The sequence below is a fragment of the Protomyctophum parallelum genome (genome assembly GCF_964188405.1).
Source record: "Protomyctophum parallelum genome assembly, chromosome: 19".
Classification (NCBI taxonomy): Eukaryota; Metazoa; Chordata; class Actinopteri; order Myctophiformes; family Myctophidae; genus Protomyctophum; species Protomyctophum parallelum.
The window spans coordinates 43839975-43907423 of NC_139717.1; the positions used below are offsets into that span (position 1 = coordinate 43839975).

Here is a 67449-nt window from a genome sequence, read left to right on the forward strand (position 1 = left end):
ACTCTAATGCCAGTCTGGCATTAGAGTGAGAGAGGATTAGCCTGCATGTCTGTAACTGTGTACAAATGGAACCAATGGACCCCATTGGACCCCAAATGGACCCTTCTTAGGAACCAAATGGACCTTACAGGTCTGTAACTCTGAGAGATGGAACCAAATGGACCCTTACAGCCTGAGTGTACAAATGGACACATGCAGGTCTGTAACTCTGACACTATGGGTCCATTTGGTTCCATTCGTACACTCTCAGAGTAAGTCCATTTGTGCAATAACAATCAAACGTTATGTGGGTCCTTGAAAAAAACAAACAAAAAAAGTTTGATATTAAACCACTGTAGTGGTTATCAGTGGACTCTTAATGTGTCATATAAATCAGTGTCATACGATATTCTGAGGGAAACCATGGAGACTTAACATTCAGTAACTGCAGGGTGTGTTGATCAATAAGAACATTAACATTAAAGTCTTTCCACGGACTCACGTAACATGTTGATGAGTAATTACTCCTGACCAGATCTCTTTCCGGGTAACGGACTATGTTAATCCACTAATTGGTCCACAAGAAGAGAACTCCGTTAGGTTCGTTTAAAACGGGACATTGTGTGAAAAGGCCCTTTTACATTGAACGTATGGTTTTACAAAAAAAGCAACATACCTGACACAAAGTGAAAGTGGCACCCCCAAATCCATGTAGCCCTGAAACATGACTACATCGGCGAAGTGCAGCGATCCATTTACTTCTTTTTTCTTTACATTTCGGCAGTCTGTAAAAGGATAGCTCCGAGTTCTTTTTTAATCTGTTTGTACAGTCAATCGCACAACGGCTCTTTCCCATTTTCCCAGTTTAGAGAATGAAAACAGCGTCGCAACAGTGAGTTGCTAGGTTGCTATGGACAACAAAAAGTTCTTCCGCATACGAAGACGTTACGCGCATACTCAAGGGAATAAAGCGGCTACGCGATTGGTCCACGTGACCAAAACCACACCACTCCCCTTGCACATATTATTACGCCTTGTAAGAAATAGTCCCGTATTAGATCGCGGATTATAAAATAACTGCAGCGTCGGACGAGTAGAACTTTTTTATTTAGACTGTCTACCTATAAATCTCGTTTATGGAGAAAAAATTGTGTAGTCCCCCTTCCGTGGGAACGGACCTGAACGAAAAGGGACCTCACCACACGGCCTATATGTTCATGTTGGACCCATTGTAATTTAATTTCACATTTGTGATTTGTACTAAAGAATGTTCATGAATGAGTGAATTATTATTGAATAAAAATGGAATAGAAGTCGAAGATTTGACTAATAGATCTTGTTGTGGTACTTTAAGGTTTATTTATCATATTTAGAGTTATTTTAGCTCTAAACACATTGATTATAGTCCTGGATAACTGTCTAAAACCTTAAAAAACACTCCACAGAATCCCGCAGATTTCCAGCAAGGGCAGAATCCCATTCTTCCGACCGACGCCCCGTCGCGACGGTGCGTCGATCCGTCGCGACGCACCGTCGAAAGGTCCTATTTCGGTCCGTCGGTCGGTCGTTCCCGTCGGTCGGTCCGTCCGTCGCTCCGCCGCTCCGTCGCTCCGTCGGTCCGTTGCTCCGTCGCGACGCACCGTCGGTCGGTCCGTTTTTGCGTCGCGACGGACCGTCGGTCGCAGGGTTAGGGTGGATGGATTGATTCTCCCCTTGCTGCCCAAATGGTAACTAAATGTCATTTCTCTACCGTTTTGGACGGGGGTGGTCTCTTTGGAATCGTGTGGCCCCCCTGGAGGTTTCTATGGGGGTCTCGAGGTTCGGGGACCCCTGGGGACCCCCACGGACCCCCAAATGGTAACTCTGTCATTTCTCTACCGTTTTGGAGGGGGTGGGCTCATTTGAATCGTGTCGCCCCCCTGGAGGTTTCTATGGGGGTCTCGAGGTTCGGGGACCCCTGGGGACCCCCAGGGACCCCCAAATGGTAATGTCACCTGTGGACACTAACTGTAATTGTCTCGCTGTCTCGCTGCTGCGCTGCGCCGCACAGACAGCAGCTTGCAGCAGCTGTCTGTATATAGCAGCTATATTATTATTATTATATTTTTTGCGCCGCCGCGTTGTCTCGCTGCTGCGCTCTTGTGTGTAACATGTGCGTTCGTGTTGCTGGTATAGATATTATTATTATTATATATCATATCCTCCTTCCCAGCCTCCCCGTCCTGGACGGCGCAGAACAGCGTTGGATCGCCGGCCGCCTATCGTTGATCGCCCGCCGTCTCCTCGAGGACCGCCGAGGCAGATGGTTTACTGCTATATGCCATAGTGTTTATTATAGCTACTATTATTATTGGGCATTTGCTAACTTAACGGTGTGGCACGTATTATTGTAGTGTACAGTACATTGGGTACAGCGGTCATTCAGGCTTCAGAGGGCTGCTTACAGGGGTGGAATATTCTCAGGGTTGGCTTCACCTGTCTCTTAGCGCCCCTATATTGGTGAACACGCATGTTTGTATTTTACTGCTGTGATTTTCGATAGAAGTGTTATCCTATTTTGATATAGGCTTATTGCAGTGATCGTTGGTGTGCACTTGATTTGCCGTGGCATCTTTTGTGGTCGTGTGTACTAATGTGTATACGATAATATACAGTGCCTATTTATATTGCTATATTTGCTACGTTTTAATAATTGCCAGTCATACAGTATAAATTGCCACATTGTTATACCTATACATTTACGTATTTTACTTGTATAGTGTTATATTTGATATCCTGCTACATGATTTTATACTTACCTGTTTTATCTCCAAGCTTATAATAAACTTTGTTACTTTTCTATATACGACCTGCCTGCTGCCCTTATCCGTTTTTCTCAAGCAATGACAATTTCACTGGAGCGCAGCGCTATATGCACGCAGACAGCACATGATAATGTGGCAAGAAGAATATATTCCAATTACTTTTCGGTGCGCACTCACCATGAATCCAAGCAGAGGTCCTCACAAGTAGGCCTATAGGTAAAACACCGCCGCCACAGTCCCAATGGCCCGTGCGCAAAAAGTTGATATTTAACATTGGCTATAATCTGCCAAATCTCAACCGATTGGTATAATTCCAAATGGTATACACTCAATGAAATTTATATTTTCCATTTTTCATGGGCGTATAAGTCATAGAGCCAGAGAAAGGAGAGATATGGTATAGGGAAGCACTAAGCCCTGTTAGCCATGCAGCCTATTCTGTTTCATGAGCTGTGGTGGCTTCACTGATATACAACCTTTATTCAAATAGTTGAAAATGTATTAATAAAAATACTGAGCATGTATGTTTGATATAAGGCCAAACCTCATTTGAAAGAATATATTCAGAGTATACTCTTCATTAGCAAACTGTACCAAACGAAGGAAAAACCCCCGCGGGGATAACTGACGTTATAAGAAGATAACGCCCCTGCATGACACCTCCCTGGCCACCGTATAGCGCATTGACAGGTCTGTCTGTCTGTCGTAGCATGCAGATAGACAGATAGGGGGGGGGGGGGGGGGGGGGCAGTTTGACAACAGCGGCTGACACATGTTCATTGATTATGATTAATAGGCCTACTGTATACAGCTACTGTGCTGCTGGATCGTCGATAAATGGACTATAGGCCTACTGGACTTTGATGTTATACTGCACGGATATAAGCGAACCAGTTTATCAATGTTGGATAGTTGGATACCTGCATGCGCTCTTTGCATGTGCACGGCAGATGGAGAGAGAGAGAGAGAGAAAGAGAGAGAGAGAGAGAGAGAGAGAGAGAGAGAAATGAGCTCCGTTCATTGGCTTTATAGGCAAGTGCAGAAGGTTTATAACGACAGGTGCCCACCTTAGAGTAGCCTATATATATTAACTTATTATTATTTTGCCAGCGGGTGCTTTGGCTCTTGCGCGGAGTTGACGCCGTTGTCTATAGGCCTACGTGCCAGGATGATTTTAAATAAATATGTCTCTGTCTCTGCGTCTCTAGAGCTATAAAATATATAGCACACATCATGTGTGACACATGTGTGCACATACACACACACACACACACACACACACACACACACACACACACACACACACACACACACACACGAGATTCTGACAGAATGCAGCGGCGCATTCTTAAAATAAACAGATATACAAGCTTATAGTGTACCATAGCGTACATACCAGCATACTTACCGTTCAATAATAATTAGCATGTATTATTATTAACGAAAAACAAACAGTTTTTTCAAACAGTTGTTTGAAACAACTTCTGATTAGTTACTAACTTTACTAGACCAATTTAAAATAGTATTAGATGTTTTTCGTTAATAATAACTTATGCTAATTATTACTGAACCATTTTAGATGTTTATATTTCACCAACAGGCATGATATGAATTTATAGGAATAATAGGCCATCAGTGGCCACCGGTCGACTCCATTTTGCGCATTACGGCGCCTAGATTGAAATGACCACATTAATCAACAATAGACCATACTGTTCATTGAAAATAGCTGCAAAATCACTATAGTTGTGATGGGATAAAGTATAGACCTTTTAAGTATAGTTACCAAGTAGGCCTACCATTAACCCCGCGATGCTGAGCGTGTGTTCCAGCTAAAACTAAGGGTAGGTCTATAGATTTTTAGGGTTAATTATTAGGACCCGATTTTTAATTTCATTCAGAGGGAGAGTCAAGGTATATATTTTATATATAGTGAAACATACATTTAATCGATATCCTTCATCGTCTTCATTTCTTTCATAGTTAAAGCAATTGCTAAGTGGTCTATTGTCTAAAAAAAACACACACAAGCATGAACAGTAGACATCTATTCATCATTATTTATTTCAAATCAAAATACAAACCAATGTCACCAACTCATCTCGAAGTTCGCGCGCACACACACACACACACACACACACACACACACACACACACACACACACACACACACATTATTACAATAAAAATAGCAATTCTGTTATTTGTGTAATGTGTAGGCTATATATCCTACAAGTATGTATTTATTATGAAGAGGGCTGCGCTATGGCGATTCACTTGTGTGAGTGGAGGCGGGGGGCTTGGAATGGATTACTGACTGTGCAGGCAGAGATAAGTGAACGGTGTGGTCACGGTACCGCTGGCTGGCCTCTGTTTTGCGGCGCACCAAATGAGCTTCTGCTTCAGTTCATAATGCTAAATGTTTTATAAATCAATCGGATTATCAAACGATAGACTGCAACATGACAAAAACAGTTGCACTGAGCCATCTCGTTAAACCCAGCATGGCTGCGATGAATAACCTAATCATTAGACCTAATCAACGTCATATATAGTCACCAACCGATCCATATAATTCTGTAGTGTATGATCTGACCACGCAATGTTACAGTCCACTGCAGGCTATATACCATATCTCTCCTTTCTCTGGCTCTATGACTTATACGCCCATGAAAAATGGAAAATATAAATTTCATTGAGTGTATACCATTTGGAATTATACCAATCGGTTGAGATTTGGCAGATTATAGCCAATGTTAAATATCAACTTTTTGCGCACGGGCCATTGGGACTGTGGCGGCGGTGTTTTACCTATAGGCCTACTTGTGAGGACCTCTGCTTGGATTCATGGTGAGTGCGCACCGAAAAGTAATTGGAATATATTTTTCTTGCCACATTATCATGTGCTGTCTGCGTGCATATAGCGCTGCGCTCCAGTGAAATTGTCATTGCTTGAGAAAAACGGATAAGGGCAGCAGGCAGGTCGTATATAGAAAAGTAACAAAGTTTATTATAAGCTCGGAGATAAAACAGGTAAGTATAAAATCATGTAGCAGGATATCAAATATAACACTATACAAGTAAAATACGTAAATGTATAGGTATAACAATGTGGCAATTTATACTGTATGACTGGCAATTATTAAAACGTAGCAAATATAGCAATATAAATAGGCACTGTATATTATCGTATACACATTAGTACACACGACCACAAAAGATGCCACGGCAAATCAAGTGCACACCAACGATCACTGCAATAAGCCTATATCAAAATAGGATAACACTTCTATCGAAAATCACAGCAGTAAAATACAAACATGCGTGTTCACCAATATAGGGGCGCTAAGAGACAGGTGAAGCCAACCCTGAGAATATTCCACCCCTGTAAGCAGCCCTCTGAAGCCTGAATGACCGCTGTACCCAATGTACTGTACACTACAATAATACGTGCCACACCGTTAAGTTAGCAAATGCCCAATAATAATAGTAGCTATAATAAACACTATGGCATATAGCAGTAAACCATCTGCCTCGGCGGTCCTCGAGGAGACGGCGGGCGATCAACGATAGGCGGCCGGCGATCCAACGCTGTTCTGCGCCGTCCAGGACGGGGAGGCTGGGAAGGAGGATATGATATATAATAATAATAATATCTATACCAGCAACACGAACGCACATGTTACACACAAGAGCGCAGCAGCGAGACAACGCGGCGGCGCAAAAAATATAATAATAATAATATAGCTGCTATATACAGACAGCTGCTGCAAGCTGCTGTCTGTGCGGCGCAGCGCAGCAGCGAGACAGCGAGACAATTACAGTTAGTGTCCACAGGTGACATTACCATTTGGGGGTCCCTGGGGGTCCCCAGGGGTCCCCGAACCTCGAGACCCCCATAGAAACCTCCAGGGGGGCGACACGATTCAAATGAGCCCACCCCCTCCAAAACGGTAGAGAAATGACAGAGTTACCATTTGGGGGTCCGTGGGGGTCCCCAGGGGTCCCCGAACCTCGAGACCCCCATAGAAACCTCCAGGGGGGCCACACGATTCCAAAGAGACCACCCCCGTCCAAAACGGTAGAGAAATGACAGAGTTACCATTTGGGCAGCAAGGGCAGAATCAATCCATCCACCCTAACCCTGCGACCGACGGTCCGTCGCGACGCAAAAACGGACCGACCGACGGTGCGTCGCGACGGAGCAACGGACCGACGGAGCGACGGAGCGGCGGAGCGACGGACGGACCGACCGACGGGAACGACCGACCGACGGACCGAAATAGGACCTTTCGACGGTGCGTCGCGACGGATCGACGCACCGTCGCGACGGGGCGTCGGTCGGAAGAATGGGATTCTGCCCTCCCTCCAGATTTTCCTCCGGAGTCACCGCAGAAAAACAGAAAAAAACCTGCAGATTCCGTTTGGCCTTAGTTATCACTACTGTTCATGTTAACTATTACAAGCAGTGTTGGGTAACGTTACAGGACTACTACCATTTAGAAAGGTATTCTGTTAACCTTATATAAATATACCTTTGCGTTACTGAAGATTAAAACACATTTGTGAGGAATCACACAGCCTACGTAATCCCCTCATCAAGGTTTCTGCCTATCGGAGTGTTGTGGAGCAGTGCTAGGATTCACCAAACATATCTTCCTTCTCCAATAAATCCATATATGATGTGAATACTGAATATACTTCCACAACCTTACTAAAGGATGACCTCTCTGTCTTCTGTCGATCTCTGCCATGTTGCAACAAAACCAAACCAGTGCCATCAAAAGCAGATTGCTGGATTTTGGCGCGCTACGAGCTTGTAGGTCTGCTATTTTTGATGAATCGTGAAAAGTGACATGAAAGTGTGACTGACATAGAAAACAGTCAGGATTTAGAAGACATTTGCAGAATCGTTCCCAGGTCAAAATGGGTTAAACACTGATTATAAGTTCTATTAATATATTACTAAACAAAGTGATGTTCTCCTTCCTACAGAGTGATTCATGGAGGAGAACAATGGAATGATCCTCACCTCCATACAAGATGTGAGTCAGTCTGTCTGTCTGTCTGTCTGTCTGTCTGTCTGTCTGTCTGTCTGTCTGTCTGTCTGTCTGTCTGTCTGTCTGTCTGTCTGTCTGTCTGTGCATGTCTGTCTGTCTGTCTGTCTGTCTGTCTGTCTATATGTCTGTCTGTCGCCGTCTGTCTCTCTGTCTCTGTCTCTCTCTCTCTCTCTGTCTCTCTCTCTCTCTGTCTGTCCCTCTCTGTCTCTCTGTCTCTCTCTGTCTGTCTGTCTGTCTGTCTGTCTGTCTGTCTGTCTGTCTGTCTGTCTGTCTGTCTGTCTGTCTGTCTGTCTGTCTGTCTGTCTGTCTGTCTGTCTGTCTGTCTGTCTGTCTGTCTCTCTCTCTCTCTCTCTCTCTCTCTCTCTCTCTCTCTCTCTCTCTCTCTCTCTGTGTGTCTATATTAGATCTTCAAGCTCACTACATGTTGCGTTGCAACATGTTGGAAGGTTCCACTGGTCCTTGGAGGGTTCCAGGGGTCCTTAGAGGGTTTCACTGGTCCTTAGAGGGTTCCAGGGGTCCTTAGAGGGTTCCAGGGGTCCTTAGAGGGTTCCACTGGTCCTTGGAGGGTTCCAGGGGTCCTTAGAGGGTTCCACTGGTCCTTAGAGGGTTCCAGGGGTCCTTAGAGGGTTCCACTGGTCCTTAGAGGGTTCCAGGGGTCCTTAGAGGGTTCCAGGGGTCCTTAGAGGGTTCCACTGGTCCTTAGAGGGTTCCAGGGGTCCTTAGAGGGTTCCACTGGTCCTTAGAGGGTTCCAGGGGTCCTTAGAGGGTTCCAGGGGGTCCTTAGAGGGTTCCACTGGTCCTTAGAGAGTTCCGGGGGGTCCTTAGAGGGTTCCAGGGGGTCACCAGCAAAAGTGTTAATATAGCACTCATTTTAAACACTTTTTCCATATTTTATACGTTGTTTAAAAATAGTAGATCTACAAGCTCACAGCGCATCATTGCGTGGCGTGCTGCAAGCTTGTACATCTGCTTTTTTAAGTGTGTGCGTGTGCGTGTGCATGTGCGTGTGCGTGTGCGTGCGTGCGTGCGTGTGTGTGTGTGTGTGTGACCGTGTGCGTGCATGCCGCTCAGTGAATGATGTATTTAATGTGTACTGTGTTGTTTTCTCATCAGATTTCCAGCGTCTCACTCTGGACACAAACACAGCACACTGTAGCCTCACTCTGTCTGAGAACAACAGGAAGGTGACACAGGATGGTCAGCGTCATTCATATCGTGACCATCCTGACAGGTTTGATGTCTGGGATCAGGTTCTGAGTTCAGAGAGTCTAGATGAACGCTGCTACAGTGAGGTACAGTCCAGTGGACTGGTTTGGATAGGAGTGACTGACGGAGACATCAGTAGGAAAGGAGGGGGTCAGGACTGTCAGCTTGGAGGGAATGAACGGTCCTGGTGTCTGTACTGTGTTGTTGGTCAGTGTGGTGACCGTTACTATGTCAGACACAATAGTAAGCAGACTGTCCTTCCTATCCGTCCCTCTGGCTCCAACAGAGTAGCAGTGTATCTGGACCGTCCCGCTGGGACTCTGTCCTTCTACAGAGTGTTAGAGGACACTCTGACTCACCTGTACACCTTCCAGACCAAGTTCACTCAACCGCTCTACGCTGGGTGTGGGTTGAACCGTGACTCCTCTGTGTCTCTGTGTGAGCAGAGATAGATAGTCTCCATGTGACTTCAGGTCGCCATGGTTACTCAACATGTTTGGGTGAGTCCATGTTGTCATGGTTACCACCTTTGCCTAATAGTGGACACTTTGACATCATAGAACTCCATATTTGGACATATTGACTCAGACTGACAGCATTGTGACGTCATCATAAATAAGACAAGCAGAGACACACTGACATCAGAGAGGATTTGAGAGGATTTGTTTTCAACAAGCAGATCTACAAGCTACGAGCTTGTAGATCTGCCATTTTGTAGATCTGCTAATTTGGAATAGTGATGTATTTAGGTTAAAGTTATTTTAGGTTAGATTTATTTATCATTTTGCTCTTAGGACCCCCTGGAACCGTCTGTGTGTGTGTGTGTGTGTGTGTGTGTGTGTGTGTGTGTGTGTGTGTGTGTGTGTGTGTGTGTGTGTGTGTGTGTGTGTGTGTGTGTGTGTGCGTGCGTGTGTCTGTCTGTCTGTCTGTCTGTCTGTCTGTCTGTCTGTCTGTGTCTGTCTGTCTGTCTGTCTGTCTGTCTGTGTCTGTCTGTCTGTCTGTCTGTCTGTCTGTCTGTCTGTCTGTCTGTCTGTCTGTCTGTCTGTCTGTCTGTTGGCAGCATATTTTTGTTTTAGTCAGACTTTTGAATAGTTTTCATTTCGTTTTAGACCCATTTTAGTCAGCTGGAATGTTTTAGTGTTAGTCTAGTTTTAGTCGATTAAATCTACAGGTGATTTAGTCCAGTGGTTCCCAAAGTGGGGTCTGCGGACCCCTAGGGGTACGCGACGCATAGCCAGGGGGTACCCCAAGCCCCCCTTTTTGAGGGGGCTAGTGAATCATGGTGTGTGTGTGATATGAAATGTCCAGTACCTCCCCAGTGCCTCCCCAAGTGCCACCCCAGTGTCTGCCCTGCAGTGTCTGCCCAGTGTCTGCCCAGTGCCTCCCCAGTGTCCGCCATGGTGCCTCCCCAGTGTCTGCCCAGTGGCACCCCAGTACCTCCCCAGTGTCCCCTGAGTGCCTCCCCAGTGTCCCCCTGAGTGCCTCCCTAGTGTCTCCCCAGTGCCTCCCCAATGTCTCCTCAGTGGCTGCAGTTTCTCCCCAGTGTCCCCTGAGTGCCTCCCCAGTGTCCCCCTGAGTGCCTCCCCAGTGCCTCCCCAATGTCTCCCCAGTGGCTGCAGTTTCTCCCCAGTGCCTTCCCAGTGCCTCCCCAGTGTCCCCTCAGTGCTTCCCCAGTGCCTCCCCAGTGTCCCCCTGAGTGCCTCCCCAGTGTCCCCCTGAGTGCCTCCCCAGTGTCCCCCCAGTGCCTCCCCAGTGTCCCCCTGAGTGCCTCCCCAGTGTCTCCCCAGTGTCTCCCCAGTGCCTCCCCAGTGTCTCCCCAGTGTCCCCTCAGTGCCTCCCCAGTGCCTTCCCAGTGCCTCCCCAGTTTTCCCTCAGTGCCTTCCCAGTGCCTCCCCAGTGTCCCCTCAGTGCCTTCCCAGTGCCTCCCCAGTGTCCCCCTGAGTGCCTCCCCAGTGCCTCCCCAGTGCCCAGCCGAGTGCCTCCCCAGTGCCTCCCCAGTGTCCCCCTGAGTGCCTCCCCAGTGTGTCCATGAGTGCCTCCCCATGCTCCCCAGTGTCTCCCCAGTGTCTCATTGTCTTATTAATTAATTATTGAATCAAATTAAATAATTCATCAAAATGTTCGACGCAAGAAGGCCCCCCTGCGACCTGCGCCCAGCAACATGCCAAAGCTTTTTCCTGCAGGAAACACTGCTTGTGGTTGTAAATATATTGTTATCTGTGTTGCGAGGATGAGGGGGTAGACCTACCTGGAAAAATATCTACCCCAAAAGGGTTACCTGGTCCAAAAAAGTTTGGGAACCCCTGATTTAGTCGACTAAAATGTATTTTGGCGGGCCTTGATGCCGTCGTAATGACTGTGAAATAGCCACTTGCTGAAAATAGCCGATCTACAAGCTCACAACGAGTCGTGCTGCGACGCATTGTGAGCTTGTAGATCTGCTATTTTCAATGTGATCTCAGCAACCAAGTGTAAAATTACTTGTACTGGATCTCTTGTCCACTATAGTCTCTTCCTAACATTTTAGTCTAGTTTTCATTTGTTGACGATATTGTCAGTATATTAAGTCTTAGTTGTCATAGCTTAGTTTTAATTTAGTTTCTGTTTAGTTTTCGTCAGTGGAAGAAGGTGTTCGACGAACATTTTTCGTTTTAGTCTACAACATCAACACTGTGTGTGTGTGTGTGTGTGTGTGTGTGTGTGTGTGTGTGTGTGTGTGTGTGTGTGTGTGTGTGTGTGTGTGTGTGTGTGTGTGTGTGTCTCTCTCTCTCTCTCTCTCTCTCTCTCTCTCTCTCTATGGCTGTGGTTCTCACAGTGTGGTCCGGGGACTCCCAGGGGTCCTTCAGGGGGTTCCAGAGGGTCTCACTCATTCACTGCTAGATTTATTTTGCCCCTTATTTTGTCCTTTCAGTCAGTCTTGTATTTTGAAGGCGTTGATCTTATTTTAATTCACACCAAACGTATGTTTTAGTAACAATCATTATACATCACGTCATTAACAACTGCATTTATGTGATTGGTTAGCCTACATATCACGTAAACTTCCCCTTCATTGTCAATGGCATTTAATGTTTGTGTTGCCACAAGTTTACGTCATATTTGGCGGATATTTGTCCTAATAAGTTCTCCTTTCATTGTCAATGGCAAATATGAGACGTGTGAGAACAAAAGCTGTTTATAGGAGGGGCTCAAAAAAAGAGAAAAAGTTGTGCATGGCAGACAGCAGTGAATGAGTTAAATGAATATAGCAACAACTTCAGTTCAACCACTTTAACCTCTACATCAGATATTTGAAAATATCAGATCTACAAGCTCTGCATGTGAGTTTGTAAAACAGGCTATTGTCACAACATCTTGAAGATGAAAATGAGAAGAGAAAAAAAAGAGACTTTGAAATCTGGTCTCGACTTAGACTCCGAAGTCGAATAGTCAGTTATGGTGTGTCAGTTGTACATATGAGATGAATAGTCAGTTATGTTGTCTCAGTTGTACATATGAGATGAATAGTCAGTTACGTTGTGTCAGTTGTACATATGAGATGGATATCTTTTTGGGGGGCAGTCCAGACCCCTTTGGGTTTCTGCCAACGTGACCTCCTAGCCCTGAGGTAGTGGTTTCTGTTTGACTACGACATTACTTTGATTGAAAGGTTTTTAATACAAGCCGTTCCAGTGGCATCTAAATGTAAGGTTGTAAGATGCTCATCGGTCGATAGCGAGGATGAAGGATGAAGGATGAGGATGAGGATGAGGATGAAGGATGAAGGATGAAGGATGAGGATGAAGGATGAGGATGAAGGATGAAGGATGAGGTTGAGGATGAAGGGGTACTTATATATATTATATTAGGGGTACTTGTAAATATTTCTCCCCTCCAAGTGGTCCCTGCGTGGGCCAAAAACATGTTTTAGAACCTTTTTTTTGTATATAAACCTTTATACTGAACCACTGAAACCCTGTTGACTTTACTGACGGGGGTCCCACAGGGTTCCGTACTCGGCTCCCCTCCTTTTTTTTTCCTGCTGTGAGAGTGTTGATTGGTCGACTGGACTTGCATGTAGTTTACTCTCATGGTAGACTTTGTAAATCACTCTGGATTCAAACATCTGCTAAATGTCTGCATTCGTTCTTTAATGACATTCTGACCTGAGATCAGATTCTAAAAATGTCTTCTACATCCTGACAGTTCTCTGAAAAAGCCATGTTTCTACGTCAGTCGTTCTTCGTTTTTCTAAAATAGCAGACCTATGAGCTTTTGTTTTCTTTTGATTTTAATATTAATTCCATATTATTCTCATTATTCAGACTAGAAGCTGGACGGCCTGCGGTCGGTCTGGCTCTAGCGCCACGGAGGGGAAAAAACAGACACCAGGTCGACCCTCTTGTGATTCTGGTAGTGGGATAATTCTGATGTTATTGTCTGATCATTCATATTCATTATTCTGATGATCACATTTTGTAAAAGTGTTTATTTGTTCAATAAACTGATTCTTGAACGTCTGATATTGTTCTTTATTGATATTCATAGTGTTGTCGTGACAATATTATATATGTGACCAAACCAGCTTCAAATTGACGTATTGGTTGTTCAGTTTGACCCACCAGTTTTGGAGATATATATGGCTTATAGAGTAATGTCTTGCAGAGAAACGGCGAGTTGAGAAAACAGGCTTGAAAGGTTCACTTCTGTGGACTCTAACATTACACCTAGCTACATGTTTAAGCATTTATTTAGTAGCTACATGTTTAAGCATTTATTTAATATTTACATGTCTTCTGTGGACTCTTAATATTACACCTATAGCTACATGTTTAAGCATTTATTTCATATTTACATGTCTTCTGTGGACTCTTAACATTACACCTAGCTACATGTTTAAGCATTTATTTCATATTTGCATGTCTTCTGTGGACTCTTAACATTACACCTAGCTACATGTTTAAGCATTTATTTCATACTCTCATGGTGGACTTTGTAAATCACTCTGGATTCAAACATCTGCTAAATGTCTGCATTCATTATTTAATGACATTCTGAAAGTTTATTATTAGTGTAATGTGCAGTTATCACCACAGAGTGGCAGCAAAGCCTATATTTTGCTTATATATTCTTCTAGGATGATAGACAGACAGACAGACAGTGTAAAGTAAATCAATTTACTCCATTTCTGTACTTATTAGGCTATTAAGTACAATTTTCAGTAGTTTTAATTCTACTTTGAATTCTACATCTCAAAGAAGTACATTTTCTACTTTTAATTCTACTCCACGACCACTACATCTCAAAGAAGTAAATATTGTACTTTTACTCCACCACAATTCATTGAAAACTTTAGTTACTCTTAATTTGTAGATAGCAAATCTACAAGCTCACAATGCGTTATGCGTGTACATCACGACACATTGTGAGCTTGTAGATCTGCCATTTTGTCATTTTAATTTTATACATTTGAAAACGTATGAAATGGACGGTACTTCTGATACGTACATTAATATAATGTAATATTAATATTACATTCCGTACATTAATATGATACTAATGCCTTTGTACTTTTACTCAACAACATGCAATTCACTTTCTAAAGTGCATGTTGTTTTATGTCAAGGACCCCCAGATTCATGTTTGTCCAACTTTCAAGGTCCCCAAAAGCATATCGTGTGCCGCCATGGTCATTTGTCAGGGACCCCTGAATGTCGAAGGGACCCCCATACCAGATTTGTGTGGTTAAAATGTTTGTTTTTTTTAAGAAGAAGAAAAAAAGGGGAAAAAAGATGCACTTCCCCCTAAGATTGTTATTGCTGTTGTTGAAAATATATAGAAAATATTCAAGGCCCATTATGTATTTATGTATCTCAGACCCATCTGAGCCATGGACCACCATCTGATGACATTTAGCCTCTCAGACCCATCTGAGCCACGGACCACCATCTGATGACATTTAGCCTCTCAGACCCATCTGAGCCACGGACCACCATCTGATGACATTTAGCCTCTCAGACCCATCTGAGCCACGGACCACCATCTGATGACATTTAGCCTCTCAGACCCATCTGAGCCACGGACCACCATCTGATGACATTTAGCCCCTCAGACCCATCTGAGCCACGGACCACCATCTGATGACATTTAGCCTCTCAGACACTGGCTTCCGGTTGTTTTTAGGATTGATTTTAAAATTATTGTACTTGTGTATAAAGCTCCCAATGGTCTCGCACCTTCCTACCTACATGACTGCCTGCCTAAATATGTCCCAAACCGCCCCCCTAAGGTCTTCCACTGCTGGCCTGCTCACTTTGCCTAAAAAAATGGCAACTAAAAAATACGGGGAAGCAGCTTTTTGCTTCTACGGGCCGACGGCATGGAACAAACTCCCACTGTACCTTCGACAGGCAGCCTAGTCACTGTATTACTGCTTGTTTTTTAATGTCGTTGCCTTGCTTTTCTTTTATTCTCCATTGTTCTGTAAAGCACTTTGAGCTGCATTTCATGTCATGAAAGGTGCTATACAAATAAAGTTTTATTATTATTATTATTATTAAAACTAAAGCATGTTGTTGTTATTATTGGATCAGGGGCCTATTTCATGAAACGTGGATTAGAGATTAAGCCGGGCTTTAACACATATCCTGGCTTAATATATCCTGGATCAGTGCTTAACCGGTTTCATGAAAGCTGGTTGATCTTGCCAGATTAACTTAACCAGTTAACCTGGATATGTTGAGGCTTGATTCGGTTTCATGAAAGTGATGCTACATAAGTTACCATGGAAACTAATGCTTTGGACTTAGCCTTCTCCGGACCAGGCTAACAGCCAGGTTTAACCTAATCCTGATGTCTTTACTGTTCATTAAGCAGTCAAACTGATCACAAACCAATGATGTTTTCCAGATTTATTCAATTATTATGGGTTTATGTTGCCTTATTTGTATCGGTCTGCATTAAAGGACTAATTTAAGCACTATATAAAATCAAATAACCAAAATATATAGGCTGCACAACATCATGACAGCTTGTGAGCTTGTAGATCAGCTGCTTTTGGTGAATGTTCCCCATGAATAGGTTTGCTGTCGTGCAAGTGCACGGTTAAGAAGAATTATTATATTATTATTTTTTATTTTTGTAAAAGTGAAAACCACTAAATATTACCATTACTCATTGTTTTACAACATATTACCATTGTAACGTTTCACCCACTACTAGTCCTACATACTTACACCTATAAACCCCATTCAAACCTATTTAGGTTCATCCTACGGTGGACATGTGTGCCTGAAAAGGAATCTTTGAAATGTTTCATAGTTTTAGAAATATAGTGCTTTCAAATTTGAGACATTTATAGGCAGATGGTGGCACTTCAAAAAATCACTTTCACCTAGAAACTCCATTCACACTTTGTAAAATTCAGCTTACTGTGGAGACACATGCTGGAACTTTTTACTTTGAAATGTTTTGTAGTTTCTGAGTTATTTAACTTAAACACCCAATGCATTCTCAATGGCAATAGCACAAACTTTGGCATGCTACATGAACCCATGACCCGGCCCTGTCTGGGCAACAACCCCCTTCCCCAAAGGTAGCTCCCTCAGAGGAGGGAGTTATGGCCAAATATCACAATGCGACAATATCATTATGCTTACAATATTAAGAATTCTGTTTTAAGTTAATAGTAGTGGTAAAATGTAAACTATATTTTTGGGGTAGTTAATCATTCAGTCTATCCACTATTGAGAGTATGTTCTCTCTTTAATTACAGCAGCAATATTTATTTTATAAGCTTAAGTCCTTGTATCAGTAAGTCTTGAATAGATTAGTAAAGATAATGAGATATACAGAAGGGGGCTGTAATGCAACTATTAAGGATGCAAACTGCCTTAATACCCCATGAAGAAGAAGGATCAGTAAATCTGTGATCCACATAAGGGGTCTAGAGACAAAAAGCCAGACTGTCTATTAAGCCAGGCTTGCTGATCCCGGCTCGCCAAATCCACCAATTCTGAGCCTCGCTTGGCTTTAGTGGAACGGAATAAACCAGGCTGTAAAGATCAGGATTTGAAAAGCCTGGCTTTGGCCTAAATCCTGGATTAGTTAATCCAAGTTTCGTGAAACAGGCCCCATATCTTGTCCACATGTCCATGCTGTATTGATGTTGGTACCATTAGGAGAGATTACATGATGTTGGTACCATTAGGAGAGATAACAGGCTGTATTGATGTTGGTACCATTAGGAGAGATAACAGGCTGTATTGATGTTGGTACCATTAGGAGAGATAACAGGCTGTATTGATGTTGGTACCATTAGGAGAGATAACAGTCTGTATTGATGTTGGTATCATTAGGAGAGATAACAGGCTGTATTGATGTTGGTACCATTAGGAGAGATAACAGGCTGTATTGATGTTGGTACCATTAGGAGAGATAACAGGCTGTATTGATGTTGGTACCATTAGGAGAGATAACAGGCTGTATTGATGTTGGTACCATTAGGAGAGATAACAGGCTGTATTGATGTTGGTACCATTAGGAGAGATAACAGGCTGTATTGATGTTGGTACCATTAGGAGAGATAACAGGCACATTGATCAAAATAACAATTATTCTACATTCTCTAATTGTGTACACACACACACACACACACACACCCTCCCCCCCCCCCCCCCCCCCCGGTGGCAGCAGAAGCTTCGTAACGGGCAAGGCGGATGTTGCTCCGCAAAATAAATAAGAAATTAACACTTTTTCTCCCAACAAAACAGCAAGAAACGACTCGACGATCAAACAAACTGATTATTGATCATTATATGACTATCACGTAGCAGGACAAAGAAACGCATTATTATTATTATTATGAAACAACAGAATGGAGTATTTTGAAGCACAGCGGCTGTTCTAGGAGCGATCCTCCTCCTCCATCCATCCGACCGTTAGGCTGCTGACAGCGGGTTGTTGAGGAGCTGCTGCCCGGCCTCGGAGCTCCGGTGTTCTAGTTTGTCATCAGACCATGTCACCTTCAGTCCCTTGTTGTCCGCGTCAACCGTCGCCGTAGAGACGGACCCACAACGACAGATGTTTTTCACAGTGAAATAATGCGTAGCTGTCCGCGTCAATGCCTGTGTTTCCCCTTTATTTTAATCACAATTCCAAACAACATAGCCTATAGCCTACCGATGTGATTCGTCTTAAGCGTCGGGCAGGCGTTGTGTGGAGTCTGTGGACCTTCGCCAGGTTTTGTTGTTGTTGACAGTCACGGGAAGAAGGGGTTGTCTGACTCTTCTTGTTTCTTAAATTATCCATTAGCTTTTATACATTATATTCTATTCGCCATTGAAGTATGAGTACGTGTCACGTACATTAACCATGTAGCCCAGCATGTAGTGCGTGAAAATAAACGCATTGATGAATGAAGGAAAAAAAAAAAAAAAAAAAACCTTTCTGACGGGATTCGAACTTGTCTTGTTCTCAGCATAAGTTCACCTGTCTGGAGCATAGTCCAGTGTGCCATTCTATCCATGACGTTAAGCAACCACAATCACATGATCTAGTATGGAACCAGCCATTAACGCACAACCATGATCACTAGGTTAAGTTCAGACCTCAGTCACCACAATGGTTTGCAACATAGCTGTTTAATACTGATTTGTTAAAAAAACATCTCTCACCATCATCACCTAAATTCACCTTAGAGTCAATATGTTATACAGGCTACTTAGAAATTGTAAATAATTGAAGCATTATAGGGTAGACAGTGTGTTTATAACATGACCTCATAGACAACAAAGAGGCCAAGTAAATCAGCCAACCACATGATTTAAAAGTCAAGTTATTTTATTTGGCACATCCCATACATAGTACACAAGAGTAACATTCTTGCCTTGCCCACTGTTCTACAGTGTGGAACAAAAATGACCACAAAAGGGCACACTGTCTGATGTCTGATTGCTCCTGATCACATCAGGACAGTGGTTGCAGCTCCTCTGTATCAGTTTGTAACCCTTCCATGTTGATGGAGCAGGTGACATTGGTTGGCAGTGTAGAAATTCACCATAATAGATGTTAGGGTTGAACTTATCATTTAGGCATTTAGCAGCTTTAACTTATCCAGAGTGACTAACAAATTACAATAAGCAAGGTAAACATGCATCAAATGCAGAGAGACAAATGTTGCCTCAGTAAACCAGGATTACAAATAATTTACACATTGAAACTATAGGATCTATCTAAATAGCATTCCATCTCAATTTAATTGGAATCTTTGCAGAAGTATGTATGGTCATCCAGACTAGGCCAAGACCAACAAGACAGGTCATCTTTTCTTTTCTCCCACGATTTTGTAACACATTTTACACCCAGTGCCAATTTCTTAAGATGTAATCCTGGGAGCTACTCACCCTCTGCCAACCTGGAGAGAGCCCCAAACTGAACTCATCCTTCAATGCACGAGGAGTGAGCAGTGTTTTTAAACAAAATAAATAAGGCCCAAGCTGAGCTCATCCTTCAATGCATGAGGAGTGAGCAGTGTTTTTATTACTTAAAAAAAAGAAAAAGGCCCAAGCTGAGCTCATCCTTGTATTTTTAAACAAAAAATAAATAAATAATAAGGCCCAAGCTGAGCTCATCCTTGTGTTTTTAAACAAAAAAATTAATTAATAATAAGGCCCAAGCTGAGCTCATCCTTCAATGCATGAGGAGTGAGCAGTGTTTTTATTACTTAAAAAAAAGAAAAAGGCCCAAGCTAAGCTCATCCTTGTGTTTTTAAACAAAAAAGAAATAAATAATAAGGCCCAAGCTGAGCTCATCCTTGTGTTTTTAAACAAAAAATAAATAAAATAAAAATGATGGCTGGCCAACGAGGGCAGTGATTTATGCGCAGGGTATGCAGGCTGGGCACAAATACTCCTCATCCTCATGGTTTATAATTCCTACACATAATTGGTGGTACCATAAGGCACAAGAGGTGCATTGAATCTGAAAGAACATGAATACATTGTTATTCATGTATTTAGTTAAAGTTCACTCACAGTTAGGTTTTTGTATTGAGTTGTGCTTGAAATGTACTGTAATTCTGCAAACTGTTAACGAATACCTCAATCAATCAAATTAAAGAAAGCATGTGCTCTCCATGTAAAGAACTTTAAAAACGTTTCCTACCCAGTCATCCACAGCAGATGACCTTCCTGCCTTTCCTGTTGTTACCTCCCCACAAAAGCGGCAGAGTTTTGCCAGGTCATCTATGAAAATATATTATTCAGTTAAGTGAAGTCAAATGTTTTGCTTTTGGTGAGGCTAATAAAAATCAAATATGTATATGAAGCCTACCAGAGTCCTCCATTAACTTAATGCCAATGTTGGCCCTTGTGACATTTATGTCGGACTCGTACTTGGTCCCCATGAGCAGCTGCTCTGCAATCTTAAAATACAGGTTAGTGTTAGTTGTGTTCTTTTAGAATGTATGAAATGAATTGTTACTATAGGATATAAATTATAGTCTATATAATTACTTTACTTACTTTGCATACAAGCACCCCACAGGAAGTTGCATCCCTTTGAGGAGGATGAGAGACGGTCTCACACTGCCACCGTGAAATTGTGCCGCCGCCTCTCATCCTTCGCATATAAGCTCTGAAGAATAAACAAAGCTGTTTGTTACGTGCACGTCAGAAACCATTGAACATATTTACAATGAAGCACAATAAATGTTGGATTTACTTGCCTTGTTGCATTCTCACATGTCTTCACCTTCTGGGGTGTAGCCATCATTGGGTCAACAAAAGTAACTCTATTCTCCCTGGGATACATGACCTTCAGTAGATAGGATACATTAATACTTCAAAATATTAGTTGTAAATATAGCTGCATAATTTGCATTAATTAAAGTTCACTTACTACAAGTGTGTAGTGGCCGTCTTTGCACACTGCCCCCATTATGATATCCCATGCCAGGGGATCAATCTGCAATTGATCATTTAATTTGTGAACATGGTGTGATTGTAACACTGTAACACTTTTAAAAGCAAACGTTATCCTTACTTTTTTAACGCCCCTGGATTTTAATTCCCATATAAGGGTCATCTCCGATACGGGTATGACCTTGATTGCCCTTTTGGGCCACCAATGCCAGGTATGCATTTATAATCTACACACACACACACACACACACACACACACACACACACACACACAATAAGTTACAATTAAAAAACACTTGCATATCAACACTTGCTCACAAAACAAGACACTTACTTCGCAGTGGACCATTGTTCCTGGAGCAAGGCTCTGAATGTCCATGGTCAATACCTTGAATTGGTCCACCTTGGACCATATAATTTGGCCTTTTTGACCTCTCCATACGGCGTGGAGAACTGCAAAATCAGAACATTTCAGTCATTCAAAATTGTACATGGCATTATTATTCTGGATGTCACATTATTGAAGGTATTTACCATCTTTATGATCCTCTCCTGATCTGGCAGGTGGTGAGTTTGAGATGCCTGCAGATGGTGGGTTGTGGAGGGCAGGTGGAGGCCCAGAGGGGCTGAATGAAGGCTGTGCGGGGCCCAGGTCAGGAAGAGGGCTGGAACAGGGACTGGGTGACTGCAGTTGGGGAGGGTGAGGACCAGGAAGGTGAGATAAAGGACAAAGCGGTGGTGGAGGGGGGTGAGCCAGAGGAAAGGTTCCAGCTGGCTTTAGAAGCTTTGCTGGAATCCTCTCCTCTGGCTCTACGTAGCGCGAAAGCTGGTCCAAATTAGCAATAAGCTTCTCATGTTTGTTCCCAACAAAGTACACCGTTTTGTCCTTTATGTCGGTGATGGTGTATGGCCCCAGCATTGCTGGGGCCATTTTACCTCCCTTCCTCTGCTCCTCCCTGGTGTTTTTTTTCAGGACCACATCCCCAACTGCAAAGTCGTCATCCCAGCCCTGCTCCAGCTTCCTCTTCCTGACCTTGTCCTGTTGTTTTTTGACATTGCCCCGCACAGCCTCATATATAGCGGGTTGCTTTTTCAGCCCCTCAAAGACCTCCTCCTGCATCACCAACTCCTCCATTCTTTCTGGTGTCACCTAAAGTACAGAAAAATAAAAAAAATAGCAAATGTATAACAGGGTTTCAACTTGACTTGGTGCTAACAAAAGGAGCCACTTACATCATAGTCCACCAGAACCTCCGAGGGGTACCTCGCCTCTCTCCCAAACATCAGGTAATATGGCGAGTGCAATGTGGTGAAATGTTTTTTGGTGCGCACAGCAAACATTGTGGCCTGGAGATGTTTATCCCATGTTTTGGGTGTTTTAGCACAGTGTGCTCTGAGAGACCTGAAAATGTTCACAATACATAACATATAGCAGACATTCAGATGCATTCAATGTAGTCTACATTGGTCTTGGTCTTCAACCAGCCAAAATTCTCACATGTCTCCCCCTGCTCCGCTCCCTCCACTGGCTCCCGGTCGCTGCCCGCACAGAATACAAAACTCTGATGCTGGCATTCAAAGCAACCAAAGGTATGGCTCCCCCATATCTTACAAGTATGATTGAACCCTACAAACCCTCCCGCGCACTCAGATCAGCCAACGCAGGGAAACTGGAAGTACCCTCACTAAAAACGCCGGGCCAACGCTCCACACGTCCCAAACTCTTCTCCCTTCTGGCTCCAAAACTGTGGAATGCACTTCCCATTGCAGTCAGAACTGCAGCATCACTCCCAATCTTCCGCCGTAGCCTGAAAACCCACCTTTTCAGACTCCATCATGGCCCATAGCACTTACCCTAACCCCTTAGATAGCATTTCTGTTGGCTTAGATAGCATTTGACACAGACTTATAGCATGTTATGTAGACAGCACTATAATTGTATTGTATATAGTTATAGCACGCCATAGTACATATGTATAGCATAGTAGTAAATATGTATAGTTTATATGTATAGTGTATGTATAGTTTCATTATATAGATATTCCACTGTTACTTTCTTAGCTTACGCATGTTTCATGATATTGATAAATGCTTTTATGTGATGTATTCCCATGCTTTTGTTCTTGCTTAAATGTAAGTCGCTCTGGATTAAGAGCGTCTGCTAAATGCCTAAATTGTAAATTGTAAATTGTCTACAGCAGTCTACAACATGAGTTGTGTAGGTGTGTCTGGACAGAGATGCAATTAACTTACCTCTGGATGGTACTATTCATTTTCTCCACTGGCCATTTGTTTGGGGATGGTATGGCGCAGAGAAGCTGCGCTGGATGTGAAGCTGTTCACAGAGCCTCTTATTCACCTTAAATTACATTTTGCATTCATAATAAATTAGATTTCTAATGGAATTTGACACAAATAGCAAAGTGCTACATTGCATCAAAGTCTCAAAGAAGTATCATAATTCTGCTCAATGGAATGATTGAGTCCCAGCCCCGACTATACACAGCTACTACTAATTATAAAAAATAAAAAAGGGAAAAAAAAGTATAATTTGTAATGTACTGTAGGCCTATATACTGTATGTACTGTACCTGGTTCCTGAATTCTGTGCCCTGGTCAGTCAAAAGACGTATTGGTGCCCCCCACTTGTAGACATAGTCTAAAATACACGCCGTGACCGTTTCTGCATCTTTTGTTTTTAGGGCGTATGCCTCGGACCACTTCGTGAAATAATCTACTATTACACAAATGTATTTGTTTCCATCCTCCGTCTCTGTCAGGGACATCAGGTCCATTCCCACCAATTCAAATGGCTCCTTGACCTGAAAATAAGTTTGTTTAAAAAGAGCAATTATACAGAGATCTGTATAATTGCTGGTGGTAGCCCATCTTAGCACATTAAGATGCATGGGATATTCAGTTGCACTGCAAGACTCACAGAGATGGGGTTGTACTGCACTTTGCCTTTTAGGTTGCTCCTCTTCAGTTGGCAACTTGGACACTCTGCACCCTTTAAGTCAAATGATATGCACATTAACACACACACACACACAGACACACACACACACACACACACACAACGGATATCGTCGATCGGGAGCTCAGCGAGCTGACACGTTTCTTCTGAGAAACTGAAGGAATACAATAGCTAGCTATGCAATTGGTAACTTGGTATGCATTGCTAACTGATGGGAGTCGAGTGGCGCTAATAAGTGTCTTTTGTCAAACAGTATGAAATTCATACTGTTTGACATTTATAGTGACATATTAGCACCACTCGCTATTCATCGCGCCTATTCATACTATTCATACTATGAATAGGCTAGGACTAACGAGATGCAAAATCCAACATTTAGCTACCACATAACAACAACAGTAGCCTACTTAGGCTACTGTTGTGTGGTAAATGTACCTAAGCCAAAAAAGAAAACCATGTATTTTTATACAAATGGAAGTGTACACTACAATTGCTTTCCCTTTTTTTCCGTTGGTGTACTATACTACTGCTGTCTGTCACTGGACCATGCGTGTCCCGAGTTACACCGACGCCTGCAGCTGTGAGTGTTGCTACAGACAGTACAGTCAGTCAGTCACAGTGCTCACAGAACGGCTGGACACATGTAAAGCGTATTTGAGTACTTAGAAAAGTGCTATAAAATTCCTGATATAATATCAGGAATTTCCTAATACGTGGGGGGTAGGACGGGGGGTGCATCATGGGCTTGTTTTGACCAAAAACACAGCCTGGAAAAAAACATTCTGAGATAAATCCCCTTTTCTGGATCAGATAACACTAGGGCAGGCGGACATTTCCCCCCCCCCACTGCCGGTTCCTGCCTGTAGCGTGTGTCTCCTAGCAACCGAGGATCATTTAGATGGAGGCGACAAGCGCCCTCTAGTGGTTAACACTGCAAACTCATATTTGGCACTGAGATTTGGAAGAAAAAATCTACTTCATGGCACCCAAAGATTAAAATGATTATCTATTTGTTTAATTATTTACAAGATTTGGGCATATTGATGTACATTTGAATACTCAATACATCTCCATTTTGTATGAGTTAAAGCATAAGATGGGGAATATAGGTCTATAGTTTTTATCTGTGCTTTGTGAATCCAGTTTTGCTTCCTTTATAGGCATTTTAGTCAACGGTCAGACTATTGGAGATAAGAAGGTAAAATCAACACCTACTTTGGACGTTTCGGCATCGTTCACAAGACCCTCGGGGTGAGACTGGAGGTGACCACTGAAGACATCTCTGGGCTGCAGGAAGGCAAACGTGTCAAGTTACTGTGGTCTGATAAAGCTGCCCTCAAAGGACCCAAGTAAGTTATTCGTATAACTTAAGAGTATATCTTCTCACTCAATAGACAATAGACAAAATTATATTTATATTTCACCCATTTAGACTAACGGTTTCCTCAGGAGCTTGTTTGGGGTGCCAGGCAGGCGTGTAGGCCTACCTACCAGAGAGGAACTACCCTCTCCTTATATGGGGTGCCAGGCAGGCGTGTACCTACCAGAGAGGAACTACCTCTCCTTATATGGGGTGCCAGGCAGGTGTGTACCTACCAGAGAGGAACTACCCTCTCCTTATATGGGGTGCCAGGCAGGTTTGTAGGCCTACCTACCAGAGAGGAACAGCCTCTCCTTATATGGGGTGCCAGGCAGGCGTGTAGGCCTACCTACCAGAGAGGAACTAGCCTCTCCTTATTTGTGAAGCCAGGTGGTGTCAAGGAAAACGCCAAAGGACTCAATAAAAGATAAAGAACCCTTAAATGTGTTGGATTGGAACAGTCTTTGTATTGAATGTTAGAAGAAGATCACAACATTTGCTTTCAAAGAAAATAACAAAATCAAACAAATAGCATTAAAAATTGTCAATTCACTTCCAGAACCAGTCAAACTAAATCAAATCAAAATATACTCAAGTTTTCACTCAAAACTCAAAAAACTTCCAAATTGGAATAATTCAACCTTAAAATAACCAAAGTCTTCAGGAAATAAATCAGTTCAGGAAATAAATCAGTTAAATTCATATAAAACAAAACGATCCTCTTCAATTTGCAATGTTAATGGGAAATATCCTCTTTCTGTTTAGGCAATGGGGGCAAAGCTCTCAGTTAAGTAGACCTTTTTTCCATATATGGAGTTGGGTTACCTGTATGTTCCTTAGGTGAATATGGTTAACTCAAAACAGGCAAATCCAAGAAAATCCTGAAGGACAACTCCCGCTCCAAACAATTCACTCCTCAGATTCCAAAACGCAGTGGAGCCTGAAAATCCTCAGTTTAGTGAATTATATAGTTTGTTTAGGTAGTTTGCTCCAACTTGAGCCACTTCAAGGATAAAATAAAACACTGCGGGGTAAAGAATGGTGAGTAGAGTGCTGGACAACTGTCATGAAGAGCTGCTGCCAGCATACAAACAAACTTCTTCCAACCTGATTCACACACACCTGTGGCAATTTCAGTGGTGAGCAGGGAGATTGCCAGGTGTCAATCATCGTTGAGTGGTGATGGCTTGTCAATTAGTCAATTAAGAGTCAATTGTGACTCTGGCCGTCACATTCCTCCCCCCATGGAGAAAGGGAGGCGGGTCGTCACAAGACCTGAGGCCGATTCTTAAAAAAAAAGGCTTCTGAAACAGATTGTAGAACAAATGTTTCTATTTCAGTGGTGCTCAACCATGTCAAGGACCCCCAGAATTATCTGTATTTGGCTGCAGACCCCCATCTGAAAATATGTAGTTCCAGGGACCCCCCAGAAGCAAAGATTTGAGTTGAAAACTTTGGCTCTGAAAGAATATATTCAAAGATTTGCGCCACATTTTCATGATTAAAAAAAAATAGCAGATCTACAAGCTCATAGCGTGGCACAGTGCTGCGCTATGAGCTTGTATATCATGTATACATACATGTGTATATATACATGTATACAGAGACTACATTTTTTTAGAGTGTTCTACCCATTGCTGGCTGACTGAATAAAGAAATAAATTAAAAAAAGGCCTTTAAAATGTTGACATATTATGTTGACAGCCTTCCAGTGTACACACACCTGTCTCTCCTGCTCCCCTACTCTAGTGTCTTCCATCCAGCCCATGCACCACCTCCTCCATGCCCACTTTCTTCTCCAATTCTCCTCAATATACCGTTCTTCTCTCTGCCCCGCATGGCACCTCCTTTCCACCTCCAGTATGGACCTCCTGTTGACCAAAGACCACAGCCTGATGGTCAATCTGAAGGACTCTGTGACGTTTGTGGTCCTGCTGCACCGGGTCTGGAAGAGCCACCCATACCACCAAGACTACCTGGGCTTCTACACCCTGGACAGCCATCTTCTCTCCCCTACGGTGCACGGCCTGCTAGGTACAGACAGAACCACACACTAGGGCCAGCACTAGGACAGGATAGAATCCTGGATAGTAAAACTATCCTCCTCCCCATCAAATCACAACTACAGTAGGATTAGGATAAAATAAACATAATTATGTAAAAATGACCCCTTTATACAGTAATTGTGTAGTTCAGTTAATTTCCAACCCTTATGCATGTGGCAGTATTATAGATTACCACAAATGGTTAGAACCTTATGGAATCACATCCAGATTTCTTCAGATGCTCAATTATTTGACATTGTGCAATGGGCTATAGACTTATAGGGCTGTATTTTGCGTGTCTTAAGTACCAGGTCTTGTTCCCTAACTTATTCCCTAATCAATACTCTTTGGCCACTCAGAATAGCCAAATGGCATTGATCACGCCTCCAGGTCTTTAGTTTACTCAAGTTAGGGAATAAGACCTGGTACTTAAGACACGCAAAATACAGCATAGTGTTAACTTGCTAATGTAGTTTCAGTGCAGATTAATAGAGAATGAACTGAAGTCCAGAATGATTCCCTTTTAAATAAATTACAATGGTGGGCTGTGTCCTCCAGGTCAGTTCTACCATGGGGTTGAGTTTGAGGTGGGAGCGTTGCATCCAGGAGAGGCCCCTGAGAAACCTGATGCCACCATGTATGTGAAGGGCCAGGAGCTCACTGTGACCAGGTATGTGTATGTGAAGGGCCAGGAGCTCAGTGTGATCATGATGTATGTGAAGGGCCAGGAGCTCAATGTGACCAGGTCTGTATGTGAAGGACCAGGAGCTCACTGTGACCATGTATGTATGTGAAGGGCCAGGAGCTCAATGTGACCAGGTATGTGTATGTGAAGGGCCAGGAGCTCACTGTGACCATGATGTATGTGAAGGGCCAGGAGCTCAATGTGACCAGGTATGTATGTGAAGGGCCAGGAGCTCAATGTGACCATGATGCATGTGAAGGGCCAGGAGCTGACTGTGACCAGGTATGTATGTGAAGGGCCAGGAGCTGACTGTGACCAGGTATGTATGTGAAGGACCAGGAGCTCACTGTGACCAGGTATGTACAGTATGTGAAGGACCAGGAGCTCACTGTGACCAGGTATGTACAGTATGTGAAGGACCAGGAGCTCACTGTGACCAGGTATGTACAGTATGTGAAGGGCCAGGAGCTCACTGTGACCAGGTATGTACAGTATGTGAAGGGCCAGGAGCTCACTGTGACCAGGTATGTATGTGAAGGGCCAGGAGCTCACTGTGACCAGGTATGTACAGTATGTGAAGGGCCAGGAGCTCACTGTGACCAGGTATTCAATGCATCATTAGCAGTGTTGGCAAAATATTACTTTAACACTAATATACTACTTACAAGTAAGACGCGCAAACGCGTGAAGCGAACGCAGCTCGTGTGTGTGTGGTTGTGTGTGTGTGTGCTACAGCTGCGCCCTGTGTGTGTGTGTGTGTGTGTGTGTGTGTGTGTGTGCGTGCGTGCGTGCGTGCCACAGCTGCGCCCTCTGGTGGCGGGCCGGTGGTGTAACAGCGTGACACCACACAGCGTGACACACACACACACAGACACTCAGCCCCTGCTGTCATAGTAAGTGGCTCACTGCGTTCGCAATTACTTATTACTTTAAAAAAAGTAATAAAGTTACACTACTTATTACTCCCTGAGAAAAGTAACTAGTTACTTATTACTTTACTTATTACTTTTTCTCTCGCCCCCAGTAATTGCATATTTTGTCACCAAAAGTCTTACTTTGCATTTTCAACATTAGCAGTCCCCCCTCCCCTATTCTGCAGTGTTTATTTAACTCATGATGATGGATCCATTTGTACACATAGATTAGAAGTAGATTTCGACGTGGAATATAGCTTCTTCCGTATGCACAACTTGCAGCGGACAATAATGTTCATCTCGTCTTGATCACGGACATACTCAAAATAATGTGAATACTTCCAAGTATTGAATGTTATAACGCTTTGTTGTGCCGGTGTTTCTGTCTCCTCCACCTCCTCCATTGTTAGTTTATTTACATCTCTTCTCTCTAACAGTGCAGTCTAACGAGTTACACACACTAGTTTAGGTTGTTGTTCCGTGTTCCAGGCGGTTTAAGGCCCGCCCTTCTGCATCCGATACTTCACACATACGTACCGACGAGTGTGCATCGTTTCCGTATCCGCTCTATAGTCTAGATCTAGAGCGGATCAGCAGTCTGCAAAGCAACTTGACTTCAACCCAGTCTACCATTATAAATAAACACTCAAACCCACAGTTCCACCAAGGCTCGTGAAAATAGTAATAATATTACTTTTGAAAAAAAGTAAATGTAATATTACTCAAAATGTGAAAGTAACTAGTTAAGTTACATATTACTGGAAAAAAGTAATAATATTACTGAAAGTAGTATATTACTTAAGTTACTTGCCAACACTGATCATTAGCTCTTCCTACAGGCTGAAGGAATGTTTCTAGATCTGGTACAGTAGTAGTCTCACGTAGCCAGATAACTATTCCACAATCTCTGAATGCTATATAGAGGCTGGAACTACTGTACACCTAAATATAGAAATATATGTAAATATATTTAAATTTATCTTTAGAGCTTATTTTTGTAATTTGTAATTTTCTTGCGACTGTAAAGACAAAACTTCTGCGTTAAATTTTACTCATGATAGCTCTTGCGTTGCTCCAGACTGTATGATGGAAGCATTTGGAAATTGCGAGAGGCAACAGTCTGGCAACGCCAGACTAGGTACAGATAGAAGTGTGTGCTTGTCTGTCTTTTTTTTATGTATTTAAATGTAGTCCATTTAATGTCTCTTTCTCATTGGTCCGCAGAGGCTGGCAGAAGGACTATAGGAATGACGTGAAGAATGGAGTAAATGTTCCCTGCTGGTTCATTCATAGTAATGGAACAGGCCTCCTAGATGGAGAGGCCTCAGAGTATACATCGTGTCTGTCCTGTTTAAGACTTACTGATAACCTCAGAGTACATCGTTTCTGGCCTGTTTCAGACTTACTGATAACCTCAGAGTGCATTGTGTCTGTCCTGTTTAAGACTTACCTCAGAGTATACATTGTGTCTGGCCTGTTTAAGACTTACTGATAACCTCAGAGTGCATTGTGTCTGTCCTGTTTAAGACTTACCGATAACCTCAGAGTATACATTGTGTCTGGCCTGTTTAAGACTTACTGATGATAACCTCAGAGTACATTGTGTCTGGCCTGTTTAAGACTTACTGATAACCTCAGAGGATACATCGTGTCTGGCCAGTTTAAGACTTACTGATAACCTCAGAGTACATTGTGTCTGGCCTGTTCGGGAACCCCGTTTGGTGTTTCAAACATTATGTTATAATTTTGCTATTGAAAAATAGCAGATCAACAAGCTAGGTAGTAGGTCTGTCTGTCTGCTATTTTTGAAAAATCGTTAAAATGTGCCTCAAATCTTTCCGAAAATTGTCATGATTTTGAAAACTTTCTTTTTAAATTTCGACGTCAGGCCTGAATGGGTTAAGTCTTACTGATAACCTCAGAGTATACATTGTGTCTGGCCTGTTTAAGTGTGGCATGCCAATGACAGGACTCATCCGGGTGCCAAATTGACAGAACTAAATAATGTTCATGATTATCATTCTTTAATTGGAACATTCATATCGATCTTTGAGGGGCACTAACCCGGCATCCAACATCTGGCTTTTGATATGACGTCATGTGGCAGCCACAGTGGGTGCCCCTCACTTCACAAGAGTGTGTTTTTTATTTTAGTGGGGGCTTTAATTGATTGGCACATAGTGAAGAGAGACAGCAAACGCGAAGAGGGCATTGTTTCTCAAACTTTTAGTTAAACAGACCTGTAAGGCAGTGGTTCCCAAACTTTTTCATGTCAACGACCCCTCAAATTGACACTAATTAGCCCGTGGAACTCCCTCAAGGACCCCTGGGGGTCCCCGGACCGCACGTTGGGAACCACTGCTGTAAGGGAGCCCTGTCAAAGAACACAGATGGTCCCTGGATCCCACTTTGTTGTAAACCACTGTGACATGCAGCACATAGTCCAGCCAGTCAGGAGTCGAACAAGGGACTTGCTGCCAGGCATTATTACCTGAGGAATGTCGAATGTGCCCCCCCGATCCACCCATTGTCCATCCATCTTCAACCGCTTATCCGTAGTCGGGTCGCGGGGGCAACAGCTCCACCAGAGAGCTCCAGACTTCCCTCTCCAGAGCAACATTAGTGACTTCCTCCTTGGGGATTCCGAGACGGCCAGTGAGTCAATGTATTTCCTCCAACTGCGCCTTGGTCTGCCCCGGGGTCTCATTGTTTCAAGTGAATATAATGTGAATTGTAAAGCGTAATTTTTGAAAGGGAATGGTTGGACTTGGAGTCTGGTATTGTACCAAATTAAAAAAAAAGACTGTCTGATATTCCTCTGTAACAATAATTGGAGTGTCTGTGTGTGTGCTACAACGGAAATGTTCATGTGTTTTGGAAACCACCAGCAGCATGATGTCATTGCACCTTCTTCAGCTCAGCTCTGACTGTGTAGCATGGGGCTCTTACTGAGGAAAGTGCACCTCACCCACAATCCTTTTGCTAACTGGGGACAGCATTTAGAACTAGAAACAAAATTTCAATACATTTTACTGGGTGCCTGAAGCTCGCCAAGTCTGTGCAGCATTTGAGCCACGGACCACCATTTGATGACATTTAGCCTCTCAGAAGGGTCCATTTGGTTACATGTGAGCCAGGTCTCCCCATTGACTTTCAATGAGGTATTTTGTCTTAGTTCATTGCGCATTACGTTGCCACCAACATTCTAATGCTAACATGCTAACATGCTAATACTAACATGCTAACATGCTAGCATGCTAACATTTTAATGCTAACATGATATCATGCTAATGCTAACATGCTAACATTCTAATGCTAACATGCTAACATGCTATCATGCTAACATGCTAATGCTAACATGCTAATGCTATCATGCAAACATGCTAATGCTAACATGCTAATGCTATCATGCTAACATGCTCATGCTATCATGCTAACATGCTCATGCTATCATGCTAACGCTATCATGCTAATGCTATCATGCTAACATGCTAATGCTAACATGCTAACATGCTAATGCTAGCATGCTGATGCTATCATGCTAATATACTAACATACTAATGTTAACATGCCTAATGCTAACATGCTAATGCTATCATGCTAACATGCTAATGCTATCATGCTAACATGCTAATGTTAACATGCTAATGCTATCATGCTAACATGCTAATGCTAACATGCTAATGCTAACATGCTAACATGCTAATGCTAACATGCTAATGCTAGCATGCTAACATGCTAATGCTATCATGCTAATGCTAACATGCTAATGCTATCATGCTAACATGCTAATGCTAACATGCTAATGCTAACATGCTAATGCTAACATTCTAATGATAACATGCTAACATGCTAATGCTATCATGCTAACATGCTAATGCTATCATGCTAACATGCTAATGCTATCATGCTAACATGTTAATGCTATCATGCTAACATTCTAATGCTAACATGCTAACATGCTAATGCTAACATGCTAATGCTATCATGCTAACATGCTAACATGCTAATGCTAACATGCTAATGCTAACATGCTAATGCTATCATGCTAACATGTTAATGTTAACATGCTAATGCTATCATGCTAACATGCTAATGCTAACATGCTAATACTAACATGCTAACATGCTAACATGCTAATGCTAACATGCTAATGCTAACATGCTAATGCTATCATGCTAACATGCTAAATAATGCTAACATGCTAATGCTATCATGCTAACATGCTAATGCTAAGATGTCTGAGCTGTAAGGGTCCATTTGGTTTCGTTCAGGGGGGCGGCCCGGTTCCGGCGAGCCGCCCTGCTTCTGAAACGGTCGAGAAATGACAGAGTTACGTGTTTCCCCAATTTTCTCCATTGACTTTCAATGTGTGTGTGTGCGTGCACATGTGTGCATGTGCGTGCATGTGCGTTCGTGTGTTCGCGTGTTTGAGAGGTGGTCAACTTGACCTTGAATCATTAACGAAGTATCAATTTCACCTGGGTTTGCTAGGGCTAGTCTATGCGAATGCAAACACTATTGAAAGTTAAAACCACACTGATTCAGTGAGAGAACGTATGTCCGAACAAATTGCTCTATCGCAAAAAGTAAACGTCGAATGCGATTTTTGTTTTCGCCGTGAGTGACCCGAGACATTGAGGTACGCCGTGTGCGATCGTGGTATTGGTACGATAAAAAACGTGGTTATGAGAGCGAGTTAAGAAATTGTGTTTGTGATGAAAAAATTGCTGACTCATTCTGGCATTTAACATGGAGTTGTATGACACATTATGATGGTACACCTGTCGCTTTCAGGGCTGTAGTTCACGTACCGTATGAATCTGGGCTGTGGTTGTGACATTGGGTGAAAGAGGACGAGTGTGGCTACAAAATTACCGAAACCCATGCGTGTAAAGTTAATATTTTGGCCGTGAGGACGATTTGTTCGGAGAATTTCGCTACAGTCTTCACAATGTCTTGTCCCTCTGACCCGCTCTCTCTCTGGGCGTGCGACACTGCGAGTCGAGATTTTTGCTCAGACCACACACACTTTGAACTGCGGTAGCGGGCAAACCGTGCAACGTATTCGAATTCCGTCTGAACCACAACAAAGTCGATGGCCTCGTGTGCTGTTTGAGGTTTAAATCGTGTTTCTACGTAACAGTATGCCAGAGCAATGTGGCTCCAAAGTAACGTGTCGTTTTCTGTTTTTACCCGCGTTTCCCCATTGACTTTGCATGGGGCATTTTTCGCGTCGTTTATTGCGAATTACGTCGGCACGGTAACCCGAAACGGAAAGAAAAGCACAAGCACACCATTCCCGGCCGAGCCGCACGTTTCAATGTATATATTGTGGGGCTTTGGTAAACCGTGCGGCCGGCCATAGACGTCAAAGTTTCGCGTCTTGATTATTTATGCGATTAAGTATTGGTTGCGGATTTCAACCTGTGTTTCTGCCATTGCATGGCAGGCACCCAGAATTATTCTGGGTGCCTGCCATGCAATGGCCCCACAATATATACATCGAAACGTGCGGCTCGGCCGGGAATGGTGTGCTTGTGCTTTTCTTTCCGTTTCGGGTTACCGTGCCGACGTAATTCGCAATAAACGACGCGAAAAATGCCCCATGCAAAGTCAATGGGGAAACGCGGGTAAAAACAGAAAACGACACGTTACTTTGGAGCCACATTGCTCTGGCATAATGTTACGTAGAAACACGATTTAAACCTCAAACAGCACACGAGGCCATCGACTTTGTTGTGGTTCAGACGGAATTCGAATACGTTGCACGGTTTGCCCGCTACCGCACTTCAAAGTGTGTGTGGTCTGAGCAAAAATCTCGATTTAGAGTGTCGCACGGCCAGAGAGAGAGCGGGTCAGAGGGACAAGACATTGTGAAGACTGTAGCGAAATTCTCCGAACAAATCGTCATCACGGCCAAAATATTAACTTTACACGCATGGGTTTCGGTAATTTTGTAGCCACACTCGTCCTCTTTCACCCAATGTCACAACCACAGCCCAGATTCATACGGAACGTGAACTACAGCCCTGAAAGCGACAGGTGTACCATCATAATGTGTCATACAACTTCATGTTAAATGCATGAATGAGTCAGCAATTTTTTCATCACAAACAGAATTTCTTAACTCGCTCTCATAACCACGTTTTTTATCGTACCAATACCACGATCGCACACAGCGTACCTCAATGTCTCGGGTCACTCACGGCGAAAACAAAAATCGCATTTGACGTTTACTTTTTGCGATAGAGCAATTTGTTCGGACATACGTTCTCTCACTGAGTCAGTGTGGTTTTAACTTTCAATAGTGTTTGCATTCGCATAGACTAGCCCTAGCCCAGGTGAAATTGATACTTTGTTAATGATTCAAGGTCAAGTTGACCACCTCTCAAACACGCGCACACACGAACGCACATGCACGCACATGCACACATGTGCACGCACACACACACATTGAAAGTCAATGGAGAAAATCGGGGAAACACGTAACTCTGTCATTTCTCGACCGTTTCAGAAGCAAGGCGGCTCGCCGGAACCGGGCCGCCCCCCTGAACGAAACCAAATGGACCCTTACAGCTCAGACATCTTAGCATTAGCATGTTAGCATATTAGCATTAGCATGTTAGCATGTTAACATGTTAGCATTAGCATGTTAGCATGTTAGCATTAGCATGATAGCATTAGCATGTTAGCATTAGCATGTTAGCATGATATCATTAGCATGTTAGCATTAGCATGTTAGCATGATAGCATTAGCATGTTAGCGTTAGCATAATATCATGTTAGCATTAGCATGTTAGCATGTTAGCATTAGCATGTTAGCATGATAGCATTATCATGTTAGCATTAGCATGTTAGCATGATAGCATTAGCATGTTAGCATGATAGCATTAGCATGTTAGCATTAGCATGTTAACATTAGCATGTTAGCATGATAGCATTAGCATGTTAGCGTTAGCATGATATCATGTTAGCATTAGCATGTTAGCATGTTAGCATTAGCATGTTAGCATGATAGCATTAGCATGTTAGCATTAGCATGTTAGCATGATAGCATTAGCATGTTAGCATTAGCATGTTAGCATTAGCATGTTAGCATGATAGCATTAGCATGATAGCATTAGCATGTTAGCATTAGCATGTTAGCATGTTAGCATGTTAGCATGTTAGCATTAGAATGTTGGTGGCAACGTAATGCGCAATAAATAAATTGAAAGTCAATGGGGAGACCTGGCTCACATGTAACCATATGGACCCTTCTGAGAGGCTAAATGTCATCAAATGGTGGTCCGTGGCTCAAATGCTGCACAGTCTTGGTAGCGCAGCAGATAACTGCATATTTCATGAGAATCGTTCAGTTTGGTATACAAGCGTGAGAATTGGCACAAATACTCTTTAAGGTCCATTCTTTTGAAAAAGTATCGTATCCACCCACAATTTCAAGATTTTCAAGATGGCCGCCACGTTAACATTTCAATTAAATTTTCTCATAGAAATGGATGGAGTTTTTAGATTACGTTTTTTTTTTGTGTGTGTTTCTCATGTGTTAGACCATGCAGGATTCAGTCAACCAGAAATTCCAACATGGTTGCCATTTTCCAAGATGGCCGCCATCTGTTGGACCAATATAGCCTATGGGCTATTTGCATTTAGCCTGCATTAAGCAAATGTTGGTCTAAACTCTTTATGGGTCTCACATTTCATTATTACAAGTGTTTTTGTAGTATTTTCATGGGACTAAACATAGATTTTTCAGGTTGCAGATTCCAATATCCATATACATTTTTGTCAGATTTACTGGGTAGAGGAAATCTTTGTTTTTAATAGAGTGAATGTCACTGCACAACCAGGGCACACTGGTGACATTGCTGTCATGAAACTCGGCATGGGGTTCAGTGTCAGCTGATCTAGTTTTACTGTTGCCTAATAGTGATAGTAGAGCTAAATCGAGTGTCCCAAATGCTGTCTAACAGCCCCCCATCAATTAGCTAGATATAATAGTTAGTAGTTAGATAGCCGCACCTGAATTGACAGGTTGTGCCAGCGCGGGAGAGCCGAGCCAAGGGTAAGTGGGGCTATACATGACTCATTCATGTATACTTACCCGGAAGGTGTACAGATCACACGGGACTTGAATGACATTGGATGAATGATCGGACTAGGTGTAGGTCACCCGAGCCTAGTTGTATCCCATACCTCAATGTGCAGTGTTACTTTGTAATGTAAATCCATCAGCTTTAGTCACCTAATAAATAAAAAAAAACAAAAATAAATTCAAAATTGCATTCGCAATGGCGAATGCAAATCCAATGGTAGCCAAGAGGCACACTGATTGGAGTAAATGCTGTCTATGTCAGATGGACAAGAAAGATGAAACCCTGGCATCAGCTCGAACCCTTTATGCTGCTGAGCATGATGGCTATAAAATGCTTGCCACCAATATGCCTCTCTTTTATGAGATCAATGAAATGCCAATGATCGTGGACCTGGCAAGGCTAGATGACGGTGGGGGTATAGAAGATACTTTGAGAAAGAACCAGGCACAATATCACAGGAGTTGTCGATTAATGTTCAATAATGACAAACTAGGCCGTGCAAGGAAGCGAAAATCCAAAACTCAAAGTAATGAAAGAGATGAAAGCCATGACATGCAAAGAAATGCAAAGCTCCGTAGAATGACTCGTGATGTTGAGGCTTGCATTTTTTGCGAGACAATTTTCCCAGCACATAACCTAAGAAAGGCAATGACAACTGACCTGAATGACAGACTAAATGAATGTGCCAAGATACTAAATGATGGAAAGCTGTTGGCTATACTGAGTGGTGGTGATGCCATAGCACAGGAGCTGAAATACCATCTTGTATGTCTCACTGGTCTCTATAACAGAAATAAATGTCATCTAAGAACCCTTGAGAAAGAGTCATCTCAGAGTCAAACAGAACCAGACGTCTTTCCCCAGGTTCTCTCAGAACTGGCCAACTACATTGTAGAAACATGTCTCAGTTCTGATGGCCAAAGGCATACTTTTCTTTCACGCCTTCACAGGTTGTGATACTGTTTCAGCCTTTCGCAACAAGGGCAAAAAGACAGCATGGCAAACCTGGGCTATTTTCCCAGAGGCTTCTCCCATCTTTGCCAAACTCAGTCAGTACCCTCCCATCTTGGATGATGGTGACTTGGAGATCCTGGAGAGGTTTGTGGCCCTTATGTACGACAGATCGAGCACAGTTGCCAGTGTGGATGAAGCGAGATTTGACATGTTTGCCAGAAAGCAGAGGCCATACGAAGCCATTCCTCCAACAAAAGCAGCTCTGCTTCAACACGCTAAACGTGCTGCATATCAGGCAGGCTGCATATGGGGTCAGTCAACCCAGCCTCAAAAGCAGAGAATCCTGCTGACTGGGGATGGAAGAAGGTTGGTGAAGAGTGGCAGGTCTACTGGACAGCCAATTCACCACTTGCAGAGAGTTGTCAGCAACTCGCTAAATGTGGCTGCAAATCAGGGTGTCAAGGAAGGTGCAAGTGCTATAAATTAGGTTTCAACTGCACTGCACTGTGCAGTTGCAAGTGTGAGTAGACACCTTCATAAAGCCTACCCTTGCGCTTAATTCCCAGCTGAGCACACTATTAACCATGACAGGTCCTTTCTTCCTATTTCTGTTACTTTATTACATTATTTCCACTGTTTTGCCATGTTAGATATTTTCATTTGAGTTTTAACATTAGGTGAGCACCTATTTTCTGTTTCTCATAGTTTGCTGGCTGCATCAGCCAGTGGGAGAGGCTGTTGCCTCCTGTTTATTTCTTAACAAAAAAAAGAAATTACAAAAAAAATACATGAAAGAAACAACAAAAAGCTCCCTTGTGACTGTTAACTCTTCGTGGTGATATTTTCTGTTTGTCATAGTTTGCGCTGGCTGCATCAGCCAGTGGGAGATGCTGTTGCCTCCTGTTTATTTCTGCTAAAAAAAAGAAAAAGAAAAAAAAAAGAAAAAAAAATCCCTTGTGACTGTTAACCTTGTCGTGGTAAGGGAGCTTGTGTACCTCGCTGAACCTTGAGAGCTATGCCGGATGGGAGGCGACTCCTGGCAGGTTTTACCACACCGGACAGGTCAAAGGCAAGAGGTCAGACAAATCACAGTCATACAACCCCAGGTTGATTCATGAGGCATGATCTGAGACATAATATATCACAGAAACATTTTGGACAACCCTATCAAATTTAATGAGAATAATACAGATGGCGGCCATCTTGGAAAATGGCCACCATGTTGGAATTTATGGTTTACTGGATCTGGCATGGTCTAACATACAATAATCAACACTATGAACTCCTTAATTTGAAAACTCCATCAATTTCGATGAGAAAACGTCATTTTTAATGTCAATGTGGCGGCCATCTTGAAAAGGTCGTATCCTCTTGAAATTGTGGGTGGATACGATACTTTTTCAAAAGAGTGGGCTTTAAAGAGTATCTGTGCCACATTTCATGCTTGTATACCAATCTGAACGATTGTTTCAGTTATCTGCTGCGCTATGGCGAGCTTCAGGCACCCAGTAAAATTTCTTGAAATTTTGTTTCTAGTATTATATTGAAATTTGACAAGATTTCACTGTATGTTGAAATATACCGTATTTCCACACTTTGTTAAAATATACATAAAAAACAACAATACATCTGCATAATTGTGCAGCATTTCCAATATCTAGCCAGATAACTTGAGACATGGCATTATTATGATAATGCAAACATACATTTGTGTAGAAAACCAATTTATTTAAAACTAACAGAGAATGTACATACTTTCAAGTTTGTTTTAGTTGTTTCAGTCCACGTTACTGTTTAGATGAATTAGTAGTAAGTACATTTTATTTATAAAGCACCTTTCGAAACAATGTTATAAAAGTGCTGTATAATTAGTACAAGATATAGTAGTGTAATAATGCAAAAGATACAGTACGATAAATACATTAAAAAAGCATTATATTAATATGTTATGGGAAGTTCCGCTCCCATTATTAATGTTTACAGTAGAAATATTCTGTGAGCGGGCTCTTTACAATTCTCATACCTGAGACAAGGTTTATTACTCTATAATAACCTTAAGGCCTGTAGAATGGTTGAAGAAGTATAGACGATAGTCAGGGCTTCCCTTTTCATTGAACGCCTTCAACTGCAGGAGCTACTGTAGTTCGGAAACATCGACTTTGTGTCTGGCGTCGCGGCAGTGCAGGTAGACAGAGAGGGGATGAATGAACGCTAGCAGGCTGAGCAGGGTGAGTGTTGCATTCACCTGCATGTATATACGGGTAAGACAGAGAGCCAACGAGTCAATGCCAGCAGCCTGAGAAGGCCTCAAGGGCCCCAAAACCTTTTTCCGCACACATTGCAACTATAAGGCCTCGTTCACACCTACTGTAAGACATACGCAAAAGACACACTTGTGTGTCCCGTGTCTTCTGTTTGTCATGGCCGCCTCAATGCATTTCCAATGGGATGACACAACCTTGTTGCATGTCAAACCATGTGACTCCCATTGGAAATGCATTTAGGCGGCCATAACACACAGACGACACAGGACAACAAGTGTGTCTTAGGTGTGAATGAGGCCTACGAATCGACTGAAGAATGTGTGCGCACGCGGCCACGCTCTGCACCGTCCTGTGTAGCCCTCTGTGAAACACATTCGCCGCCAGCATTAATTCATTCATTTACCCGTTAACCGTCAGCATTAATTAATTAATTTACCCGTTAACCCATTCTGAACGGGCACCCATTTTGGTGTCAGCATCATGTTATGCTTTAGCTATTGAAAAATAGCAGATCTACAAGCTCATATCGCGCCACCGAGTGGCGCGATACGAGCTTGTAGGTCTGCTATTTTTGAAAAATCAAAGAGCGACTGACATTTCTAGAATCTGATCTCAGGTCAGAATGGGTTAATCAGACCAGTGTGTGTCCAGTGGAAACCTCGTATGAATCTGATCTCAGGTCAGAATGGGTTAACCGTCAGCATTCTTCAGTGAAACCCTGAAGGATCCACCGGGACCCAAAAAACGGAACCGGATGTTACTTATGACGGACCAGAGGGTTTACGTTGGCTTTCAGAAGACATAGTGTTACCTCGATCGTCACTATTTTGGCTAATATGGGTCAAATAAAGCTTGTTTTGACCCGGGGCAACTTGAGAAAGGATCCCGAGATTAAGGCATTTGAAAAGCTTGGACTCCTTATGGAAGCATGAGGTCAGGGGGGGGGGGAGGCAGTGGCAGAGGAAGAGGCAGAGGAAGTGTATAGCGCCCATATGATTACATTAGATAATTGACACTGGGTGGTGGAAACAAAATGGGTTGCAAAATTGTGGGATACAAATTATAAAAAAAAAACAAGACAAGACATTAGCGGACAGCATAGAAAAACACAGTATACTTACGTAGAGCGGGTCACCTCCCAAGGCTCCGTTAACCAGGAGGACGATGGGGTACTGCAGCAGACCGAACACAGCAGCCAGACCCATGACCAGGCCGAACAGCTTCCCAAAGTGACACTGCGGGAAACTACACACACATGCACCCACACGCGCACACACACGCGCACACACACACACACACACACACACACACACACACACACACACACACACACACATACGTTCCAGTGGAAACGTTGCTGCAGGAACGAGCCAATTGACGATATTCAGACCGTGGCCATCTTGCCAGTAGCCTAAGGCGCTAACTTTAGGTGCAACTTAATCCCATTGACAGCCCATTCATCCAAACAGAAAAGTCCTATCTTATTGTTATTAAGCAACGTCAAACTCACCAACATTGTTGAATTATCCTCATTCTATCTGCAAAGTGTTGGCAGTTGATATTTTTCAAGTATTGAAGTTTGGAAGCACTCGTTTCTAGTGCGTGCGTGTTTGTGTGTCCGAGACACACATGTTTAGAGTGCGTGGGACAGTCACATCAGAAGCAACTGAAAAATAACTGTGCCCTTTATAATAATAATTTTATAAATTTGGGCTCAAATAAAGACATTGAAATGTGCATGTGTGCGTGCATGTGTGCGTGCGTGCGTGCGTGAGACTCACGCTATGCTGATGAAGGCTGCGTTTCCGCCGTACAGGAAGGATCTGTTGACGACCTGCAGGACGAAGGTGAGGTACTGGAGAGGCAGGACGGGTATGGTGGCGCAGACAGAGAACAGCACACACTGCAGCGGGGTCAGGGCCAGGGAGAGGACCGACGCCCTGAGCTCTGCCTCACGCTCACTCTCCCCTGCACGCATGCACACACACAGACACACGCACGCACGCACGCACACACATACACACACACACACACACACACACACATGCGCGCACGCACACACACACACACACACACACACACACAGACACGCACGCACGCACGCACGCACGCACGCACGCACACACACACACACACACATGCGCGCGCACGCACACACACACACACACGCACACACACATGCGCGTGCACGCACGCACACACAAGAAACAAGACAGCAAGGATTTTTTAACTGCTCTATACCGTTTACATTTCTGCCAATCAATCAATCAATCAAACACACAGATCTGCAAGCTCACATGTCACATTGCGACACATTCACCATTTCTAAATTAGCGCTTCAGTGAATAATAGGCTACTTGGACAGTCAGGCATGAAGGAAGCATGAGGTCAGTCCGTTGCTCTCCCCAGGTTGGCGGAGGGTGTGTAGAGCCCAGGATCACATTAGATGATTGACACTAAAAAATGGGTTACAAAATCGTGGGATAAAAAATATATAAAAATAATAGGCTAAATGATATATTTTGTAGGTTTGGGTCAGACGCTGAATTTCTTTTGGGTTTCAAGAGCAAATAATGTGGGAACCCCAGCTGGCCTATAGCTGTCCCACCTTCCCCAAGTCCAACAGACTTAAGGGGAACACTTAACTTTTCATGTCTATGTTCTGACTTCACTAGTTGTTCGCTGCCTAGAGCTTCACCTGCGGCCTTGGGCTTGCCCTTGCGTCTGTCCATGATCAGTCCGTTCCAGGGAGCACACAGCAGGCCAAACAGCTGCGCGAAAGCAAATGCATCAAGGTACTGGCTCACTGCAGGGACACACATAACCATGGAAGAGACCGTTAGACTTGCAGAATCACTAATACAACAACAATGTACCTAATCCAACACTGTAACCTTTTAGAAATAGAGGAAGGGCAGCGCTGCAGGGATCTGTTAGTGGCTCTTAGATGGGGGCTCTTTGGTGATACAGGTAAAACCATATAGACAAAAGGTGTCCTTCCTCCAAGTTGTACTGCTTGTCAAGGTGTAAGTTGTACTGCTTAATGTCATGGTGTAAGTTGTACTGCTTAATGTCATGGTGTAAGTTGTACTGCTTAATGTCATGGTGTAAGTTGTACTGCTTAATGTCATGGTGTAAGTTGTACTGCTTAATGTCATGGTGTAAGTTGTACTGCTTAATGTCATGGTGTAAGTTGTACTGCTTAATGTCATGGTGTAAGTTGTACTGCTTAATGTCATGGTGTAAGTTGTACTGCTTAATGTCATGGTGTAAGTTGTACTGCTGAATGTCATGGTGTAAGTTGTACTGCTGAATGTCATGGTGTAAGTTGTACTGCTTAATGTCATGGTGTAAGTTGTACTGCTTAATGTCATGGTGTAAGTTGTACTGCTTGTCAAGGTGTAAGTTGCAGACTTGAAAAGAAAAGAAGGGAATCCAAGGCACTCCGTCTTTGGTGAAAAATGTAATAGTTTATTTGATGAGCAAGTCAAATAAAATGAATAACATTATTATTGATTTGGATGAAAGGATACCTTTTGTCAACACTGTAACTGTACACTCCGACACTGTAGATCAGATCATATCTAGATCAGAAGTTTTCAATGAGCTCGAGCTGAAGTAAATATTGTGTTTGAGGGATTAATGTATTAATAGGTCTTGTATTAATAATCTAAATCTGCAAATTAACAAATTAAAGCTGTCATATATTTAGAGTGTATTAGTGATATTTAAAGATATAATAAAGTGCTGTAAAAATGGAAACACTCAAGTACACACTTAGTTGCTTTCCACCACTGTTTGTAGGGGTGCATATGTTGGGTTACAGTATATAGAGCGTATCAGAATCTCCTTGAGGGGGTGTCAACATAAAGTGTCACGTGGTAGCGGCCACCATACTTCTGGGATTGTCTGGTTTGTTTACACGTGTGCGTTCTTTTTTTTAAACACCAGAGGGAGTTCAACAAACGACGTGCAACCTTTCTAAACTGACATCTCACTATGGTGCTTACAAGCACCATTGTGACATACACGTTTTTTTACACTCTATACCAACAGTCCTGTCATGAGTCCAAATCACCGTGGCTTCCGTGTGTGGTTAGGTCAGACTCAGGACTGCAGGACTGTTGGTATGTCTAACAGAACACATGCACCCCCCTGTGTGTGTGTGTGTGTGTGTGTTTTTACTATAGGGATGTCCCGATACCACGATTTCTATGTTAGCCGATACCGAATACCGATACCAGAGAATAATATGTATACTAATAAAAAAGAAAATTACTTATTTTATCTCGTTGTGTTAATAGCAGACTCCTCACTCAATTGTGCACTTGCAGTTTGGGCAACTCGAAAGCAAACTCCACATGTCCCATTATTTACCTGCCATAGTGTCAACCCCTTACCCCTGTGTCAGATCGGTGGTTAGACTGGCATAGTGTTAACCCCTTACCCCTGTGTCAGATCGGTGGTTAGTGGTATATTGATATTCGCAGATACCGATATGACCAAAAAGGGCCGATACTTTTCCGATACCGATACAGTATCGGGACATCTGTAGTTTTTCCCCAGCGAGGGCTCTCCCATGGTCAGTCTCTGCAGCATGGGGTTAAGGCAGGGCCGGATCTACCATATGGGCACTTTGGGCACGTGCCCAGGGGCCCTTGGGCCATTTTTATTTATATTTATTTTTCCACAGAAAATGTCCCTGCTAATCCGAATGAAATAAATGGTGTCTAAAAAGATTAGTGTTTTATTGTTGCATTTGTTGGTGAGAAGGGCAGCTGAAAAGTGCAAATTGTGTGTGTAAAGCAGCAACAATGCGCTAGATTGGCTGTCACTCTGGGGGGGGGGGGGGGTAGGCGACCGGAAATAGGCCAATATAACGGCATAAACCGCCCCAAAACGGCTCCAAAAAACAGCAAAAATGTTGCGCGCGGGTGAAGGGGGCCCTTCCAGCTTCAGTGCCCAGGGGCCCTCAGAGGTGTTAATCCGGCCCTGGGTTAAGGGTGTGTGTGTGTATGTTTTTACCCAGCGAGGGATCTCCCATGGCCAGCCTCTGCAGCGTGGGGTTGAGGGTGTGTGTGTGTATGTTTTACCCAGCGAGGGATCTCCCATGGCCAGCCTCTGCAGCGTGGGGTTGAGGGTGCTGATGAACAGGTAGTGTCTGAGCTGCATGACCGACAGCCGCTGCAGGTGCCACAGGAAAAACCTGGACAGTACGCACTCTCTGAAACTCCTCTCTGGCGCCGGAGAGACTTCAATCATCATCCAGGAAAAGAAGGAAAGGCCAAGACATTGAAAGAGAACAACAAAAGAGGACATTTTGAGAAGTCAGTCTGCTATAGTCAACGGTATGCCAGTGTCAGTGAATTCCCAAAACTGTGGGTTGTGACTCATTTATATGGATCACGATTCACGACAATCCAAGACATAACAAAAAAACAAGGAGATAGTGAAAATATAGCCAATTGACAATTTTCAAGTTGTAACACTGGTTGCGAACATGGCGACCAGTGAGGGTTCATTTGGAATTAATTCAATGAACACTGAGGAATGTACCGTGTCGATTGGAGTCTCAGAGGTTTAGCCTATACACGTTGTGGCGAATTGGGCTCTGTGGCCTAATTAGAGTCACCAGATCCTAACTGTTCACTTGAGGGACAGCCGCATTGCTTGTGTGGGACAAGTGGGACAGGGGGTTGGGACGGGGTTATAAACATATTACTTAAGTTGCTATTCAATTACTTGATTTGATGTCATATTATGATGACCATAGGCCTAATATTGCCTATAATTGTATAGTGGTTAATTGGAGTAGTCAGATGTGGGGTGGGGGTAGGGAACTGTGCATTTGTTTGTTTAACTGTATGTAATGTGTTTTGTTTAACTGTATGTAATGTGTTTTATTTTCGTTTTCGTTTTAGTTTTGTCATTATTATTTTTGTTCTGTATTTATTGTCAAATCATTTTGTGATAAGATTTTGTTTATATTTGTGCTGCCATGGGGATGTGGGGGGGAAAAATATATGTAAATTGTTTTGAAAAATACTACTACAATAAACATATGTTAAAAAAAATATATATATTGCCTATAATTCTGTTAAACCCCTCTGGCGTCTCACATTTAGTTTTACAATATATGGCTGACTTGGTACTGTAGCCTATAGGGCAGGGGTGCCCACACTTTTTTGACTTTTGCTACTTTCAAAATTACCGCAGTATTATCCCATTGCTGAAAATTGTTTATTTTCCTCTATACCTCTTGAGGTATAGAGGGGAGGAAATGGAACTGGTTTGGGTTTTGTATAACTTTCTAACGCTACTGCTGTTTTCAGTATTCCTGAAAACAAAGTATTGCCTGTTTGAGAACCACTTGTGCATACAATACACACCGCTCTTTGGAGGGCTCTCCTGGTCAACTGGTGTAGCCTCTGTAGCGTCGTCACCCTGTAGGCCTATCTGACCTCTCGCTGCCTCCAGCTCCGTTTTCCCACAGGTCACCCTGGCAGAGCAAAGAGCACGCACACACACACACACACACACACACACACACACACACACACACACCATACAATCCTTTATTTAAAGCTGAGATCTGTAACTTGTATGTCCTGCAGCCCTGGATTCGAACCTGGATCTCCTGCATGAGAGACTAAACTTCAAGATGGAATTCCCACTTCTAGGGAGGAGTCTCTACATTTGTATGAACAAACTCTACCATTTATTTAAAGATGAATTAATTCCGCAGTCAAAATGTGTCAATTCCATTGTTGACACTTTGTAGATAAATGGACACTATGGATGTTACTAGACAGACTAAAGAACCTTGTTTTTTAACGTCTTACCCATAATGTATAGCTGTCAGGTAGGTAGGGAATCATACCCATATGTATAGCTGTCAGGTAAGAGGTAGGTAGGGAATCTTACCCATATGTATAGCTGTCAGGTAAGGGCTAGGGAATCTTACCCATATGTATAGCTGTCAGGTAAGGGGTAGGTAGGGAATCTTACCCATATGTATAGCTGTCAGGTAAGAGGTAGGTAGGGAATCTTACCCATATGTATAGCTGTCAGGTAAGAGGTAGGCAGTGAATCTTACCCATATGTATAGCTGTCAGGTAAGGGGTAGGGAATGCTGGACGTGGGCATCAGTAGGAAGGTCCTGGCCGTGTGAATGACACCACAGGCGGACACGAAGAGGAGGCAGTCACGCAGAGAAACACCCGACTCGACCAGCAGCTAAAGAGGAAGAACAGGTAGGGATGCCGTCTGTCATTTAACAACATCATTCCCCTCCTCCTTCGGCACACCTTCTTAGAAGATACTGTACTATACCCTCACGTATTCATTTGTGTGTGTGTGTGTGTGTGTGTGTGTGTGTGTGTGTGTGTGTGTTACCTTGATAACGAGGAAGACTGCTGAGGAAGAGTCAAAAGCTCCATTATATAGTGTGATGATGGTGGAACGACAGGAGCCAAATAGGTTTCCGACCTGCAGTAGATAAAGAGATGCAAATATGTTTCATTATATACACTCGCACGCACGCACGCACACGCACACGCACACACACACACACACACACACACACACACACACACACACACACACACACATAAGATAGCATTTTATGTCGACTTAGATTTTAGACAGACTTATAGCTTGTTACGTAGACAGCACTAGAATTGCATTTTATGTAGTCATAGCACTTTATAGTACACATGTATATTGTGGACGCGCGGGGGGGGGGGGATTTAACAGGGGCGGGTGGAGCTGCCGCGCGCTCAAATACGGAGCATATCAAACATAGCACTGCGCATTCAGTGGCCTCTCCAATATGACACAGTCACAGTGCATACATGTATCATCTATATCAGAGGTTCCCAAACACCGGTGCCGGTCCGCGGGACACGTGGCACTGGTACGCAAGAGGGGAATTCTAAGTTTTGCGTCGTTTAAAAATGTCCAATCTTTGTATCTTTAGCAGCAGCAGCTGTAGGCTATTTTGTGACGATCGCATTAATGAAACCAAACGCTACACGCGGTTCCGGTACAGGATTATTATTTCATGTGAATCATGTCAAAATGAAAAGATGATGTTATCCAGGTAAAGTAGTGGTATTGGCACACAGCGCAGCAGCAGCACCGAGAACACAATGAGAGATATGACATTATTATTCTCCTCCTCCTCCTCCTCCTCCTCCTCCACAACTCGATAACGTTCTCATTTGTTACTCATTTTCTGAGCCATGCAAATAAACAACAACCCGCACTGACCGGAGACGGAGAGGTTCATGTGCGCTGCGCGTAAAGCTTAGCCAGAAACAGACAGTCATTGCGTCAGCATGCATGTAGCCTCGGGAACCCAGACGTTATATTTCCAGCACGGAGGTGAGGGGGATATCGTTTGGGGGTAACGTTTGCGTGCTTCTATCTGTTACTTCTCTGACACAGCGCAGTTCAAACAGACTTCAGCCAGTCTCAATAGTGGGACACCGCGCGCTGAGAGCCACATAGCCTACACAGCTGCATTTGGTTTTTAATTAAGGGCGCGTTCTGAATGCAATGAAAAAAGGGGAGAAAAAAAAAAAAAAAAAGCTCAACTTTCGACTCGCGCTGCTGCGAGTCGACTCGTGACTCGTTTATCGATAAATCGATAAATCGATTTTTTGATGAATGCCCTAACACACACACACACACACACACACACACACACACACACACACACACACACACAGACTACCATACCTGCATGTTGGAGATCAGGAGCAAAGTTCCTCCCAGAGCGATGAAGGTGAGAGCGGGGAAGAGCATGTTGGAAAGGGCTGAGGGAGAGCAGGTAATGTGACCATCCATCCACAACTGTAACTCATTTTCAATGCAGTCGTTCAGTGTAAAGTTCAATGTGAGCAGCGAGATGGAGTGAGGACTAACCTGAACTTGAGAATGCCAGAAACAAGGTACCCAGGGTGTAGAGTAATCTGGTGGGAGAGAGGATTAACAATACAAAAATAAAATAAAAGATTAAAGTGATGTGACTTTTTATGCTAATTCAAATGGTTTGATTCCGAGATCAATTTGCTGAAGAACAACATTGTTTACAGTTTAAATATTTCGAGTATATTTACATTTGGACATTCAGCCATTATTCAGTGTATCTCTGAATCCATCCAGCCAAAAAAAAAAAATCTAAACGACTCACATTCCAAACAGTCGAGCCACTGCAGTGCCGAAACGGTCAAACAGGTAGCCATTAGGCAGCGTCAGGGCATTGTCCACAAAGACGGCGATGGTGAAGACCAAGGAGAACTGGTCATCCTGTCCACTGCAGTCTGTGTGTGTGGAAAAGAAAAAAAATCTCCTTTATCTGACTCTCTGAGGTTGGCAGATATGGTGCTGTAGAAAAGAATCACCATGGCACCAAAATATGTGATATTTGAGGAGAGGATGTCTGTCTGGATGTACTTTTTGTTCTGTAAGGATAAAAACACCAGCTCAGTGGCCTTGTGGTTAGAGTGTCCGCCCTGACACTGGGAGGTCGGTGTTCGATCCCCGGCCGGGTCATACCAAAGACTATAAAAATGGGACTCCCTCCCTGCTTGTCACTCAGCATCAAGGGTTGGATTGGGGGTAAGTCCCTGCGACATACTAGCGTCATGTCCAGGGGGTGTACTTGTACATCAAGCTGCCTCACGCTACAGAAACAGGAGATCGGCTCCTGCCCTATGGGCCTCATGGCTACAGAAACAGGAGATAGGCTCCTGCCCTATGGGCCTCATGGCTCGGCAAGGCTACATAAGGATAAAAACACATGCACATGAGCTGCTGCTGCAGAGACTGACAGAAATGCAGTCTCTGCTGAGATCCGTATACTATCCACAGTATCACACCATTATTATGATTACAGTTGTTTGTGAGAAAATCCTAATTAACTAAGTTTCAGAATTACATCATTGTGAAACATAAAATCATGATTTTCAATTACTTGCAGTTAATTGTGCAGACCTAATCCAAAGATATTAGTAAAATACTTTACAGGACACCATTATTGACGTCTACATCTTGCCTGCCAAAGGGTACAGTTTCAGGTGAAGGACATTCAAGTGGAAATCCGACGTCAAAAAGATATGCAAGAAGACCAGAGTGAGCAGAACTTACCCACTGTTTGTGTTCCGTTGACATATGTTGTGTTGACAGTTTGACACACAGCGAGCTGAAGTAGCCCTCTGTCTTCAGGACAAAAACAAGGGAAGCCCATCCGAACACAACCCCAGTGAAACACAGGCACTCCACCAGACCCGTGGCCAGTGTGAACCAGCGACGCACCCCTGAGGTGCCAGCACAAGTCAGCAGCATCGTCCCTCCTCGTGCACAGCTGCACAAAGGAACACACAGTGGCGTCCTTGGTGAGCTTTCCTGAGAGAAATGGAGAGGAAACAAATTACTACTAAGTCACAATGACACTCAAAATATATTGTCAGCAAGACAGACATGAGCATCACATGGAAACAGCTTGGTTAGTTCAACACAAAAACAAACTTAAAGGACAGCTTTAGTTTTTTTCAACCAAGGTTCATGTTTTAGTTTGTTATTAGAGAAAGTAAAAGATTAGTGTACATTTTTTTTCATTTGCTGCTTTCTTTCGTTTTAGGGATTTTAGCTCTTTTTGACAGGGGGGCGGGGGCATTCGAGCATGGGGCTAAATATGTATTTTTTTACCAATTTGTATGGCGATTTATTTTTGTATTATTTACTATAGTCCTAATAAACCCCAGGAAATTACATCTGGCCACAGAAGATCACAGGATGTACTGAATGTGTCACATTCAGTAGATCCTGTGATCTTTTGTGGCCAGATGTAATTTCCTGGGGTTTATTAGGACTATAGTAAATAATAAAATAATAAATCGCCATAATATTTTGTAAAAAAAAATACATATTTAGCCCCATGCTCGAATGCCCCCGCCCCCCCCCCCTGTCAAAAACTGCAAAAATCGCAAAAACCAAAGAAAGCAGCAAATGAAAGAAAATTAACACTCACCTTTTACTTTCTCTAATAACAACCTAAAACATGAACCTTGGTTGAAAAAAACTAAAGTTGTCCTTTAAGTACAGGTGGAATTCAAACATTGTCTGAAGTCATTATTCAGATGATAGTCCATTACAATGATGACTTCAGTGAAATAGACAAATTACCCACGGAGCTGTGCCCTGCAGGCCAGGTCAATATGGTACACCTCAGCTATGGCTGTGCATGCCCAGGGCACCACTCCGTGGATTAGTCTATAGCACAATGCAGACAACAAGCATTATCTTTGCACAAAACTACACTCCTTGGGCTAAGAACGGCCATAGCCACTTGCCCAAAATGTGCTCTATATCCCACGGTTAACCTTCTCATAACGTCAACTGATATACTGATTGTATCTGACGTATGAGCGAGCAGTCACATGCCATTACATGGGCACATGACAGACACATGACAGACATGACAGACACATGACAGACATGACAGACACATGACAGACACATGCCATTACATGGGCACATTTCCTAATGATGACTCAACCAGGAACACCTTCTCTTCTTGAGATTATTTTCCTGTGGAAAGTTTCCCAGTAACTGACAACACTGACATGAATGATGTTTCCCAGTAACTGACAACACTGACATGAATGATGTTCCGGCAGCATAACTTCCAGGTACGATGATGTCACGCGCATATCTTCTAAGGTTGCGAATACAAGCGGCCGAAATGAGTTTTCTTCGACAGGTGGCTGGCGTCTCCCTTAGAGATAAGGTGAGAAGTTCAGTCACATGAGAGACTCGGAATAGAGTTGCTGCTTCTTCGCCTGGAAAGGTGGTTCGGGTTCCCTAGGGAGGTCCTCGAGGCACGTCCCACTGGGAGGAGACCCCGGAGCAGACCAAGGCACAGTTGGAGGAAACACATCGACTCCATGGCCTTGGAAAGTCTCGGGATCCCCCAGGAGGAGGAAGTTACTAATCTTTCTCTGGAGAGGGAAGTCTGGAGCACTCTGGTGGAGCATGTTGCCCCTGCGACCCAACTACGGATAAGCGGTTGAAGATGGATGGATGGATGGATGGACAGCAAACCAAATACAAACCACTATTAATGAATGGCCCAGCACCACTGGCCCAACAAACAATCTGGTAAAACACAGTCTCAAATACAATATGGCACGGTGAGAAAAACAGTGAAAGGTTGCAGGTTAGTTATGTTAGTTCAGTTGTCCTCCTACAATAGATCACATAATACATCTGGTTAGCCCTCAATACAAATGCATTATACAAAATATAGTAAAATACAACAAAATACCAAAACATACCCAGTCGTCAATATTCCCAAGGCTTCCACTGCCGTGGCTGTGGATGTGGTTATCTGTCTTGCTTCTGAAGAAGGCGGTCTCATCTTTTTCTCTCTCCCTCCCTCTCTGCATATTCCCTGCTACACACACACACTCCTACACCACACGCCGCCTTTCTTTTCTGAAGATGCAAGTGAAGTAGGCCGGGCGCAGCGCACGCTTGCGACCAGCAGCAATAACTTTGGTTTGATTATGTGTTTCAAGCCTTATGACCTGCTGTAAAACCTTTTGCCCTTCGGGGAACACTAATAAACAACCTTGAACCTTGAACCAGGATAGGACCCGGAGGCTCTGGAAGACGATAAATCAGGCTAACGGTTGACTAACATTGTCCCCATGCAGGTCAAAAGCCCTCTTAAAAGCCATTCCCCTTGGCTTATACCCTTTACTGACTCCGGCAGCATACTTCCACTGCAGTACGGTCAACACCATTAAGATGAACCAGCCCATGACTGAGATTGATGTCCATCTTCATGCTCATATTATGTCCAAGAGTGGCCTCAACTGTTTCCCAAATGTATCTTGCAGCTCCTTAGTACAACTAGCTTGATAGTTTCAGTTTTGCTTGTTGTCTGTGCTGCCCTATTATTAATTACATCCCCTAAAAGTAAAACATTACAAAGTCCTTTTTGTTCACCGTCATCATAGTGTCCTCTTTTTCACCTTATTGTCACATGTTTCACATTTCCTTGTTCCTTGATAGTCTGACTCTGCAGTGTTTCTCTTGAAACCAGCTTCTATCCTCTGCATAGCTGACCAGGGCCATGGGAGGATATTTACACAAGAGGAGGTGCCGAAAGCTTGGCAAAATGCACGTGCCTCGTGCACGAGCATTTTCGCGCATTTTCACGCAGAAAAGTACTTTCCCTCTCCACACGCATGAGCAAACTGACACAGGCAATTAACCAGGATAAGGCGCCGATACTGTGATACAGCACAGTACTATTTATTAGGCCTAGTAACAGAAATCTGTTTTGATTCAAATTATTATTATTTTTCCCCCGCTGTGCCTTGGGGGAGGGGGTGCTCCTCGCCAAATGTGATCAGAACTGAGAGACGATCCATTTTTTATCTCATTCCTGTTTGACTTCATGCGTATGACCTCGCTTATCTTGGCACGCTTAATACCTTTTAACATCCTCTTCTGTTCTGACACATCTTCACCGTGCCAATAAGTTGCTCTGTTATCGTCTCAGTAAGTTGCATCAGATTCCAACCAGCGAAAGACGCGCTCCCAGCCTCCCCATTTCAGCTGGTCTAACAATTACTTCATGATCGTCTTCCGTCCTTTGAGTCCTTTCTGCCACGTTTGCTACTGTATATCTATCCCAGCCCCGCCATTACGTCTACACTCCTGTAAACAGTTTGATAACTTTCTCTTGCCGCTATCATCTCCCTCTTCCATTTGGCCTGGGGAGATATTACACATTTGAGGCCGCATCAGGCAGAGGCTCTGAGCCACTCTGCTACACACTAAAAAAATCATATAAAAATCAAAAAAATACCTAGCCTCTTCGAAGGTTCTTACCTCACCATGAGAACATAAAATCATAAAATAAATCATAAAAAAACCACTAGAAAATCACAAAAAAATCATATAAAAATCATAAAAGAATCTCGATACCTAGCCTCCTCGAAGGTTCTTACCTCACCATGAGAACATAAAATCATATAAATAATCATAAAGAAAATCATAACAAAAACACTAAAAGATCAATCACAAAAACATCATAAATTCTTTTAAAATAAAATCTCGATACCTAGCCTCCTCGAAGGTTCTTCTGACCATGAGAACATAAAATCATATATAAAATCACTAAAAAAATAATAAAAAAATCATAGAAATCATAGGCTTAGGGAGTTCCAAATAGACGCTTAGTGTCGCTTAAAGATCTAAATGTAATAATTAAATTGGGTCAATAATGAACTATGGGTCCATTTAGTTGCTATAGTATGTTTTTAATTTCGTATACTGTATTCTCCTGATTGGATGAAATTGGCATCGCAACATGAACAAATACTTTCTGTTTAAAGAGCTGGAGATCAGGCGACATTCATTTACTTTTCTTTTTTTAATATATTCTTTATCCCACGATTTTGTAACCCATTTTTCACCCCTGTGTCAATCATCTAATCATTCTAATGTGATCCTGGGCTCTACACACCCTCCACCAACCTAGTCCCCATATATGGGGGACAAGGGGAGAGCAACGGACTTGAACTCATGCTTCCTTCATGCCTGAGTGTCCAAGTTGCTCCTTTACACCTGACAGGGAGGAGTTTCCCTGGTTGGACGTAGCGCGTGGAAGGAACACGTTATTCCAACCAGTTCCTTTCCCCTCCATCAGGCGCCCCGGCTGGCCAGGGGGAGGCAGTATAGAGACCAGTTCCTTTCCCCTCCATCAGGCGCCCCGGCTGGCCAGGGGGAGGCAGTATAGAGACCAGTTCCTTTCCCCTCCATCAGGCGCCCCGGCTGGCCAGGGGGAGGTAGTTTGCGACATTCATTTTCAATGTAAAAGGTTGACGATCACTGCTCCAAAGTCATAGAAAAAAGAAAGAAAAGAAAACTTGAAACCAAAAGGCTCATGAAAATATAAATATTAAATACATACAAATAAATCAACCTCTTAATCCAATTCTCCATGCATCCATTCAGGACTGTATTTTTTTTTTTATTATATATATATTTTTCGCCGCTGTCCATATATGGTCATAAGCGTGACACCGGCTGGCGTGCAGCAGTCAGTGCATCATGGGGCCGACGAGGGCGGGGGTCTGTTCGGATGGGCGTGGCATCGCGGTGAGGGGCGGGGTCTGTTCGGATGGGCGTGGCATCGCAGTGAGGGGCGGGGTCTGTTTGGATGTGCGTGGCGTCGCTGTGGGGGGCGTGGCATCGCCGTGAGGGGCGGGGTCTGTTTGGATGGGCGTGGCATCGCGGTGAGGGGCGGGGTCTGTTTGGATGGGCGTGGCATCGCGGTGAGGGGCGAGGTCTGTTCGGATGGCCGTGACATCGCGGTGAGGGGCGGGGTCTGTTTGGATGGGCGTGGCATCGCGGTGGGGGGCGGGTCTGTTTGGAGGGGCGTGTCGGCGCGGTAGGGGGCGGGGTCTGTTTGGAGGGGCGTGTCGGCGCGGTAGGGGGCGGCGGCGGTCTGTGGCGTGACGACGACTGGACCCCCCTCCCTCCCCCCCCCGTGCTGAGGATCATCTCCATGGCGACCGTCTCCACGTGGGCGGGGCTGACGTCGAGCGCCTCGCTGAGCTCCATCTTCGTGGTACAAACGAACCGCCGGTCGTCGGCCAGCTCCGCCAGACCGCCATTTAGGAGTGCCTGTTGGTGTTGGTAATAAATTAATTCAGGAGTCATTGTGGTATTGATTCATTTCTACTTGTCGATTCTAAATTGAGTAGCTTGCAAGCAACTCTCCAGGAGGTTGCGAACATGTACTTAAAACACCATTATCCCTCTAAGACCCGCATTAATTTAATTAACCCTCTAACACCCGCATTAATTTAATTAATTAACACTGCTTGGGGGCAGTCTGCCATATTATACTGTGACCACACAAACAAACAAACAATATACTGTAGGAACTGTGGAAAGTAACTAAGTGCTTCTGATGATTTGTAAATGGTGGTCATGGATCGTCCACAACGTAACAGTTTATGTATTGACTTGTGCTTATTCTGCATAGTGTGAAATACAATGTTTAATTAATCAAACCAGCTAGCTTGTGCGTTGCAACTCTCATGTCCCATGGTACGGTTTGTAGCTTAGCACATAGCAACTCTCATGTCCCATGGTACGGTTTGTAGCTTAGCACATAGCTGCTAGCAAAACCAAACCGTAGCACTAGACACGTGTTGCCAGCTAGCAACTCGCATGTCCCTGCTACTGTTTAGAGTTTTGCCCAATTAGGTTTTGCCTGGGGCCAAGTTCTGTCCAGGACTCGTTTTGGGGCGACAGCGTCGTGATTTATTATTTGATGCCTTTTTTTTAACTTCAATTTAAATTAACATTAAAGACTTTTTTTTTGCTTGCATGCATGCACGTGCACACTGCATGTATCATCGTATTAATCACTTAAGATAACATATCAATAATATACACGTATGAATGGCAGTGTTGATGAAATGGCCATTTTACAATCTCCAGATATATTGCAGTCCAACATTTTCATTGGTTACTTTTTGTCCAATGTTTGCCTATTATGACATAATGGGGTCGATTTAGGACTTCTATTTTACTTACTTCTATATTACTAATCTAATTACAGTATTATGATCTGGGGGCGTGTAGTATGTCATATTGCAATTTTGGGCATGTTAAGAAGCGCTTTTGACACGCCGCGGAGTGCGCAAAACGGCCTTGAATTAGTCATGGGTGTGTTTAAGGCGTGTTTGAGACGTACCCAATCAACATGTCCGTACTATTCTCTTTACCAGTCAGCTGATGTCACATACGGAATGCGCACTTTGGGGATCGTGGTATGACATTTCTTCAGGCTGGCACCATAGAAGACATGACATGCCTTTGTCACATTTGGGTTAATTATTCCTATTGCACTGCATGCTGTCACCTTTATGCCTCAAAAGAACAGACCCATCTTTCAGATCGGAATGGAATTGCGAGTAGATAGCAGCATATTGGCAAATTGGCAATTCATTAATTAATTCGATAACGATAGAACCATGTACCATACAGCGAATGAAAGCAAGATTCCTAAGGAATATGGAGATTTTTACATTTAATAAAACGGTTGAGAAATGAGAGAACCATGAGTGTTTATAGGCTAATATCAACGTTTTTTTATGAAAGACCAAACGGGCTGTGAACTTGAAGAGCTCAATCACCATCCCGACACGGAAGAAATATAGCCTAGTGCATGCATGTATATGCACTGTTGCACTTGCACACAGTAGCCTACACACGCTCTTTATTTGTTTCTATTGAAAAACACCAGTAAAATAACGTTTATTATATTTTATTTCATTCAAGTCACGACGAAGGAATGAGTTGAATGCGTGCTGCGTAATGCTGTGGCCCCGATGGTATGGTCTTCGCTGAGTTTGCTCGTAGCATTTTATTGAAGAAGATTTGAATCGGGTGTGATACAGCATATGAAAGCACATTTCCCACGGATTATGGAGATGTTTTTATTTATTTTTAAGGTTGAGAAATGAAAGAATTATGGCCGTTTCTAATCTCAACATTTTTTTTCAAAAGACGCAAAACTGCCATGTCTCATAGAAACAAGTAAATAGGTCTATAAAAATAAGCGCATATAACAGGGGTCTGTAACCTATTTTAAATGAAGTGCCATGTTTTTATTTTCTAAATAGTGAGTCTGCCATATCCAGATTAATTTGAATGACACCACATTAAAATAAAAAAACATATTTTGATTGTCCACAAATATAAAGTTCTTCCTTCTTTTTAAATATGTTCTTGCACATTGTTATAATGATCATTATATATCCCCCTGCAGTCAGAGTTCATAGTTTTAATGAATGAATGTGATGCATTGTGAGCTGGTATAGATCTGCTATTTTCAAAAGTAATCTTTTTATTTAATTTTTGGATTAGCTGTCCTTAGTTGGGCAAATGCATTCATCTGGGGATCATTGACATCGGAATGTGCTGTGTGAGGATCACTGGTTTAAACAACATTAGGAGAAAAGCCCAAATAACCACTTTAGAAACAAGAAAAACAACTACACAGAAAGCAACTTTACAGAAAAATAAGCCGCTTATAATAAACAGACATGGCAACACTCTACCAGCTTCCCAGAGCCGCTCAAGTGTCAAATCAAACAGTGCTTTTTGCGTTTATGAGGTGGTCAGACCCACGTCTAATCGTTATGCGCTGAGTGTCTTTAGGTCAAGGGGCTTAATAGCAAATTGCGCAAAGCGAAAATAATTAACATATGGACACTCCCACAATGCTAAAATATTCAGGACCGCGGTAAGCCATAATGTGTGTGCGTTCAACACGGGTCAGTGCGTTCAACACGGGCCGATATGCCTTTCATAATACGAATGTGCGCAGAGCGAGGCCAATTTATGTATTTCCATTGGTAAAACGCACCTTCAAAATCTACCCAAATATGTCATAATAGGCAAACTCATATTATGAGTCATGAGTCCACTTGACCAGAATCTGAAGTTGGGTACTCTAATTATGCCATACTGTCCTGCCACTTCATGTGCTCCCCGACCAGCTCTGTTGCCCCCCATCCTCGCCCCATCCTCCATTGGGTTCCCTTCCATCTCATCAAGCCACCTTTGATTATCTGAGGGGTTGTGTAGGTAGTTATGTAGAATGCAGGCTGTCAGTACCATGGCATCCACTTTCACTGGGTTGAGTTTGATCCTCTTCTGGAAAATCTCCCACCTGGACGCTAGTATGCCAAATGCATTTTCCACGACATTTCTTGCGCGTGACAGTCTGTAATTGAAAATGCGCCTTTCATAGGTGAGGTCACGCGCAGCATAGGGTTTCATCAGATATGTTTTGTAAGGGAATGCTGCATCTCCAATGACGGTAAAGGGCATTTCACCCAGATGTTCAGCCCCAGGTATGACGGCATCATCAGGTACATTGATGGTTCCAGCCTCCAGACCTCTGCCCAGTGCTGATGCACTATACACACTCCCATCATGGGCCTTGCCATAGTCCCTGATGTGAACCACTCTACATCTTTTGTCGGCATCCACCAGAGCCATCAGGACAATGGAAAAGGTCTTCTTATAATTCCAATACAAGCTGCCAGAGTTGGGGGGTGCCTGTATGAGTACATGTTTGCCGTCAATGGCACCGATGCAATTTGGAAAGTTCCATCTAGCCAAGAATTGGTTGGCGATTTCTCTCCAGTCATCCTGCGGCATGTAGATCCCAACCATCCGCCGATTGATTGCATCACATGTGTCCTTTATGGCACAGGCGACGGTGCTCTCTCCTAGGCGATAATTGAATGCCAGGCTGGATAGAGAATCTCCTGTGGCTAAAAACCTGTAAAAGAAGAGGGGGGAGGGGAAGAGGTCTGTTAACATTTGTGATAATGTACTTATTTTTCAATAACATAGAAAGGCCTTAAATATTGTATTTCTTTCATAAATAGAGAATCTTTTACTCAGTAGGAACTGCTCCTGTCACAAGCTGATGATGTCATATGTCCATGTGTGGTCCAGCCCTATGGAATAATATGGAATGCACATGCTAATAACAATTATTTAAAATATTGCTTTGTTGCTCATATCTTTTGGAAATACTTTTTTATTTTTTGGCATATGCATTCCATAGGGCTACACCATATGGACATATGACACAAAAGGAACAGTTCCTATTGACTGAAAGATTTTTTATTTATGAAATAAATAAAATATTTGAGGTGGTTGTTTCTTCTCAGCTTTTGTCCCCACACGTCTCGATATTAATCGGGTTAAATGTCCGCAAAATCTTGTTCCCACAAGTCTCATATTTGCCATTGACAATGTGAAAGGAGTAATTAGGTCAAATGATAAGAGCACCCCTCACTTCACATGTGTATGATTTCTGAGGGGCCCCTCCTATTTACGGGGTTAATGTTTTGATATAGAGGACAAGTATAATGTTTTAATGCATATTTGTCTTATTAGCCAGGGGTCCTTTTAACCCATTTAGACCTGAGGACGATTCTACCAATGTCTTCTAAATCATCAGTTTTCTGAAAAACCTCATGTTTCTATGTGGAGCTCAACCTTTGTCATGTGAAGGACGCCCAGAATTATGTAATTAGCCGCCGACCCCCATATGTAGTTCCAAGGACCTTCCAGAATCAAAGATTTGAGTTAAAAATGTTCACTCTGAAAGAATATATATTCAAAGATTTGCGCCATTTTTCAAAAAATGGCAGACCTACAAGTTCATAGTGCGGCACTCGGTACCGCGCTATGAGCTTGTAGCTTGTAGGTTCTGCTTCTGGCGGGTTCCTGGAACAACATATTTTCAGATGGGGGCTGGTTGGCAGCCAATTACATATGAATGATATTGGTGGTCCTTGAAATGAAATAGTTTGAGCACCACTGACAGTAGAGGACCAGGCTAAGATATGTATCCACTTCATTTAGGAGAGAATATCTCAACTGCTAATTCTCTATCCGGGACGAAATACCTGAAAATGACCACACCCTATTTAAATAGGTAGATAGGACTTTGTCGGTTTGGATGTATGGGCGGTCAATGGCAACTTGTGGCTAGTTTCCACCCTGCCATTAACTTGTGGAAAGATGACCGCCGTGTGCATATGGTCTACTGAGTATTCAAACATTAGTATTCTGAACATTTTGAGCATCTCAGAAAATCTGTTGCGGTTTAGAAGTTGGAGCCATGTTTCAACTACAGAGTGGATTTTTGTTTTGTCAATAAGACAATATGCCTGCATATTTATACATGCATATATGCATGCGTCATTTTAAAAAGGGTGTGGTCATTTTCAGGTATTTTGTCCCGGATAGAGAATTTGCCATAGTTCCCAAGTTGTTCGCGGTGGTCATATTAGCCAAGAACAGTTGAGTTATTCTCTCCTAAATGAAGTGCATACATATCTTAGCCAGATCCTAGACTAGGTTTTTCAAGAAAACTGTCGGGATTTAGAAGACATTTGTAGAATAGTTCTCAGGTCTAAATGTGTTAACACCAAAAGGGGTTCTCATTTCCCGCCTAAAATGGTTAAGCAACACACATTCATTAATTATTCTGGGTGCCTGCCATGCAATGGCAGAAACACAGGTTGAAATCCGCAACCAATACTTAATAATCGTCCTCAAGACACGAAACTTTGACGTCTATGGCCGGCCGCACGATTTACCAAAGCCCCACAATATATACATCGAAACGTGCGGCTCGGCCGGGAATGGTGTGCTTGTGCTTTTCTTTCCGTTTCGGGTTACCGTGCCGACGTAATTCGCAATAAACGACGCGAAAAATGCCCCATGCAAAGTCAATGGGGAAACGCCGGTAAAAACAGAAAACGACACGTTACTTTGGAGCCACATTGCTCTGGCATACTGTTACGTAGAAACACGATTTAAACCTCAAACAGCACACGAGGCCATCGACTTTGTTGTGGTTCAGACGGAATTCGAATACGTCGCACGGTTTGCCCGCTGTCGCAGTTCAAAGTGTGTGTGGTCTGAGCAAAAATCTCGACTCGCAGTGTCGCACGGCCAAAGAGAGAGAGCGGGTCAGAGGGACAAGACATTGTGAAGACTGTAGCGAAATTCTCCGAACAAATCGTCCTCACGGCCAAAATATTCACTTTACACGCATGGGTTTCGGTAATTTTGTAGCCACACTCGTCCTCTTTCACCCAATGTCACAACCACAGCCCAGATTCATACGGTACGTGAACTACAGCCCTGAAAGCGACAGGTGTACCATCATAATGTGTCATACAACTCCATGTTAAATGCCAGAATGAGTCAGCAATTTTTTCATCACAAACACAATTTCTTAACTCGCTCTCATAACCACGTTTTTTATCGTACCAATACCACGATCGCACACGGCGTACCTCAATGTCTCGGGTCACTCACGGCGAAAACAAAAATCGCATTTGACGTTTACTTTTTGCGATAGAGCAATTTGTTCGGACATACGTTCTCTCACTGAATCAGTGTGGTTTTAACTTTCATTCTGGGTGCCTGCCATGCAATGGCAGAAACACAGGTTGAAATCCGCAACACATACTTAATCGCAATAATAATCAAGACACGAAACTTTGACGTCTATGGCCGGCCGCACGGTTTACCAAAGCCCCACAATATATACATCGAAACGTGCGGCTCGGCCGGGAATGGTGTGCTTGTGCTTTTCTTTCCGTTTCGGGTTACCGTGCCGACGTAATTCGCAATAAACGACGCGAAAAATGCCCCATGCAAAGTCAATGGGGAAACGCGGGTAAAAACAGAAAACGACACGTTACTTTGGAGCCACATTGCTCTGGCATACTGTTACGTAGAAACACGATTTAAACCTCAAACAGCACACGAGGCCATCGACTTTGTTGTGGTTCAGACGGAATTCGAATACGTTGCACGGTTTGCCCGCTACCGCAGTTCAAAGTGTGTGTGGTCTGAGCAAAAATCTCGACTCGCAGTGTCGCACGCCCAGAGAGAGAGCGGGTCAGAGGGACAAGACATTGTGAAGACTGTAGCAAAATTCTCCGAACAAATCGTCCTCACGGCCAAAATATTCACTTTACACGCATGGGTTTCGGTAATTTTGTAGCCACACTCGTCCTCTTTCACCCAATGTCACAACCACAGCCCAGATTCATACGGTACGTGAACTACAGCCCTGAAAGCGACAGGTGTACCATCATAATGTGTCATACAACTCCATGTTAAATGCCAGAATGAGTCAGCAATTTTTTCATCACAAACACAATTTCTTAACTCGCTCTCATAACCACGTTTTTTATCGTACCAATACCACGATCGCACACGGCGTACCTCAATGTCTCGGGTCACTCACGGCGAAAACAAAAATCGCATTTGACGTTTACTTTTTGCGATAGAGCAATTTGTTCGGACATACGTTCTCTCACTGAATCAGTGTGGTTTTAACTTTCAATAGTGTTTGCATTCGCATAGACTAGCCCTAGCCCAGGTGAAATTGATACTTTGTTAATGATTCAAGGTCAAGTTGACCACCTCTCAAACACGCGAACACACGAACGCACATGCACGCACATGCACACATGTGCACGCACACACACACATTGAAAGTCAATGGAGAAAATCGGGGAAACACGTAACTCTGTCATTTCTCGACCGTTTCAGAAGCAGGGCGGCTCGCCGGAACCGGGCCGCCCCCCTGAACGAAACCAAATGGACCCTTACAGCTCAGACATCTTAGCATTAGCATGTTATCATGATAGCATTAGCATGTTAGCATTAGCATGTTAGCATGATAGCATTAGCATGTTAGCATTAGCATGTTAGCATGTTAGCATTAGCATGTTAGCATATTAGCATGTTAGCATTAGCATGTTAGCATGATAGCATTATGATGTTAGCATTAGCATGTTAGCATATTAGCATGTTAGCATTAGCATGTTAGCATTAGCATGTTAGCATGATAGCATTAGCATGTTAACATTAGCATGTTAGCATGATAGCATTAGCATGTTAGCATGTTAGCATTAGCATGTTAGCATGTTAGCATTAGCATGTTAGCATTAGCATGTTAGCATGTTAGCATTAGCATGTTAGCATGATAGCATTAGCATGTTAGCATTAGCATGTTAGCATGATAGCATTAGCATGATAGCATTAGCATGTTAGCATGTTAGCATTAGAATGTTAGCATGATAGCATTAGCATGTTAGCATGATAGCATTAGCATGTTAGCAGCATGTTAGCATTTTAGCTTGATATCATGTTAGCATTAACATGTTAGCATTATCATGTTAGCATTAAAATGTTAGCATGTTAGTATTAGCATGTTAGCATTAGAATGTTGGTGGCAACGTAATGCGCAATAAACTAAGACAAAATACCCCATTGGAAGTCAATGAGGAGACCTCCTGGCTCACATGTAACCAAATGGACCCTTCTGAGAGGCTAAATGTCATCAAATGGTGGTCCGTGGCTCAAATGCTGCACAGACTTGGCGAGCTTCAGGCACCCAGTAAAATTTCTTGAATTTTTTTTTCTAGTTAGTGATAGCATTCGCATAGACTAGCCCTAGCCCAGGTGAAATTGATATCGACCGTTTCAGAAGCAGGGCGGCTCGCCGGAACCGGGCCGCCCCCCTGAACGAAACCAAATGGACCCTTACAGCTCAGACATCTTAGCATTAGCATGATAGCATTAGCATGTTAGCATTAGCATGTTAGCATTAGAATGTTAGCATGATAGCATTAGCATGTTAGCATTAGCATGTTAGCATGTTAGCATTAGCATGTTAGCATTAGCATGTTAGCATATTAGCATGTTAGCATTACCATGTTAGCATTAGCATGTTAGCATGATAGCATTAGGATGTTAACATTAGCATGTTAGCATGATAGCATTAGCGTTAGCATGTTAGCATTAGCATGTTAGCATTAGCATGTTAGCATTAGCATGTTAGCATGATAGCATTAGCATGTTAACATTAGCATGTTAGCATGTTAGCATGATAGCATTAGCATGATAGCATTAGCATGTTAGCATGTTAGCATTAGAATGTTAGCATGATAGCATTAACATGTTAGCATGATAGCATTAGCATGTTAGCATTAGCCTGTTTTCATGATAGCATTAGCATGTTAGCATGATAGCATTAGCATGTTAGCATTAGCATGATAGCATTAGCATGTTAGCATGTTAGCATGATAGCATTAGCATGTTAGCATGTTAGCAGCATGTTAGCATTTTAGCTTGATATCATGTTAGCATTAACATGTTAGCATTAGCATGTTAGCATTAAAATGTTAGCATGTTAGCATGTTAGTATTAGCATGTTAGCATGTTAGCATTAGAATGTTGGTGGCAACGTAATGCGCAATAAACTAAGACAAAATACCCCATTGGAAGTCAATGGGGAGACCTCCTGGCTCACATGTAACCAAATGGACCCTTCTGAGAGGCTAAATGTCATCAAATGGTGGTCCGTGGCTCAAATGCTGCGCAAACTTGGCGAGCTTCAGGCACCCAGTAAAATTTCTTGAAATGTTGTTTCTAGTAATATATATATTATTACAGAGTGAACATTTTAACTCAAATCTTTGCTTCTGTGGGAGGTCTCCTGGAACAACATATTTTCAGATGGGGGGTCGGGCGGAAGATTAAATATAATTTTTGGGGTCCTTGACATGAAATATTGAGCACCACTGATACAGAAACATGAGGTTTTTCAGAAAACTGGGTTAAAGGACCACTTCACCACTTTTCAACCTATCTTCATATTATTGGTCCTCATGATAAAATGGTACAATCATCGACGGGGAATCCAAGCAAACAGAATCTGCAGGCTTTCTAATCCTGAAAAGTTGCGATGCGAAAATGGAAGTCGTCGTTCTCACGATGATAAAAATCTAAACATTTTTGTAAATAAATCTTGTTTAAAAATAAATCTAGCCTAACGATGATGTCACTGGTGGACGGGTTTCTGAACTGCCCACACAGCCCTCTTATGAGAGACTGAGTAGAAAATAATTGTGCCATTTTATCATGATTATTAGTGAGGACCTATTATATGAAGATGGGTTGAAAAGTGGAGAATTCATACTGTCGCTACATTTTTTTTTTTTTTTTAAAGGAGAACCTATTTCTGAGAAAAGGTACAGTGCTGTAATGGTATTTGTATCATTGTGTTCACACCTACTTTATTTTGATATCTTAACCCTTTTTTACCTGAGATCAGATTCTAAAAATGTCTTTTACATCCTGACAGTTTTCTGAAAAAGCTATGTTTCCATGTCAGTGGTTCTACAAGCTTACGTTCGCTCTGAAATAATATATATTCAAAGATTTGCGCCACATTTTCACCATTTTCACGAGCTTGTAGGTCTGCTATTTTTCAACAGCTAAAGCATAACATAATGCTTGAAACACCAAAATGGCGGCTGTGGCTCAGGAGGTAGAGCAGGTCGTCCAATGATCCCTGGGTCGGCGGTTCGAATCCCGGCTCCTCCTCCTGTCCACATGTGGAAGTGTCCTTGGGCAAAGACACTGAACCCTACATTGCCTCCAATGAGTCGGTCGGTGTGAGCTCGCCACCGTCGGTGTGTGAATGAATGAACCTTCACCTCCCAATGTATGAATGAATGAACCTTCACCTCCCAATGTATGAATGAATGAACCTACACCTCCCAATGTATGAATGAATGAACCTTCACCTCCCAATGTATGAATTAATGAACCTTCACTTCCCAATGTATGAATGAATGAACCTTCACCTCCCAATGTATGAATGAATGAACCTTCACCTCCCAATGTATGAATGAATGAACCATCACCTCCCAATGTATGAATGAATGAACCTTCACCTCCCAATGTATGAATGAATGAACCTTCACCTCCCAATGTATGAATGAATGAACCTTCACCTCCCAATGTATGAATGAATGAACCTTCACCTCCCAATGTATGAATGAATGAACCTTCACCTCCCAATGTATGAATGAATGCACCTTCACCTCCCAATGTATGAATGAATGAACCTTCACCTCCCAATGTATGAATGAATTAACCTTCACCTCCCAATGTATGAATGAATGAACCTTCACCTCCCAATGTATGAATGAATGAACCTTCACCTCCCAATGTATGAATGAATGAACCTTCACCTCCCAATGTATGAATGAATGAACCTTCACCTCCCAATGTATGAATGAATGAACCTTCACCTCCCAATGTATGAATGAATGAACCTTCACCTCCCAATGTATGAATGAATGAACCTTCACCTCCCAATGTATGAATGAATGAAACATTGTAAAGCGCTTTGAGCACTTGGAAAAGCGCTATAAAAATACAATTAATTATTATTATTGTTATTAAAAGGGGTTCCCGCCCAAAATGGGTTAATGAGCCGATCCTCTTCTGTTCTAGTTAAAGGGACACTTCACCCTTTTTGCAAAAACGTTGATGTTAATGACGATGACAATGATGTCATGGACACTGGGCTCACTTACTTCCTGGACTACATCAAGGAAGCTCTTAGAAGGAAGTGAAGTGGTCACGTGACTGGGCTGCGACATGACACTTCATGGACACTTTCATGGGAGCCAAACTACACCCGGAAGTTCGGCAGAATGCATTGGAGTCAATGAGAGCTCAGTGACCAGCTCAT

The 67449-nt window shown here is 43.1% G+C and overlaps 1 protein-coding gene across 1 annotated transcript; it reads right to left on the minus strand.

Moving 5' to 3' along the window:
• Nucleotides 1–40117: 40117 nt before the first annotated feature.
• On the minus strand, nt 40118–50597 carry LOC310877004 (equilibrative nucleobase transporter 1-like; the record flags this gene model as incomplete). Its single annotated transcript, XM_083790650.1, is given in 13 exon segments — nt 40118–40228; nt 41369–41492; nt 42029–42215; nt 42946–43053; nt 45341–45499; nt 46628–46746; nt 47344–47483; nt 47643–47735; nt 48990–49066; nt 49176–49222; nt 49444–49573; nt 50400–50445; nt 50448–50597. Coding segments are annotated over 13 exon segments (1491 nt in total).
• Between the last annotated feature and the right edge of the window lie 16852 nt (nt 50598–67449).